The 72089-nt window shown below is 35.7% G+C and overlaps 3 protein-coding genes across 14 annotated transcripts; all 3 read left to right on the plus strand.

Annotated features, from left to right (window-relative positions):
* Nucleotides 1-6788: 6788 nt before the first annotated feature.
* Nucleotides 6789-34676, plus strand: LOC110654201 (flowering time control protein FPA). Of its 12 annotated transcripts, XR_009147820.1 has the most exons (9): nt 6789-7289; nt 11176-11421; nt 11855-11929; nt 12317-13317; nt 13889-15285; nt 22520-23085; nt 23163-23255; nt 23353-23904; nt 24141-24889. XR_009147820.1 is itself a non-coding variant. In XM_058144747.1 (7 exons), the coding sequence occupies exons 1-6, from the start codon at nt 7005-7007 to the stop codon at nt 15267-15269; spliced, it is 2910 nt and encodes a 969-aa protein (XP_058000730.1). In that variant the 5' UTR covers nt 6791-7004; the 3' UTR covers nt 15270-15285; nt 31197-31399. The 12 variants fall into 12 exon arrangements, 7 of the variants coding, with proteins under 7 accessions (XP_058000729.1, XP_058000712.1, XP_058000704.1 ...); XR_009147815.1 differs by having other exon boundaries at nt 23353-24889; XR_009147821.1 differs by having other exon boundaries at nt 22520-23829.
* On the plus strand, nt 25490-28395 carry LOC131178808 (uncharacterized mitochondrial protein AtMg00810-like). The gene is made up of 2 exons (XM_058144751.1): nt 25490-25956; nt 26059-28395. Exons 1-2 carry the CDS (start codon nt 25947-25949, stop codon nt 26547-26549), a joined length of 501 nt encoding a protein of 166 aa, XP_058000734.1. The 5' UTR covers nt 25490-25946; the 3' UTR covers nt 26550-28395.
* LOC110636514 (uncharacterized) lies at nt 32521-33554 on the plus strand. Its single transcript, XM_021786247.2, has one exon. It carries the CDS (start codon nt 32655-32657, stop codon nt 33552-33554), a length of 900 nt encoding a protein of 299 aa, XP_021641939.2. The 5' UTR covers nt 32521-32654.
* Nucleotides 34677-72089: the final 37413 nt, after the last annotated feature.

Consider the following 72089-nt stretch of genomic DNA (forward strand, 5'->3'; position numbering starts at 1 on the left):
TCATAGAACTTCATTCGCCCCTCAAGTTGAGATATGTAGTCCCGAGCAGATGATAGTTGGGATCGGAGGGAAGCTGTTTCATAACCCATATTCTCGACCTCTTTACCCAGGCGATGCGCCTTCTCCCGTATGATGTGCTGGTTCACCAAACACTCCACATTCAGGCTCATAGATCGGGTCAGGATGTCGTCAAGACTATCCGGAGACAGCCTATCCCTATCCTCCCGTAGGCAGATGGAGGACCCCAACACCTTAGCGAAACCCGGGTTTTCCCGAACAGTCCGATTCTTCTCCAGCAGAACTTGAGTGCTGCGGGAAAGGGGCCTCACCTGTTGTTGGGAAGGACCCCCTTCCGCGCCCGAAGTAACTGGAGGAGGTGGAGGTGGCTCTTCCCGGCGAGGAGGAGATCGGATCACTTCCACCTCGGGAATCAGCGGTCCCGAAGGTTGAGACGAGCCTTCTCGTATTTCCCCAGGCTCATGACGAGGTGTCTGCATCTCCTCGGCTCGCTTCATCTCCCGTACCTTCTGGGAGATCTCCCTCTTTCGCTTCCGTTTCTCCTTGGAGGCTTCGCCGCTTGCCATACCTGCACAAAGAAGAGGTCAGTGAGATTGCTAAGGTCCTGAGATCTGAGATGTAGAAAATACCGATGCCGAGGTCAGAGAGCTGAAGCCCGCGATCTTTGCCGGTGATCAATTCCATAGTCCAATGATGCAGCTCGACAGTCACTGCATCCAAGCAAGAGAACTTCTCTCTGCTCGCCTGTTCTTTCAGCTCCATCACCATCAAGCTTTCCTCCCTATTCAACACGAGACGCTTCGGAATTAAGGGGCCTTGGTGTAGTCAGCTACGAGGAAAACCCTCGAAGCCACTCGGAATTTTGCTCCTTAGAAGGAAGAAGCGATTCTTCCAATTTTTAAGGGAGGAGGGCAGATCGGTGAAGAGCCCGCAATGTGGCTTTGCCTGGAAGAACCAGTACTCGTCGTCCTTTCGACGAGTTAATCTATGCAGTTCGGCGAATACCTTAGGCGTAGGACGGAATCCCTTAGCTCGGCAGAGGCCTCGAAAGGCTATTAAGATCCGCCACGAGTTTGGGTGAACTTGAGCTATGCACACTTGATAAAATTTTAAGACTTCTTTAAAGAAGTCGTCAAGGGGGAACTACAGCCCGGCTTTCAACTGTTCTTCATATACCATAATCATATCGTTCTCTTCGAAGAAGTGATTGGCACGGTGATCGCCGTGACATCGGATAAGTTCATATGAATCAGGCTCGATGTTGTACTCCTGGCTGAATGACTGCAGATCGTTTTCTTGAAGGACCGATGGCAGTTCGTCCATGGGAAGATTCTCTCTCCCTGAAGAAGGCGCATGCCTTGATGATGTCTCTTGTCCCCGAGCTGGAACGGAGACCCTAGGAGGTTCAGGTCGCGCGCTTGGCCCGACCACCTCTACTTCATCAGATGACCACGAGAACTGGATGGAAGGAGGGCTCGCCGCTCTCTGACCTTCGGCGCCGCTTATTTTCAAAGGAAATAAAGAATTTAAACTAAAAGAAAGATCAAAGCCCTTACCGGAGTCTGATCGGTGTCGGAAGAACTTGAGAAAACGAGAGAATTTTGAAGTCGTTCGCGAGAGACTGAAAATGACATAAGAGAGCAAATGGCTAACCCCACCCCTATTTATACTCGTCCGAGCATTTAATGCTCACGATGTTCCAGGTAGTGCATCGGATAGCGGGACTCGCCAGCTGTTCTGACACGTCTCACGAATATTCCCAAGATTCCATGAAGAGATCAGTTAATTATAGAGCGACAGATTAAGGTGTTTTGAATTATGGACCGGATAAGTGTCATTCAAATGAAGAATCAGATCGGATAATCACATAAGAGATCAGAAAATAGTCAATGTAATAATAATAAAATGATAGTGGTCAAAATGAAATTTTATTTCTGAAAAGGTCAGATTACATCATTTGGGCGATCTTCAGAGATCGGGATTACACAAAAGTTGAATTACATCATTTGAGCGATCTCTAGATATTGGATTACATCAAAAGGCAAGTTACATTATTTGGCCGATCTCTGGAGACTGACATCACTTCCTATCTAGCGAAGGCCCTTGTCAAAGCCTAGTCTCGTGGCTGAGTCAAAAGATGTGTCTGATCAGGAGACCGGCCGTTGGATAGATGTACAGCTTAGATGGGGTGACTATGACTCTCATGAGGATGTAGAGTCATTTCTATTGTCATCGACCAGAACCGAGCTGTAGTTGGGACGCCCAATATGGTGAGGAGCCAAATGAACATCAGCGGGCAATCACCGAGGTTGAGGGGAATGTTAGCAGTCTTCTCGCCCGAAATTGGATCGCCAATTATATTGGCACAGTAATCCGAGATCAGTATGATCGATATTTTCGATCTTGATTGGGAAATTAGTCCAGTTCTCTCACTGTCATTAAATAAGGATATCATTACATCCCGATCACCAGGGTCGTAAATTTTCAGTCGGGGTACGAAGAAAACGGCCGAAAAAAGATAAAAAACAGTCACCGAGGCCATTAGATCACCGAAAAAGTTATAACAGAAGATGAAAGAAAGAAAGGTGAAGAGGATGGAATGAAATATGGAAAATATCCCGGTCGAAGCATATATATATAAGGGAGGGTCTGAAGTATTTATTACTAGCGGAAAACGAAGCGAATGTCTTGGTAACCGAAGCAATAAATGCTCTGACTGAATTGACCCGGGTAGAGGAGAACGCCCTGGAAGGAGAGAGATCGGGAAAGGCGTTCGAAATGAGAGGACCGGAATAAGGTCGGAAGGGATAGGAGATCGGAATGCAAAGAGAATAAGACAACTTCTAATAACCGTCGTCATAATCAGAGTCGAGGTAGTTAAAGCGTTGCAGGTGAAATCTCAACCACAAGCCCTGTGACCGCTCGTGACATCGACAGCGTAATATGTCATGACAGCGCTGTACCTTCCAATCTCCACCGTTGATCTGACTTGTAAGGACGAGCCCGGGGCCCTTGGATCAAAGAAGAAGACGACAAGACCGGCGCCTTTCACTCCTAGCCCTTGGATCGCTCCGGACAAGAGAATTTGGGACCGTCAGATTAGAAAAAGAAAAGGACAAATATTCTGAAGGGGATCTCGACCGTCTGTCCTGATTCTCTTTAATTCTTGAGCCTCGGATTATGTCCTTTGAAATCTTGACCCTCCATCTCCCTCAAGATAAATCCTGACCCTTCATGGGAAGCACCCGGTCCCTATAAATACCTGCATGAAAAACTGTTCAGGGGATGGACAAAAAAAAGGAGGTAGTTACTATAGCGGAAGAACTCTGAAATTTAATTCAGATCGTTACTCTGCTTTCATAAGAAGAACTTTTGGAACCAGTTTTCTGAAGTGTTTTCTTAAAAGATTTTGAACACTGAAACTCTCCATTTTCAGCTCGTTCATTATCCCGTAGCGTTCACATTTTTCAGTTCCTTGTTATCTTTATTTTCACTTCCATTGTCCATGCTCAATCTCATTTAAACTTAGGTACAATTCTGACTCGATTGCATTTAATGAAGCACTCTTTGTTCCAAGGCGAACCTTAGTCTCCCGGCTATCAACTTGCAATCTTATTACGTTTTGTGATTCTGTAGTTAGTTCACTAGATTTGACTCCTTACAGGTCAGTGTTCATGTTGCCATTTTATTAAATTTAGTTCTTGTTTTACGTATTTCCTTTCTTCTTTCTTTATGCATGTTATTTTCTTTAAGTTCATGTCACGCTAGAAAAATACAAAGAAAGGTTGTGCTCTAGTTTATTTCCGTGTCGGCCAATCCATACCTTTGTTAATCTTTATTATTTCTGAACGCAAGTCATCTAGTCCCGAGCAATGTATAAGTGGTTGGATGAAATGTAGGTAACGGCAACTTAAGAGTCCCTTTGAAATAATGAAAGGTCTAAATAATAAGACAGGAAAATGGTGAAGCCGAGTCACTAGAATAACTCAATAGGTCATTGGGCAAGACGTCATAAGACAGAGTAAAACCAAAACCTGGATAACTAAATGGAATAGATCGGCTATCGAAAAATGCTGGTGAGGTGACCATATAGGAAGGTCGGAGGATTCGGTTTGGTATCCCCTGCCCAGTCCTAAGTTACCAATAAGCTAAAGAAGTCTTGCTCAGACCCCCTGACACCTTTGAACGTCAGAACCCTTAGCCTTAGGTCCTCTCGATAGGTAAAATTTAGAGAGATCGAAAAAATCCTTATCCGACTACCGTTTAAATAAAAGAGAGTGGAAAGGAGTTCTTATCCGATTCTCAATCCAAAATTTTAATAAATATTAAAAGAGGTTGGAGGAGAGTTCTTATCCGATCCTCAAGCTAAAATTTTAATAAATATTAAAAGAGGTCAGAGGAGAGTTCTTATCCGATCCTCAAGCTAAAATTTTAATAAATATTAAAAGAGATCGGAGGAGAGTTCTTATCCGATTCTCAATCCAAAATTTTAATAAATATTAAAAGAGAGCGGAAAGGAGTTCTTATTCGATTCTCAATCCAAAATTTTAATAAATATTAAAAGAGGTCGGAGGAGAGTTCTTATCCGATCCTTAAGCTAAAATTTTAATAAATATTAAAAGAGGTCGGAGGAGAGTTCTTATCCGATTCTCAAGCCAAAATTTTAATAAATATTAAAAGAGGTCGAAGGAGAGTTTTTATCCGATCCTCAAGCTAAAATTTTAACAAATATTTTAAAAGAGATCGGAGGAGAGTTCTTATCCGATTCTCAATCCAAAATTTTAATTAAAAGAGATCGGAGGAGAGTCCTTATCCGATTCTCAATCCAAAATTTTAACAAATATTTTAAAAGAGATCGGAGGAGAGTTCTTATCCGATTCTCAATCCAAAATTTTAATTAAAAGAGATTGGAGGAGAGTTCTTATCCGATTCTCAAATTGAATTTTAACCAAATAGCCCCTTCAAACAAAATTAACATACAACAGTAACTCACTAAGATTGTCTCATTTACTTATGTATCTGGGTAATCCGTATTTAGTGAAAAATTAAATATTCCTTTTTGTTAAAAGGATTAACATTTCCATTCAAACCCTCCTAACTAATTTATAAAGAATGCAAAGTTAAATCTACTTACCCTTATTAAGGGACGAGGTGGGGTGCCTAACACCTTCCCCACCCGTTTACGGACCCCGAACTTAGAATCTCTGTTTTGAAGTGGTTTTTCAAATTATCTTCACAAATGGTTTTCTTTAGTTTCCCTCAAAATTAAAGTGGCGACTCCTCATTTTTTTCCACTTCGGTGAGGTTTCGTTCAGGCGATCGCAAAACTCCTTGTGTCAAAGACAATAACCACTATAATTATAAAAGATGATAATCTCTATATGATAAGTGATACGTGACAATACTAATAAAAAATTTGTCCACATAGCAGTACATAGAAAAAAATTATCTACCTTTTATATGTATAGATAGATTTACTAGGTAAATTTTAATAACTATCCTTGAACTTATATAGTTATAACACTACAGTCTTTAAACTTTAAAACGTAACATAAAACCCCATAAACTTTCAAATTTGCACAGTAAAATCCTTTTAACTTTCAATTACTGATTTTTCAGTTGAAAACTGATGTGAACAGCTCCCACATGGCTCTTAGTTAATATTTCTCTCTCCTTTCTTATTCAAATTATAAAATTATTCTCTCTACATCTGAAAAATTATTCTGTTTATAGTGAAAAAAATGATTCAATTTACACATAACTTGAGAGAGAAAAGAGAAATATTAATTAAGCTCCACGCTCAAACTATTCAGGTCAACGTCTAACTGAAAAACTAACAATTAGAGGTTAGAAAGATTTTACTGTGTAAAATTTGAAAGTTGAAGGGATTTTATGTTACATTTTTAAATCGAAGGACTATAATATTATACTAAATAAATTTAAGAACGATTGACAAAATTTATCCTAGATTTACTTTATATTTTATCATTCAATTTAACTTTTTGTGACCATTGAATTTATCTTCATACAGAAACTTTTTTGTATTTGATTGTTTTTATTATTGGAGTGTCTTAATGAGTTAACTATATATATATATATATATATATATATGTGATAAGTGACATATGACAATATCAATAAAAAATTTATTCACATAATAATAATTAGAAAAAAATTACTTATAGATAAATTTATTTCATATTTTATCATTTAATTTAATTTTTTTTTGTGAATGTTGGGTTTACCTTTATACAAAAACCTTTTTGTATTTGTCTGCTTTTACAATTGGCGTGTCTGCCGTCCATGGGAATGAGTTAACTTTTGTAATCTAAATTAAATTTTATGACTTTTATCACTTATTATTACTGCTCAAAATGATGCATATAAGGTGTTTGTAAAATGTTTTAAACTGAAAAAGCATAAATAATTAGAGTATAAAATTAAAACTTCTCAATTTAGTGTGGGCGCCGTACATCTTCTGTCACTGTCAATGATGGAGTTTAATAACTCAATTTTTCATAAATGAAGGACTTATATTAAAATTTATATAAATTTAATAGAAATATATATAATAAATATACATATTTAAATATAAATAATTAATTTAATAATTATTAAATTTATTTTTACGTCATATCGAATCTATTTTGCCTGGGTACACCTCACATGCCCACCCACGTGCCTTACTGTTGAAATAAAGAAAAAAACTGGTGGGCTGACAAAATCCAATGTGGCCCTGTGCAACTATCAAAGAGAATCATATTAAAACAGCCATTTGGAGAAAAGGCCTCTCTCTCTCTCTCTCCCTTATAAATGTTCGCCAATAAATGCAAAAATCTCATCTCCTCTCTTCTTAGATTTTATCTATTCTCTCTACTTTCTATCCTTCTAATTTTCCTTCCCCAATATCTATTCAAAATCAAACATCAAAATCTCATTTAATATTTTTATTTAATCAAACCCTAATTCCCTCTGGATTTGTAACAATGGCGCCGCCTATCAAATCCACCAAAGTAGGTTCTAAGGAATTGGACGAGCTCCAGACTCCCTCCAGTAATCTTTGGGCAGGGAATTTGGCCGCTGGCGTGTCGGATTCGGATCTTATGGATCTATTCGCTAAGTACGGTGTTCTTGATAGCTTCACGACTTATACGTCTAGGAGCTATGCGTTCTTGTACTTCAAGCGCGTGGAGGACGCTGCAGCAGCTAAGGAGGCGCTTCAAGGGACGGTGTTGCGTGGGAGCCCTTTGAAGATCGAGTTTGCGAGACCGGTTTGTTGTTCTCATCTTTGCGTCTCGTTAGGTTTTAATAGATGTCGATTTCGGTCGTTGTTGTTTGGTATAATTACTATTATCATCATTATTATTGGGTCTGTGGGTTGGTTAATTTGTGCAATGATGATTGAATTTTTTAGCACTCAGATTGTGCCTTCTCTGAAACGTGAACGGTGTTTTTTTTTTTTTTTTCTTCCCATAATCCAAAATCATCTTCCTTTTTGCGCTACAATATTACCTCTTCTCTTTGGATTCCAATCCAAATAATCATCCCAAAATGATGAAGATAACAAAATAACTGAGAATAAATTGGAGAATATTTTAATTTTGAATTACTATCACATGCATCTGGCGTTCATTGAGTTGCTTGTTGAATAATTCGATAGAAAAAGGGGAAAATGGAGAATTTCTCAAACCTAACGATACTTTGAGCATTATCCTCATTACGAAGATGGGGTTTCATATCTTATCTGCGATTATAGGTCATAAAAATTATTGAATTGAGATTTCTAAATGAACTAGCCAAGAAACGAGATTAATGAATTGTATAGATAAGAGATGTTTGTATTACCAATTATTGGTTTGAATTTGGAAAACGAAAAGTAGTAAAAAAAATGGTATCAGATGGTTTAATATTATTTTCTTGTTTGGTTAGATGGTATGGAATGGTAAAATAAATATAAAGATTATTAAAATACATTTTTATTATTATGGTTTAAAGAATATTTATGTAAATAAAACATTAATTCATAAATAATATTATCATAATAATAATTAAAGATATTTTATTTTTTAATTGATCAGTAAATATGCCTTATAAATGTATAATATTTATATGAGAGAATAGGGCTAATTGGAATTTTATAAATTGCGTAAAGATAAAATGGAATGTAAAAATTTTAAATCATCTCAAACCACTGATTTGCTGGTTTGAAAAGCTGTGGTAAAATGATTGTTAGGAAACTATCATTTATAACCCAAAACAATCCTTGTTAAGGAACAATCTTCCCAAGTAAGCATTGAAACCATACCATATATTATGAAACCACCACAAACCATTATCTAAACAAGCTGTAAGATGTTACACAACCCTGTCAACATTTCAAGTTCTATACAATGGGTTTAACATGAAGACATTTAGAAAGCCACACAATCCTCATAATTCAGATGATGAGAATTTATTGGCGAACAAAATGATTTTTTTCTCCTGCCCACTGCAGTTGTTAATTCTTGTTATTTCTCAAAATTAAACAATATAAACTGCAAACAAGAAGCCAGTACTGCTTAGTTTCTATAGCTTTGGTACCTTGGCATTATCAATGATCAATATGATCACCACAGTAGCTACAACTTACAATCAGCTGTTTGGGTGGATAAGTCTCAGCCAATTAAATCCTTATATTTTGTTGACCCTTAGTATTTGGTCTAAATGTGGAATGCTAATAATAATTAGTTGCCTTATAGGTAATCTTTATTTAAGTATAGAATACAGAAATTTTGAGTCATAATATATTCAATTTGTTGTGTGCCCTATTGGGGGTGCATAATTTCTTACATGTTTTAGTATTTTAGAAACTCTTTCTAGTTTTTATCTAAAATTGAAATATGCTCACTCACAATATATTCTGATCTTGACCCTCTAAAGCTCATTTGTGATTAGACCTGATGTTTTCTTTGTATTGGAAACACATGTACCTTTTGAGAGGGTGCAGAGTTCTTGGGAGTTTTTGATACTTCCAATTTTCCTTTTTGTTTGAAATTTGCTTCTAAATGAATTAATGAAGTAATCTGAGTCTTGTACACTGGGAGGGGGTATCGATGTTATAGTCTTACAATACTAACTTCCCTAAGACTGATTTACATGATCCGAGTGCCATTACTCTAACTTTTGACTTTTTTTTATTTTTATTTGGTAAGTCTATATTTTAACCTTTATGCATGTTCAACCCTACTTTCACCTTGTGGCATGGAAAAAGGGAATCATAGAAACCTGTTCAAGGTACTGCAAGAGGGGGCAAAAGAAGCACACAGCAAGGTCCTGTCTTTCCCCTACCTTTCCATCGTTAGCTCAGGACAAATTCTTATTAAAGTCATTGGGAAAAGATAACAAAAATGCTTCCTTCCCTTATCTCGCAACCTTGTCTTGAAAAATTTTTCCTTGATTAATATTTAATATTACATCCCAATGTTCAATGGAAGTAGAGTGATGTGCTTGATGTAATCTTATTTCAAGCCATGCTGTAGGATATTTCTGCAATTGCTCATTTAAAACAAGGATGTTGTTGGTACTGAGCATAATTGGTGCCGTTGGCTTATGCCCTTGCTCTCTTAGATGCTAAGTTAAAGTATCATGTTTTCGTGGAAACAAAGTGGAATATGTATATGGTATAAAGTTTCAATTGAATGAATATTACATGGATACAAGCATATGTGCTAACTTCTACTTGGGTAGGGTTACTGGTTTCCTTAATTTGCCAAGACCATCTTTGTTTGACGTCACATATGCTAAACATCTAATTCAACTAAATTTACCCTCTAGTAGTTTAATTGATTCTGTCCAATACATAAATTACAACAATTTGGCCATCAACATACTTAAAGAAGAGATTTGGTCCCCTACAGTTATTAATATTATTATTATTATTATTATTATTTTTAGAAAAATAAAGGATTAAGATGTATTTGCATCCTTTTGTGTTATGTCACTACGTTAGGAGTATAATCTCTTTGATGTACTTAATAGATCGTAAGTTTCCACAGTAAAAGACCAAGTTAAGCTAATGACAAGTGCAAGCTCATCAGAAAGATTATACAGTAGATTGTTGTTCTCTTGTGATAATATTTGTAATGCATTCCTTTTCAATTGTGTTCTTCTAAACCTCTATTTGTCCAAGAGAAATTGAAAAAATGATTTATTTGTTTGAATGCTCTATTATTTTTCCTGATGCCACCAGAAAAACTTTTTAAGAACTCCAATATCATCTTTTTGGGCTGAAAAGTTTTTTTTTTTCTAGAAGATCATTATGGACTCCCTTAGGTTAATGTTTCACTCTGTGGCTCATCATAAAAATATGAATATAGATAGTTTTTAAACTTAATTGTCTTAGTGATGCATGCAAATGATAATCTGAAAGCAAAATGGGAAAGGTGGAGAAGGTTAAGCTTTTTACATGGACTTGATTCTAGAAATCATAGTCACTCTTCATTTTCTTTTTTCATTTTTTATCATATGACTTTTTCTTACTGCTCTTTCTAGCAAGCCTCAATTGTACACTCTTTGCACCCTCAGCATAGCTGTGAACCATGTTATTTGCTTCTTTTATTTTTTTAATTCTTTATTTACAAGGTAGGTTGGTTTTTTGGTTGTTTGACCCAAAAATCACTGGTAATTCTTTGTGGACTACAAAAATGCTGCCTGGTGTATTACCTATTGGAGACTCTTAAAGCCCACACGTACCCCCTTCTGATATGGTTTAAGTTCTTTTTTTTTTTTTTTTTTTTTTTTGGTAAGTAAAATCCTTATATTCTGGGAACTATATCTAAGTATACTTAAGTGTTCAATATGTTTCTGGGATTGGTTTATTAAGTTAGAGTGAAGAGTCAAGTAAAAGTGATTGAAAGTGACAATTTCTAGGGGACTTTGGCTGAAACTTATTTGGCTTGCAGCATGCTTAATTTATGCTGGTGGGGACACATACACACACGCAAAAATATCTTTTCCCCTTGTTAATATTTATTTTTTTCCCCTATCTTGTTTATTCTTATAACAATAGAGTATTTCTTTTGATGAATAGTTTTTTTTGCGGATTTTGGAATTTTATTTATACCAACAGTGCAATCTTGGGGTGGTCCTTCTGGTCTTCTTAATCAATTCTGTTTTCAGGCCAAACCTTGTAAGCATCTATGGGTGGGTGGTTTCAGCCCAGCAGTTTCTAGGGAACAGTTGGAACAAGAGTTTCTTAAGTTTGGTCAAATTGAGGAATTTAAGTTTCATAGAGACCGGAATACTGTTTTTATCGAGTATGTCAAACTGGAAGATGCTTCAGAAGCCATGAGAAACATGAATGGAAAGCGAATTGGTGGTGACCAGATACGTGTGGAATTCCTTCGTTTACAATCCTTAAGAAGAGTAAGTTGATTTCTTGAGAATATGTAATGCTGTTTTTAAAGGTCTAATTGTAGCTGCTATGGGATCCATATCTAAAACTACTTAGAATGGGCAAACTATCTTAGGTAGAAATAGGTGATCAAGTTGAAATGAGGCTTGATTGTTTGGATGTTTTTCTCTTAGATTTTTTTTCCTTGCAAAATATTTTTGATGGCACATTATTGGGTCCTATTTTACGGATTAAACTTGCGTTGATGTAACATAGATAGATGGAACATCTGTGGGTAATTTTTGATTCCTTTTTGTCCTCTGTATGTTCCCGCTTGAGGAATACTGATCAGTGGAACACATAGACTGTCTGTTTTTCAAAGGGATTAAGTTTCCTTTTTATTGTTTTTATATATTTCAATTTGATTTGATAGCTTAGGTTACATTTACCTTTTTCACTGAGCAGGAACATTTTTATGAATTTCGTGATTCAAAAGAGAGTCAGTTTTCAGTTGCACATTCTGGAGTAAAACAAGCTCAGGTGATTGATTCTGAATAACTTTTGACAGTACTTTTAATTGAAAAACTCCTACTGTTACAGTGTAATTGCCTATTTTCTTGAACTCATTATTACAGTCTTAACTGACCATTTTCTTATGACCATGGTTTTTTTTATGGTATGATTGGTTGGCTGGTTTTGTCACTTATTACCTATTGCACAATTTTTTATGCACACAGTTTCAGACTGAAGCACTGAACCTGAATCTGGTCAGTTTGGATTATAGGAAATATTTGGACTATACATGGGAATCTTTGTACAGAAGTTTAATTGGCTGATGAATACTTTAATTGTCTTATTCTCAACCAGGAAAATTATGATTATCGGTCACCAACTTATGCTTTAATCTTTTTATTCTTAATGTTTCAGCATTCTCAGCTTTCAGGGGGCCAAAGGGAAGGCCTGCCCAGTAATGTACTGTGGGTAGGCTATCCTCCATCTGTGCAGATTGATGAACAAATGCTCCACAATGCGATGATTCTTTTTGGCGAGATTGAGAGAATTAAGAGCTTTCCATCAAGGCACTATTCCTTTGTACAGTTCAGAAGTGTAGATGAAGCTCGGCGTGCTAAAGAAGGCTTGCAGGGGCGGCTTTTTAATGATCCTCGCATCACAATTACATATTCAAGCAGTGAGCTGGCTCCTGGTAAAGAGTACTCCACTCTTAGTCCTGGGGTTAAAGGAACAAGGCCAGAGATTTTTAATGAACATCTTTTGGGGTCTAGCCAGCTGGAAATATTGGATCATCATCGACCTATGGGGCTACATACTTTTCCTGGACAATTGCTTCCTAGTAATATTCATAGACCAAACCCACCATTGTGTCCTTTTGATCCTCAAGTTGGTTTTGACCCTTTGCTTTCTAATGCAGAATATAATGATTTGGCTCCTCTACTTGTTGTCCGAGATGGGAATTCTAACATTCCAATGGGACCTAACTGGAGAAGGCTATCTCCTCCTGCATCTGGGATCCTTCCTTCTCCAGGTTCAAGGATTAGGCCACCAATGAGATCAGTGTCTACTGGATGGGATGTGCTTGACCCTAGTCAGAGGGAACCAAAACGATCAAGGATTGATCCACCAGTGCCCATAGACGATGATTCTTTTGCCTCAAGGAAGATTGATGATCGTGGGCTGGGTTTGGACAAAACATATAGGCTTGGGCCAGCTACTGATGGAGGTATCTCAGGTCCATTCGTAAATGTTCAAGGCAAGCGTAGTCTTAGTCCAGTTGGTGTAAGGGGCACAATAGGATCTCATCAACGCCGTCTTGGCAATGATTATATATGGCGTGGTATTATTGCTAAAGGTGGAACACCAGTTTGCCATGCTCGTTGTGTTCCTATAGATAAAGGGATAGAATCAGAACTGTGAGTATGACTTAGCTTGTATGCAATTTTGCATTTACACATGACAAGTATTTGAGATGGTGGATTCTTGCTTAATAGTAGTCATGCATACAGATTTATGTACAGTAATTTAATTGAGATTTCTATGATAGTATTGGTATTGGAACTATCAATTAGTTTGATGTTCTAGATTTCCTTCTCATTTTGAGATCTCAGAATGTGATGGTTAGGTTAGAAAATTTCCCCAAAGCTTTTTATCACCATTAATTTGAATGTACTGCAAAATCGCATCTCGTACCTTTTCCCATCAATTCATGCATGAAATTTGCTGGTATCATGTGCAGTTTTTTTTTGTTTTAGTCCTCTTATTTTTGTTTCTTAAACTCGTCAGGGTGTGAACTTGCTCTTGGTTTACTCTTCGATTCCTAAACTTTGTTTTCCCTGGCTTCAAACTTATATCTAAGTGGAGTTTGTCAGTTGATAATGGTTTCATTTTTGCTAGCATTTCACGTATGTCATTATGATCTTGTTGATGGCACTTGAACACATCATTTCTTTTGACCCCCTAATATGTGAGCTTTCTGTTTTGCAGTCCTGAAGTTGTTAATTGCTCGGCCAGAACGGGATTGGATATGCTCACGAAACACTATGCTGAGGCCATTGGATTTGACATTGTCTTCTTCTTGCCAGACAGTGAAGATGATTTCGCTTCCTATACTGAGTTTCTTCGCTATTTGGGTTCCAAAAACCGTGCTGGTGTTGCCAAGTTTGATGATGGGACAACCCTATTTTTGGTCCCTCCATCAGATTTCTTAACCAAGGTGTTGAAGGTTGCAGGACCTGAACGTCTTTATGGTGTAGTTCTCAAGTTGCCACAACATGTCCCTAATAGTGCATTAATACAGCCACAGCTACGACAGCCCAACCATTTTCCTCAGTATATTGATAGACGTCACATTCCTCCACCAGAGGCTGAGTATAATCAAATTCCTCGAGAGGAACATATGATGCTATTGGATTATAACAGGGTTTTGCACGAGGACTCAAAGCCTCTGTCGAAAACATTTTATACACCAACAACTAAGTCCATTGCAGAGCAGTCTATCCCTCAAGATTATACTTCTGGTAACTCTGTAGCAGCTTCTCTAGCAGGAGTGTCGTTGACACCTGAGCTTATTGCCACTCTTGCATCTCTATTGCCTGGAAATGCAGAGTCAACTGGTTTAGAAGGTGGTCAACCAGTATCAGGCTCTGTTGTTAGGCCTCTATTTTCCTCAGTTGCTACTGATCAAGGAACTTCCTCACTTGGTTGGAAGAATGATAATCAGGTTTCTGGAAACACAGATCATATAAAATTTGGGAACCAGTACAATTCTCAGGCACAAGTTTATTCTCAGTTTCAGCCTTATCCATCTGTACCCAATGGACCTTATAATCCAGCAAATATGGTCCCTGCCAACACCCAAATCAAAGATTCTTCCGTCAACCTACCACATCAGGGTGGAATTCCATCTAGGCCTTTGACTAGTGTTTCCATGCCTTCCCAAAGTGGACAAGTTGGTTTGTCACCACAAGTCAACCAGCAGTATATGCTTGATGTTCCTCAGCAGAAGGGATATGGTGGAATGGTGCATGGAATAGACGTTTCTGGTCCATATAGTCCATCAGTTATTCAGCAACCTAATAATAATGCTGCCTTCTCTAGTCAGGCTCAGGGCGGTAATCATTCCCAGTTACAATCTGGGATGCCTATGTCTGCTGACAAAGTGAATCAGCAGAATCCCAATCAGGTGCAGCAATTCCAAACTGCTCTTCCTGGAGCTGGTCAGGACACATCAGAGGATGAGGTTGACAGGAATGAGCGATACCAATCGACATTACAGTTTGCAGCAAGCCTCCTCCTCCATGTACAGCAGCAACATCAGCCGCAAACAGGTAATCCAGCAGTGCATGGGTCTGGAAATCAACAATGATATTCCTTTAATATAGGTATGCACTCTTACTATCGCTAATTGATTTTTTTTGTTGTATTGTTGAGTTTGAGTCCTTCTAGAGGACAATTATATTTCTGCTAGAAGTTTTTCGACTTTGCTTTTTTGTTTGAATATGATGAAATGCATTAGAGTTTCTTTGTTTTTTGTTTGTTATTTCAGTTTTGTAGTTCACTATTTTTGCTGGGCAAAATGAACTGTATTTATATGATTGGTTTTGGTTGCACATGCTTATAGGAAAACCTCTGTAAGGTAGATCATCATTTGATTTTGCGGTCTGCTTTAATATGGAGAATACAGCAAAGATGATTTGCAGGATAATAAATTGTAGTGGAGATACTAGTACATTATTTTCAATTACAGAAACATTGGATATTGAAGGTTGTAGTTACTTTCTTACTTTTGAACTTTGAAAGTGCTGGGGTTCTTGTAAGATGTTTAAGAAGAGTCGACATGCTTTAGAATTTATCAGAGGATTAGTTAGAGTCAAGTTGGATAATGTTATGAGTGATTCAATTCTATAATATGGAAGATACTGTTCTGAAGGATAACTGCTGGCATCAAACACTACAGTTTGGCCATTGGAGTTGTGAGCTTTGATTGCGTTTCCTTTTGCCAAAAATGTGTGAAAAGAAAAAATAATCCCTAAATCTGTGTTTCTAGAAGTAATTCTCAAACTAGGGTGAATTGTGATAGAGAAGCAAAGTCTTGAAGCAAGCTGACATTATAAATGTCGGAAATATAAACCGACTGTTTGAGTGTCGGAGTGAAAGTAAAAATAAAAAAGAAAATGTGGAAGTATTGTTTTTTTTTTTTTTTTTTTTCTTTCTGTAAAGCCGACACTCAAAGTGTCTGCTTCATTTGTACACCTGGGCATAATGATAAATCAGCTCGGCACCACCATCAGAATTAACAGTAGTCTATACATTTTTTGCAACCCCGCTTCTGTTTCTCGTGACTCAACTGAGCAACTGGTGTCTCCATATCTGCAAGGCTATTGGAGCTCATGTAAAGATTTCCCAACCCGGGTCCACGTATTTTACACTGCAATTTCGCAAACTTACTCATCACCTCTTCCTCCTAAGTTTCTGCTAAGAGTAATTTTTTTGTTAATTTTATAATTTTAAAAATAATATTAATATTAATTAAATTAAAATATATTATTTTATATTAAAATAAATTTTAACTATAACAAATGATGTTATATTATCTGTTTTTATACTTCAAATGATATAAGCCACCATATTCCAAGGAAGTTAAAAGCATAAGATGCACTCAAAGCGATGCATCACTCCATCGCTTAAAGTGCATAGCACAAATAAAGCACTCGCGTCGTTGAAGGAAGTGTAAAATTCTTAAAAACTTAACTAACAATGTAGCATGCAAAGAAAATACAATCTACTATGTGAAATTTAAATAATTAAGAATCATCAAATATTCAAAAGCTTTTAGCATTCAAATTCATAGTCATAACCTAGAGTTCTTCACTATATTTTTCATCAAAGCCATCAACACTTTCATCCTCATCTCTAAAATAAGATCCATTTCCATTAAATTCTTCATTTAAATCAGTTTCAACATCTTTCAATGTCAGCCCTGAAGTTGAGGCACTTTGAGCTTTTTTTTTTTTGTTGGGCGCTTTTTGTGTGTTGTGCACTCTAAGTGGAAAAAGCCCTTGCTTTACTAAATGTGCTTCGCTTAGCATATGTAAAAGTGCTTTCCTATTTGTCATTTCCATGGTTTCAAATCGTGGTCAAGGTCATGAGTAACAGAAACTGGCTTATAATGGCTGTAACGTAATGGTAACTGCCTGTAGCTGTGTAATTTTTTTTGAAAAAATTGCAAAATTCATGAAATAAATAAATAAATATTCAAAAATATAATTAAAACTAAGATACACAACTAAATAATAAGTAATATATTAAATAAAGACATTAAATCTACCACTCTTATACATCATTAGTATTAATCAATTTAAAACCACAATAACTAATAAGATAGTTAATAACTAACCTTATTGTCATTAAAATGGGTGTCTAGAAGATTCTTGATTATCTTAACTTTGATCTTAGGATTAGGACTGGGACTGGGACTGCGACTAGGATTGAGATTGAGAGCTTTGATCATTAGCTTAGGTTGTAAACTTAACTATTTAATTTATGAAAATTAATTTCTTGATTTTTTTCCTTAAATTTTATGTTGCTAAAGCCTAAAGTTATATTAGTAAAATATTATTTAGCATTCAAATTTTTAGTCATAACCTAGAGATTTTTACTAGATTTCTCATCAAAGTCCTCAACACTTTAATTCTTATCTCCAAAATAAGATCCATTTCTATCAAAATCTTCATCTAAATCAATTTCAACATCTTCCAATTTCAGCCTTGAAGTTGAGGGGTTTTGCGCTTTTTTGTGTGTTTTGCACTTTAAGCGCAAAAAGCTCTCGCTTCACTAAATGTGCTTTACTTAGCATATTTAAAAGTGCTTTCCTATTTATAGTTGCCATGGTTTCAAATTGCGGTCGAGATCGTGAGTATGAAACGGACTCAGTAATGGCGTAAATGCAATAACGATCTGCAATGATTCATAAATTTTTTTTAAAATTTTTAAAGTTCATGAAATGAATAAATATTCAAAAATATAATTAAAAATAAGATATACAACTAAATAATAAGTACATATATATCAAATAAAGACATTAAATCTACCATTCTTATACATTATTTATATTAATCAATCTAAAATCAAAATATCTAAAAGATAGTAAATAACTAATTTTATTACCTCGTAAATGAGTGTCTATGAGATTCTTGATTATCTTAACTTTAATCCTAGGATTGGGATTGAGACTGGGAGTTTGATTATTAGCTTGGGTTGTAAACTTACTATTTAATTTATTAAAATTAATTTCATGATTTTTTTCCTTAAATTTTATGTTGCCAAAGCCTAAAGTTCTATTTAGTAAATATTATTCAACATTCAAATTCGTAATTATAACATAGAGATCTTCACTAGGTTTCTCATCAAAGCCTTCAACACTTTCATTCTCATTTCCAAAATAAGATCCATTTCCATCGAAATCTTCATCTAAATCAGTTACAACATCTTACAATATTGGCTTTGATGTTGGAGCACTTTGCGCTTTTTTTTTTTGTGCTTTTTCGTGCATTTTGCACTTGAAGCACAAAAAACCCTCGCTTCACTGAATGTGCTTCGCTTAGCATATGTAAAAGTGCTTTCCTATTTGTCATTGCCATGGTTTCAAATCGTGGTCACAGTCATGAGAACCGAAACCAGCTTGTAATGGCCATAATGGTAACAGCTTGTGGCTATGTAAATTTTTTTTGAAAAATTTGTAAAGTTCATGAAATGAATAAATATTAAAAAAATATAATTAAAACTAAGATATACAACTTAATAATAAGTATAAATATATCAAATAAAGACATTGAATATACCATTCTTATACATTATTAGAATTAATCAATTTAAACTCAAAATAACTAAAAAGATGGCAAATAAATATCCTTATTAGCACCAAAATCAGTGTCTAGGAGATTCTTGATTATCTTAACTTTGATTCTCGGATTGGGATTGGGATTGGGATTGGGATTATTAGCGTAGGTTGTAAACTTACAATTAATTTATAAAAATTAATTTCATGATTATTTTTTTTCCTTAAATTTTATGTTGCCAAAGCCTAAAGTTATATTTAGTAAATATTATTTGCATTCAAATTCATAGTCATAACTTGAAGATTTTCACTAGATTTCTCACCAAAGCCCTCAACACTTTCATCCTCATCTTCAAAATTAAGATCCATTTTCATCAAAATCTTCATCTAAATCAATTTCAACATCTTATAATGGTGGCCTTGAAGTTGAGGTGCTTTGCGCTTTTTTGTACATTTTGCACTTTAAGCGCAAAAAGTCCTCGCTTCACTTAGTATATGTAAAAGAGCTTTTCTATTTGTGACTGCCATGGTTTCAAATCATGGTTTAGGTCACGAATAACGGAACGGGTTTGTAACGGCCGTAACGTAATGGTAATGGTCTGTCGCTAAGCAAATTTTTTTGTAAACTTTGCTAAGTTCACGAGTAACTTAAATAACTAGCTTTTTACCACCAAAACAAGTGTCTATGAGATTATTCATTATCTTAACTTTGATCCTAGAATTGGGATTGGGAGCTTTGATCATTAGATTAGGTTGTAAACTTACTATTTAATTTATGAAAATTAGTTTTATGATTATATTTTCCCCTAAATTTTATGTTGCCAAAGCCTAAAGTTATATTTAGTAAATATTATTTAGCATTCAAATTCATAGTCATAACCTTGAGATCTTCTCTAGATTTCTCACCAAAGCCCTCAAAATAAGATCCATTTCCATCAAAATCTTTTTCTAAATCAATTTCAACATCTTCCAATGTTGGCCTTGAAGTTGAGGCGCTTTGTGCTTTCTTTTTTTTTTTTGGCACTTTTTTGTGCATTTTCACTTTAAGCGCAAAAAGTTCTCACTTCACTAAATGTGCTTTGCTTAGCATATGTAAAAGGGCTTTCTTATTTGTCACTGCCATGGTTTCAAATCGCGGTTGAGACTGCGAGTAACGGAAACGGGCTTGTAATGGGCGTAACGTAATGGTAATGGTCTGTTGCTATGCAAATTTTTTTGAAAAAATTGCAAAGTTCATAATATGAATAAATATTTAAAAATATAATTAAATCTAAGATATACAATTAAATAATAAGTACATATATATCGAATAAAGACATTAAATCCTCAAATCTTATATATCATTAGTATTAATCAATTTAAAACCAAAATAACTAATAAGATAATAAATAACTAATCTTATTAGCACCAAAATAAGTGTCTATGAGATTCTTGATTATCTTAACTTTGATTATGAGACTGGGAACTTTGATCATTAGCTTAGGTTGTAAACTTAATGTTTAAGTTATGAAAATTAATTTCATGATTATTGTTTTCCTTATATTTTATGTTGCCAAAGCCTAAAGTTATATTTAGCAAATATTGTTAAAGCCTAAAAGTTTCTTTGGTATTATGTAATTTATACTTAATTTTTTAGTATTGAGGATGAAAATTTTTAATAGTAGTGACTAAGATTATAAAATGAGAAACTTAAGGGATAAAGAAAGAATATGATTTTTTCTTAATTTGGTTAAAATTTTATAAATAATTAATGTAATAATTGTAGATGAAATTTATCAAAAGATATGAATGTGTTTACTTTTGCTGAATTGGAAGATAACTGCAAGCAATTATATATCTTTATTTTGCCCATTAATACAAAAAAAAGGTTATATATACACTCATTGTCATAGTTTTAAATTACAGTCGTGCCACGAGTAACGAAAACAGACCTATAATGTTGGTAACGTGACGGTAACGGCCTGGCATTACACAAATTTTTTTGAAAAATTTACAAAGTTCATGAAATGAGTAGATATTGGTAAGTACAAGTAAAACTAAGATGTGTAACTATATAAGAAGCATAAATATAAACACAAAAACCTATAGATTGAGTAAACCAACACTTCATATTATAAATGTAACAACAAACCTAACATATAAGAAAATTTTCTTCAAAAAATATGCAAGAAATAATAATTAACACTCACCTTTTGCAATAAGTAATTGTTGAGAATAGAAAATTATGATGATATTACCTTAAAAAAGGATAAGAGAGAGATTTGTAGAAAGAGGAGGAAATATAGGTGAAATTTTGAGAGAAAATGTGATAGAAACAGTAGTTGGAGGGGTGGAACATACAAAGAATGAAAAAAAAAAATAAAGAAAACAATGCATGCGTGTCTTTTTTGTTAGTTGAATTGTTGAGGTAACGGCAATTACCATTACCTAACGATAAATAACAGTCATTACCATTACTTAACGGTGGTAATGGCTATTACCAATGCAACTCAGCATTTGCCTTTAAATAATGAGGTAAAGAATAATGGTCCCTTGAAAAACTCGTAATGTTATTTAAAACCTTGCTCACTTTATATAATAGCAGTCTCCAATCTCCACCATCACCAAACCAAGACAACATACATGCATCTTATGAGGCATAAAGCCAAGACAAAGTGGTGGATTTATGTGTCAAATGAAAAGTAATGTGGCTTCAAAAAACTGCAGCTCAAGAACCCCGCGTTTTCATTATTTTTATACTTTTCATTTTGCTTCTCGTTATCTTTATTTATTTATGGAAAATGTTGCTAATATTGGCTGTTTTTTATTTATTATTTAATATAGAAATAATTATAACACAAATAATTCCATTGCACAAGCTATGATCCCACGAGCTGATGTATCATCATGCCCAGGCATCCAATTGGAAGCCGACACTTGGCTTCACTAAAAAAAGCTGCTTCAACATTTTCTTTTTCATTTTTGCTTTCATTGTGATGCTCAAACAATTGGTTTGCATTTTTGACATTTATAGTGTTGGTTTGCTTCAAGACTTCGCTAATCTGTAACAATTCACCCTGATTTGAGAATTACTTCTTGAGACACAGAGTTGAGGATTATTTTTTTCTTTTCACACAAATCTCATTTCCTTGAGCACTGTTGTTGGTAATGTGTTTTATGCTGTGTTTGGGAAAGAGGAAAAGGGTAGGGGGAGAGAAATTGTTTCTTAAGATGTGTGCCCTGCAGCCTCATTTTCTCCCCCCCCCCCCCCTCCCCTTCCCTCTGCCAAACATGGCATTAAGCTAAATAGCTAAGCAAGATATTGAATTAGAAGATGAGCACCTCATTTTCGCAATGTGAAGGATGTCTTAATACATTTATCATTCTTATTTCTCTTTCCTTCCCTTCTTTTTCTGTGTTTTCAGCTAAGGGGAATATCAACTTTGCGTCCGTTTCCATTGCTTGTCTTTTCTTTCTATTCTTTTTTTTTTTTTTTTATAATTTCTTTCTATTTTATCTAAAGGAGAAAATAATGTTCTCTTTTTTGATTTCTCTCTGCCAGTTTCAATTCCCTTCACTTCCATTCTCACTTTATTCCTCTCCCATATGGAGTATGGACATAATGTTTATGTCCATCCATATGTGACATAGATATATTTGTTATGGAAAGTCAATCACTATATTATTTCTCTGTATATTCTGTATTCTGTATTCCTATTTAGGATTTCTTATTTAGGATTTCTTCCTAATTAGTAGAACACAATTATAGGAATCAATTGTATATATATACCCATGTACAGATTAATTGAAATTGAGGAGAATCATCTCTTTCTACATGGTATTAGAGTAGGTCATCTATCTAGGGTGACTATTTGTTCTCACCACCCAGCTCAGGAGAGACCTTGGCTGCCGACGGGCCGTTTCGACTCCGATCAACATCACCGGCGTCGCCTCAACTCCCTCATTACATCACTGTGTGCTGTTGCCTGATCCAATGCACCATTAAAGGACTTCTGAGGTTTGGGTCTCAGATTCTATTTCGGTATTTGCTTGATTTGTGATTTTGGGTTATTTTGCTGCTGTAAGCACTTTGGATTAGTGTTTTGATCAGTTTTCTTTGTCTTAACAAATGGTAGACAATAAGAATGTTATTTCTGATGTGATTCCGGTGATGACTAAGATCACGGAACACGAATTTAATGATTCGAATTACCTGGAGTGGAGTAAGACTGTTAGGGTCTATTTGCGTAGCATTGATAAGGATGATCACCTTATTAAAGATCCACCTACGGATGATACACGACAAACTTGGCTAAGGGATGATGCTCGGTTGTTTTTGCATTTTCGGAACTCGATTCACAGTGAGGTAATTAGTTTAATTAATCACTGTGAATTTGTTAAGGAATTGATGGATTACTTAGATTTTCTGTATTGTGGTAAAAGGAATATCTCCCGTATTTATGATGTTGTAAGGCACTCTACCGTGCTGAGAAAGAGGATAAGTCTCTCACGGCTAATTTTATGGATTTTAAACAGGTATATGAGGAACTTAATATATTTTTGTCTTTTAGTCCTGATGTTAAAGTGCAGCAGGCCTAACGGGAGCAACTGGCTGTTATGAGTTTTCTTGCAGGCCTTCCTTTAGAGTATGAGACTGTTAAATCTCAGATTCTCTCCAGTTCTGAGATTTCCTCTTTGCATGAAACGTTCACACGGATCCTTCGTACAGAGAGTACCCAATCTTCACAGCCTGCCAATAGTGCTCTTATTAGCCATAATCCAAATGGACAACAGGGTAATTGAAGAGGAAGTAGAGGAGGAATTACAGGCAACAGAAGTAATCACCGTAATGGAGAGGCTAGTTCTAATCAGGACTCAAGAGGAGTTATTTGTTATTATTGCCATGAGCCTGGCTATACAAAATATAATTCTCCGCAACTTCAGAGGAAAAATCAGCGATCACAGATGGCAAATATGGCAGCAGAGAATTCTACAGTATCTTCCTCTGAGAAAATTATTTTGGTATCTGCAGAGGATTTTGCACAGTTTTTCTAGTATCAGGCATCTATAAAGCCTACCAGTTTCCCTGTCACTGCGATCGCTGAGTCAGGTAAATCCACTACATGCCTTGTGTCTTCCTCATCCAAATGGGTTATTGATTCTGGTGCGACAGATCACATGACAGGTAATTCTAGTCTTCTATCTGTTTTTCAGTCTAATCTCACTTCCTCTATAGTTACTTTAACTGATGGTTCTACTTCTTGTGTTATGTGTTCTGGAACTGCGAACTCGACTTCGTCAATTTCTTTGTCATTTGTTTTGTGTCTACCAAAATTCTCTTTTAATCTACTTTCTGTTAGTAAACTTACTCATATCTTAAATTGTTCTGTTTCCTTTTTTCCTGACCAGTGTTTGTTTCAGGATCTTACGACGAAGCAGATTAGTGGTAGAGAACGTGAGTCAGGTGGTCTCTACATTCTGGAAAATCATATACCGCGGTCACTTGTTTGCTCCAGTACCTTAACACCTCTTGAAGTTCATTGTAGATTGGGCCATCCTTCTTTGTCTATCACGAAGAAGCTGTGTCCTCAGTTTCAGTTTTTATCAGTACTAGAATGTGAGCGTGTCAGTTTGCAAAATATCATCGTTTGCCTTCTGTGTCTAGAGTAAATAAACTGGCTTCATCCCTTTTTGAGTTAGTTCATTCTGATGTTTGAGGTCATTGTTCTGTTACTTCTAAAACTGGATTTCGTTATTTTGTTACTTTTGTTGATGATTACTCTCGTGTTATTTGATTATATTTAATGAAGAGTCGTTCTGAGTTATTTTCTATCTTTTGTACCTTTTGTAATGAAATTAAAACTCAATTTTATATTTTTGTGCGCATATTAAGAAGTGACAATGCCAAAGAATACTTTTCAGCACAATTTCAGTCTTATATGACACAAAATGGCATTCTTTATCAGTCTTCCTGTGTGGATACCCCATCCTAAAGTGGCGTGGTCGAAAGAAAAAATCGGCATCTTCTTGAGGTAACTTGTGCTCTTTTTTTTCAGATGAAAGTTCCTAAACACTTTTGGGCGGATGCAGTTTCTATGGCATGTTTTTTGATCAATCGTATGCCGTCTTCTGTCCTTAATGGGGATATTCCTTATACTGCTTTGTTTCCTGTTGAACCTCGTATTTTTAGTTGTACCTGTTTTGTGCGTGATGTTCGTCCATAGGTTACTAAATTGGATTCAAAGTCTCTCAAATGTGCCTTCCTTGGGTACTCCCGGCTGTAAAAAGGGTACCGCTGTTTCTCTCCTACTCTTAATCGTTATCTTTCTGTAGATGTCACATTTTTTAAGTCAACTCCATTTTTTCCTCAATCATCTGTGTATGAGAGTCAGGGGGAGGAGAATGATCTCTTAATATATACTGTCCAACCAATGTCTAGTCATCTCCCACAGCCTATTCCTTCTGTCTCTAGACCTACTCGACCTGCCGTTGTTCATGTTTATTCCAGGAGATTGGAGATTCCTGACTCAGATCCTTCACCAGCTACTTCGTTGGGAGATCCTGTACCTCATACTGATCATGATTCTGATCTAGACTCACCCATTGCTATTCGTAAAGGTAAACGTTCATGTACTTACCCTATCTCTTCTTTTGTTTTTTATAATCAATTGTCTTCTTGTTCTCGGTGTTTTGTTACTTCTTTAGACTCTGTTCCTATCCCTAATACTGTGGGTGAGGCCTTTGTCTCATCTGGCTGGTGTCTTTGCTATGAAAGAGGAAATGGAGGCTTTAGATGCTAATGGTACATGGGAACTGTTGCCTTTGCCCACTGGTAAGAAAGCTATTGGTTGCAAATGGGTATTTACAGTAAAGGTAAATTCTGATGATTCTGTGGCTAGGTTAAAAGCACGCCTTGTAGCAAAAGGATATGCTCAGACATACGGGGTTGATTACTCTGACACTTTTTCTCCTGTAGCTAAACTTACATCTATTCGCTTGTTTATCTCTTTAGCAGCTACATATGATTAGCCCCTGCACCAATTGGATATTAAGAATGCTTTCCTTCATGGTGATCTTTAGGAGGAGGTGTATATGGAGCAACCACCTGGGTTTGTTGCTCAGGGGGAGTTGGGTAAAGTTTGTAGGCTTCGGAAGTCTCTTTACGGCTTGAAACAAAGTCCTAGGGCTTAATTTGGGAGATTCAGTGAAGCAGTACAGGAATTTGATATGCAAAAGAGTAAGTGTGATCACTCAGTATTTTATAAGCAATCTGAGGCTGGTATAATTCTCCTAGTAGTCTATGTGGATCACATTGTCATCACTGGAAGTGACTTTGCAGGTATTTCATCTCTTAAAACCTTTTTCCGAACCCAGTTTCAGACCAAAGACTTGGGATTGTTAAAGTATTTCTTGGGTATTGATGTTATGAGAAGTAAGAAGGGTATTTTCTTGTCTCAAAGAAAATATGTCCTCGATTTCTTGACAGAGACAGGAAAATTAGGTGCTAAGCCTTGTAGTGCACCAATAACTCCAAATTTGCAACTGTTAGCAGGGGATAGTGAGTTGTTTGAAGATCCAGAGAGATACAGGAGATTGGTAGGAAAATTGAATTACCTTACAGTCACTCGTCCTGACATTGCTTATGCCGTTAGTGTGGCAAGTCAGTTTATGTCTTCCCCAACTATTGCTCATTGGGAAGCCTTGGGACAAATCTTGTGTTATTTGAAGGGCGCTCCAGGAATAGGTTTGTTATATGGTAATCATGGGCATTTGAATGTTGAATGTTTTTTAGATGTCGACTGGGCTGGATCTAAGGTTGACAGGAGGTGAACTACTGGATATTGCGTTTTTGTTGGAGGAAATTTGGTGTCTTGGAGAAGTAAGAAGCAGAGTATAGGTTCTCGATCTAGTGCTGAATCTGAATACAGAGCCATGGCACAATCAGTATGTGAGGTAATGTGGATACTTCAATTACTAGATGAGACAGGTTTTAAGACCTCCCTGCCTGCGAAATTGTGGTGTGATAATCAAGCTGCTCTCCATATTGCTTCTAATCCGGTGTTTCATGAGCGTACCATACATATTGAGATTGGTTGTCACTTTATTCGTGAAAAGATTCAACAACAGATCATCTCAACAGGACACATCAAAACTAGAGAGCAATTAGGAAATATTTTCACAAAAGCTCTGAATGGAGTTATGATTGACTACATTTGTAACAAGTTGGGCATGATTAACATCTATGCTCCAACTTGAGGGGGAGTGTTATAGAAAGTCAATCACTATATTATTTCTCTGTATATTCTGTATTCTGTATTCCTATTTAGGATTTCTTATTTAGGATTTCTTTATAATTAGTAGAACACAATTATAGGAATTAATTGTATATATATACCCATGTACAGATTAATTGAAATTAAGGAGAATCGTCTCTTTCTACAATATTTATGCAGACTTGTAGTATGTTATGCAATTACATTAAGAAAGTAGCAGGCTACAAGAAATTGGCTAGCCATAGAATTATTTTCATCAAACCATATCAATTCATGGAAGCATACATACCATTTGGGTCTCTTTGTGCTTGTCGAAACTGGAAGTCTTTATGGAATTAACTTCATATGCAAACTGTTAGCTTGATAACAGGAGGAATATTTGGCATTTCTCAATGATATCTGTCATGTATGGTAAGAAGATCCATTGGCAAATTGAGAAATAATAATGATAAGGAATTGATGTTTCTTCTGTGCAAGTATGCTGTGGAAATGATATTACAGAAACCTCAAAAGCTTGATGGTGGTTGTTGGGGGTTTTATTTTGTGATCACGTATTCTAAATATCTTTAAGATTAGGAATAATCACATCTGTTAGAGAATGCATGTAGCACATATTTGAGATAAAGCGAGAGAAGGTTGTTTAATATCGTTTGATCATGTACAACATAGAGAATCAAATGCCCCAGTATAGAAGTGTGATAGGTTTAGTAGAGGAAGGACTACTAATTTTAAATGTAGCAAAATTAGTTCATTGTATTGGATGTCCCCCTAGCTGGACAGAACTTATGTTGTGCTCTCTTTGTGCTTTATTGCTTCTGTTGTTGTGTGATGTGCTTGCATGATGTGCTGCTTTACATGTGTTGGTGATTAAAAGTTAGCATTTTCTAAGTTGATGTTCCTTAGCTTCTTAATCTTCTTTAATATGGAAATAACTTGTGTAGTAGCTTCTTAATCTTCTTTAATATGGAAATAACTTGTGTAGTTGTGTGTGTCCTTTGCATGCACAGCTTTCATTCTTTGTGCGCATTTATTTTCTGTCTTTGCTTCTAACAAATTCTAGTTACAGTTGTGACTTGCATATGTTTGTGAATATCATTCATTAATCATTTGTCTAGAAGGCAGTGCTGATTATAAATGCATGATTCTGTTGATACACGTCATGCAGTAGCTTTAGTTGGTTAATTATCACTGCTTTATGTTTCTATTGTTTTGCACTTCCGTTGTATTAGCTTGCTTGTTTATGTGTTCTTTGGATCTTCTTTCCTCATCTTAGACTCTGTGCTTATCAGTTATTGAAGTTTAGGTTGAGCTTCTTATTAATTGTAACTATGAGATGTAATTCTACTTTGTAAGAGCGTGCTTTACATAAATTTGAAGTACTATATTGAGATTATGAAAGCGTCTATGAGTGAGTTCGGCCGAAAAATCTTTAACTAGAGTTTTCTCAAATGGATCCCTTTTTATGAGGGAAAAAAGGACCTTGAAGTCAATAACCTTGATAAACGAAGCCCAGTAATTTACCACTGGCATAAATGGTGATGGAAATGCAAAAGTTAACAGCACACTTTCGATCCGGGTAGATGGCCTAAGTTTCCCCTTGCATAATTACTCTGTACGTCCTCGTTTAGGCCCTAGGTCCAGTGTGCAAGTTAATGTAAGCAGCTTAACTTGCCCCTCTTAAATTAAACAATAGTGAGGTTTATACGAGAATTGATTTTTATTGATTTGACATAGCAGCAGATATGGTGTTAAAAAAAAAAAAAAGAATACATGAAGTCACCTCTTTTACCGCCCAATACACAATGGTGAATAATCAGGAAATGCCCATGAGATTTGATACCTCGTCTCTCAGCTATGTTGAGAGAGCATTTTGTTAACGATAGTGGCAACGATTTCGAATTCATCATTTTCAACTGATTATTAGGGGCAGTGTTCATTTCTGATAGTTTCCTGCATCGAAAGAAAATGCTAGTTTCAGCCTAGGCTTTCTAAGAATGTGGTTGGCATAAGAAGCAGGGTAAAAATTTTGTTATGCACTTGTGCTCATCTATTAACAGGGATAGGACTGTGATAAGCTCATCTTCTAACGGGCATGGGAGTGTGATAAGCAAAATAAAAAACAATTATAAACTGATTACCAATGAATTTCTTTTTGAACAGTGAGGTCAACTTTAACTCAAGTTTTTGCGGAGAAAATTTTGTATCCTGTAAAATCCTATGAAGCCATCTTACTAAATAATTTGGAGTCTTGTGACTTTTAATCAAGAATTTATATTTTAAAAGAAGAAAGACTGCTCATAATTGAATTTACTGTCTATTGTGTATTGGACTTTTGTAAGTTTTTTCCCACTTCTCGAAGTTCAGCAATCAAATCCTTTGGTTACCGATCAGGTTTTCAGAAAATAAATGTAATTTGGGAGTTCACCGCGTTTTTGCAAGTAAAAAGCAGTAGCTTGGTGGGCTGTTAAGAGAGGAGAGAGGAGAGTAAAATGTTTGAGAACAGTCAAGGTTTATTGTATTCTCTATTCCTGGGTTTTTTGGGAGTGATTTGAAGTCTTCTTGCATAACTAAAAACACAAATTTTTGAAAGGTAACAATGTCTAAGGATGTGCGGTTCAATTCAGGGATTGTCTAGGAGGTGAAATCAAATTGAAATTGTGTAATGGTTTCGGTTCGGTTCAGTTCGGTTCAGTTCAGTTCTTGATACTTTGGTTTTGATTTGATTTCGATTCAAATTTTGATTGCTGAAAGAATTTTAAGCAATTATTATCATGGAAAGTCATTACCATTTAAACTTTATAAAATTATATGTTAATATACAAGATATAATATAATATACCTTCTTAATTATATAATTTTTAATTATAAAATATGTATATAATTAAGTATATTAATATAATTAAGAATTTTTTAAGAAAAGATAGAGGAATTAAAGATAATATTAGGTTATGTATCATACTACTATAATATATTTAAGGAAAAGTATGAATTAGTACTCTGTACTTTTGCGCATTTTCAATTTGTGGATTGGACAAAATTTCATTACAAATCAAGGATTATAGCATCGCGTTGTTAGCAATCAAGGAAAAATTGGGTAATTTTGTTAATTGCCCTGATGTCGTGGCACATTGATGCTGATGCCATGCCACCAGGGCATGTGCCATGTCATCGCCACACAAGCAAATCCTTAAATTGCAAAAAAAGTAGAAGTATAAGTTTGTAAATTGTAAATAAAATAAAGTTTTAGCATGGAATGTTAAAAGTATAAAAGTTTCAAAACTATGTGAAAAAATTTAGGACAGGGAGGGAGTGTAGGGTAGGGCAGGAAGAGAAAAAAAAATGGCATGAGAGAGTCTCTCTCTCTATCTCTCTCTCACTTCCTATTTGCCTCTCTCTTCAATTCTTCCACTCTATCTCATAATTTTTATCTAAGTCTCCTCCTCTCTCTTTTGCTTAGCCTAATTGAGAGATAAAAATTAGGGGAGAGAGGGAGAGAGAGTACCAAATTCTCCTTTTTCCTATATATATATATATATATATATATATATATATATATATATATATATATATATATATTTTTTTTTTTTTTTTTTTTTTTTTTTTTTCATTTGTGATTTAATATGGGTTCAATATAATTTCAGTATGGTTTTAATTTTATTTTTAATGAAGAATTAAAATTAAACTAAATTAAAATGTTAAGATAAGTTCTATTTAGTATAATTTTGATTCGAGACTTTGAATAACCGTGAACACCCCCTGAGGATTACCATTTTCAAATATTAATAATACTTTGAAATATTATTGTAAGAAATTTCAATCTAACAAGGAGGCTGGTATTCTATTGCAAGTTTTTGTCAAAAAGGAGAACAGATCGTTGACTGAAGTCTCGCATGTTATTTTGTGCAATTTTATTTATTTATTTGTTTATTTTGTGTTTTCAAAAGCGAGAATTTTCATTGACAAACCAAGAAGGAAGGAACCCATCGAAAACGACAAGTATAATCATTCTCTCGAATATCAGAAATCTTGTACTGCAGTTCTTATTTCATGGTTTAGGGGATCTGAGAGTTATTTTAATTTAGCCATAATTATCCTTATTTTAAACGAAGATCTGGATTTGCTGGGCTGTAATTATGGGAGTTTAATTCGTAAAATGAACAGTATATGATATAAATGGGTTTTAATCGGTGTGTGCTATGTGTAGGTAGAGAGATACCTACAATTGGCTGTTGGCTTTTATCTGCCCATGGAGAAAGTTTGCGATTTCTTCAATTGAAACACGTTCGTTTGCGTTTGCGTTTGCGTTTCAGCGCGGTAGGAATTAAATGTACTGTACAAAACTATGGATAACAGTTTCTTTTGGTCTTCAACTTTTTTTTGAGTAATCCATTTCCTTCATTTCATTTATGTTTGCCATTTCCCATGCGTTTAGCTATCGATCACTACTGACATCCAAATTTCATCTGACCTCCAATAACTTCACTGGAAGACATTGATTGGTAGCATTGGTAAATTGAAGGGATTGATAATTGGGTTATACCAAAAATTAAAAACCCTTAATTCTTGGGGTAAATTCTATAGCCTCAACTTTGTTCCATGATTCAATTCTATTGTTACTAAAAAGTTTTTAAATTTTAATTTATTTTTCACAAAAAACTCTTTAAATTGTAATAGCAATTTTTTAGATTAAAAAAGTTCTCTAAATTATAGTGTGACGTTGACAAATATAATTTTAATATTTTTTAATAAATGATAAATTTTTTAACATTTTCAAAAAGTAAATTATTGTGATGGTATTAATATTTTTGTATCAGGTTCAAATGGTGATGAGAATAGTTGGTGTGTTTTGAGTATTAGAGAAAAAAAGTAAAAATATAATTTTATTTTTTTTAATTTAAAAATTTATTATAGTAAATTAGAGGTATTTTTGTAAAAAAAAAAAATAGTGATTTTTTAATAATTAATTAAAGTTAAAAAACGAAAGTGGAATACAAAGTAAAATTGAAAGATGAACTATAAAATTACCTAAATTTTGAGTAAATTTTGTTTAGATAATAGCAAGTAAGCTTGTTAGCACGTATATGGCTTTTCATGGGTTATTATCTAATTAAGAGGAATATAAGTAATTATTATAAATAAAATTGTGTTGGCTTAAATTTTTTCTAGTAGTATTTTTTTTTTTTTTAAATCGGCTCCCATTTAAATTTAAACCTAACATTTTATAACCCTAGTGACTACTTTAATATCTAAAGCTCATTGGTAATTAGCCTAATAGTAAGATAAATTTTTAATACATTTCAATCATTTTATTACTTCAATTTAAACCGAATTGAAATTAGTTTTAAATCAAAATCACTCTACACTTTGGTTCATATCCTCAGACCATGAACCAAAATTTTCGATTTCGATGTAAACTAGACAAGAACCAGCCGTGACCACCCTTACCACAAGTTACAAGCACGAGAAATATCACATCAATAGCACTTTCTTCACATGTAAAACCGTATATGCTTTCTGAAAACATGGGATATCAGCCACAACACATGATCATTGATCAAGCAAATTATGCATTTCACCATCCACAGCACCTCAATATACACTTACTCTCCTGTTTATTTTTCTATACCCAAATCATTTTCAAACCATTTCTTCTATTGTGCATATGATGAAACAAAAGAAGAACGTCATTCAATTTGCAGTACTGCCCCCTCTTCTAATCTCTTTCCTCTTCTTTTCCTACTTCTTCTCTAATCTCCAACTTAAATCTTTTCCACCATCCCCATCCAATGACTCCATTTACGCATTCAATCAAACACCTTTCGCGCATACCAAATTTAGCATCTTGATAGGAATACTAACCCGCCCAGAAAAATATGATCGTCGCCACCTCCTTCGCCTTGTCTATGGAATCCAAAGATCACCCGTAGCTGATATAGATGTAAAATTCGTATTCTGCAACCTCACAAAGCAAGAGCAAAGGGTATTTATAGCATTGGAAATCCTTCGTTTCAACGACATTATTATCCTGAATTGCACTGAGAATATGAACAATGGTAAGACCTACACCTACTTCTCTTCACTCCCACATATCCTTCCAAAACGTTACACTTACGTAATGAAAGCTGACGATGATGTCTTCATTAGGCTCAACCAATTGTCTCTGTCCCTAAACCCACTTCCGAGAATAGATTTGTACTATGGTTTCGTCATTCCATGCAGCAGCAAGAACCCATATGTGGATTACATGTCAGGAATGGGGTTTTTGTTTTCATGGGATCTTGTTGAATGGATTGGGAAATCTGGGATCCCTGCAAATGAGACGCAAGGACCAGAGGATAAGTTGGTTGGGAAATGGTTGAAGATTGGAAACAAAGCCAAGAATCGATTTTCTGATAAGCCTGCAATGTATGATTATCCGGGAACAAATGGAAGGTGCTCCCATGAGCTTATACCTGAAACTGTGGCTGTTCATAGGCTTAAAAGATGGGATCAATGGTTTCATGTTCTTGAATTTTTCAATGTCACTAAACAACTTAACAACTCCAAGTTTTTCCATTTATGAGATTTGATTTGCTTATTCATCTCTTTCCTGAAAATTTGATCAGTATGCCATTAAAATATATTTATTTAAATTTTTTCATATTTATTTAATACTAAAGATTATTTTTTTATTAAAATGACTTTATTTATATTATAATATTATATATACTAAAACCATATCCAAAATTACACTTCACAACAATGATTTAGGAAAGGGAATTGACAAAATAAACTCAAACATTTACATTTTTTGTTTAATTTATTTAAAATTTTTAATTTTGAATAATTTAATAATAATTTTTAAAATTAAAGAAATTTTATTCAATTACTCAAATTAAAATTAGGGATTTTAACTTTTACAATGAGATTCAGGTGTCTTGACATATTACAATGTTTAAATTCTTTTAATGTGATTCATTCTCTGTGTGTGTGCCCCCCAAAAAACCCTCCTGCGGACCGAAGACAAAGGGTGGCGATGCCCTGGCCTCCCTTAATATTCTAAATGAGGGCATGTAAATAAGCGGGTTCTGCTTAATAATATATATTAAAAATTTAATATACAAGTATTTAAATATATAAAAATAAATTAATTTTTTTAATAAAAAATAATATAATATTATCAAGACGGATTTTAAGGATTCAAGACGAGGCAAAGGCCTCTCCATCCCTATACCGCATAATGTTAGAGACGAGGTGAAATGGTGGAAAATAAATCAAGTGTCAGCTGGTTGAGTCGAAATCAAGAACAATTGACATCCTATTAAATTTTGGCCCCCTCCACATTTAATCCTGCCTCTGCTTCCATGCACAAATTAGTATAATATATATCTCTCTTAGATCCATGTTTGTTCTCTTGCAGGAGTTGGTGAACAATGAGTAGGACTCGTAGCAAGACATCTGAAATAGAATGAAGAGACCAAAATAAAAACCAGTGACAATCAGCAGAAAAATAACTTGCTAAATTACTCATATCAAATGCCTGAGGGTGGTTTCATTCAACAACACAGCCTACCTCAACTATTCTACACGGATGGCATTCTCTTATAAGGAAAAGAATTTCTTGTCCTTTTGGCAAATCAGAGCTGTAGTAGCTGCACAAAACAGTGGAAAATAATATAGCTGTTCTGTCACTTGAAAAAAAAAAATTGACCAAAAATGAGCGTTAAAAAAGATACTAATGCAAGTATAATTTTTATAACCTTGTAGGGCTAATGCAGTCTTACAAATGGGAATACATAAGTAGCATGGGACAAACATAACACCCAATATTCATATGGAGCCATGCGCGCACTTACTGTATCCATCACATTTATATGTATGAGAGTTAATCCCCTACCTCAGCCACTTAGTCCATAATGATGACCAGATAACAAGCTCAACTCCATGGTCACTCAAATTCAAATCTTTGTCGGAGAGTAAGCTCGTCAACGACCTATTCGATATATCTATATATAATCTTAGCCAGAGAACAAGCATAATCAACGGTTTAACAATCCATATCCATATATATATATATATATATATATATATATATATATATATATATATAAATTGCTATTGGTCCAGTTAGGAATAAGAAGACGACTAGTTTGAATCACCTATCCATATACACAAGGCACATGTTAATAACAAAATATAAATAAAAGGGTTAATTGCCAAAAAAATCATGAAATTTGCTAATTTTTGCAATTAAACTTTGAAGTTTACATAATTGCCAATTAACTCCACACGTTTGATTGATATTTCAAATTAACCCGACCGTCAATAAACCGTTAGTATACTTAACGTGAGTTCCATGTCAGCTGTCATATCATCACTGGAGAAGCTATATTAGAAACCCCAAATTAACCCTAACTTCCCCACTATAAGAAATCCGTAAGTAAACCTTTCTTCAAAATCGATTCTCACTCTCTCCATGCATTGATTCAATCCTAACATACATGCAAGTTGCTTCTTCTTTTCAAAACTTCTTATAATCCACTGACTCAATCCTTTATCCACTGATTACCATGTTTGAAAGTGAAGTTCAGCCTCACGAATCCAAGATGTTTCTCCTCTTTTGTTCCCCTATTCTTCCCTCTTTCCTTTGTGCTTCCTTCCTATGCGTAATTGAGCTCTACATCGACACTTGTTGTCACAGCGGGAGGAAAAAGGAGGTAAATGATAAGGAATAGTAGTGACAATGTGAAGTGGGATTTTGTGATTACAATCAATTGGTGGATGATAAAAAGGAAGTTGGACTTTTGTAGAGGTATTTAGAAGATCAATTAAGGCTTGTTGGATTTGTGTATGAGTATGGTGATGAATTATATAGTCAAGAAGATGAAGATATTGCTCTAAATCAAGATTTCAAGACTCCTCTTTTGGGTTAATTGCTACTAATTTTTAATTTCTTTAATTTTTAATTTTTTTAAATTCCTTTTTGGTTTTTGAATCTATGCAAATGTAAAAGAAACTTATGATTGAGGATTTTTGCTGATCTAGGATTTGTACAGAAATTTCAATTTTTGGGTTTTCTTTTTCTGTGTAAGTAGAATTTGATTGGAATTCGAATTTTTAAAGTTAAATGTGTTCTATTAATGTTCTAATTTTTTTTACATGGAAAGATTCTTGCAATTCTAGCGATTTTGTTTACAGAATATGTTGTGGCCTTTTATAATGGAGAAGTTGGGGTTAATTTAGGGTTAATTTGTGGCTTATGATATGGCTTCTTCAGTGATGATATTTTAGGGTTTAATTGCAAAAATCAACAAAGTTAAGATTTTTTTTAGCAATTAAACCGATATTATTTTATTCGTGATATGGGAAAAGTATATAAAAGAATATTATATAGTGTTGCACTTTGATTTACGAGAGACCGTGCTTTAATTTATGTTAAATTGGTACATTGTGTTTTCTTTTATGCCACCACATTTTCGCCATGTAAGCAATATTTAACAGTAACTACTCATTTGGACTATATTTGCTAATGAAAGAAAATACAAAGTATCAAATTGACAAAAATAAATAATGGTCCGTGATGTGTTATAGCGCAAAATTGCATGATTTTTTTTTTGTATTTTTGCCTTTTTTTTTAAGTATAATGCTTTCTTAAATAATTAATATAAATTTATATCAACATTGTAGTGTCACATTAAATAATTAATACAATAAATTGATAAAAAGATATGAGACAAATAACTAGCAAAATTTAACAAACAACTCTTATGTGTGAAGATTGGGGTTAGGACTAAGCAGTTATTAAACAATCAAGTATGATTGTAATTGAATTAGTATAAAATAAATATTTAATTGAATTGACACCTAACTTTGGAACCTAGGGCCTTTGTTAGTAGTGTAGAGATTCAGAGTACGGGAAAATTTTGTATTGTTGTATATTGATATGCTGTATACAAGACAATATATTTAGAGATTACAAGAAAAAAAATATTGAGATATTGACTAAGTAAAAGATACAAAGTTTAATTTTGAAAGGTTGGTAAGATATGGGATAAAGATAGCCTTTATTCCCTAACCCCATCAAATTGAAGGCGCAATGGAGAGAAGCTGCAGTTTGTCTGTGTCGAGTAAACAGCTTAAGGCCCAGTGGTTTCAAATGTGCTGAATTTTAATGGTGCCGGCCTAGACTTGTTCCCAAACAAAATGATAGTCTAGCTCGATATGCTTTGTTCGAGCATGGTAGACAGGATTGGAGCTAAGATAAATGGCACCAATGTTATCACACCAAAGTACAATAGGCGACAGCTAAGAATATCCAAGTTCCATAAGGAGATTCCAAAGCCACATCAACTCAGCAGCTGCATTGGCGATAGCTTTATACTCATTTTCAATCGAACTTCAGGCAATAGTAGGGAACTTTTTAGCCATCCATCAGATTGGTGCCTAAGTAGATAGCATAGCCACTTGTGGATCTTGTGTTATTTGGATCACCACCCCAGTCACTATCAGCATAACTCTGGAGGTGCATCGATGGTGTATTGGACAGAAATAAACCTTCGATGGTGTATTGGACAGAAATAAACCTTCGGACTTAGTAACTGCTAAATACCAAAGTAATCTCTTAACAGCTTTCCAATGGTCCTTGGAAGGAGCATGCATGAATTGACACAGCTTGTTGATCGTAAATGTTATGTCTGGGCGAGTGAGAGTCAAATATTGTAAGCTTCCAACCACCTGTCTGTACAGAACTGGATCATGAAACAGATTACCACCTGTTTTCATTAGTGCTGGAGAAGTCGCCATAGGGGTGAGACATAGCTTGCAATGTGTCAGATCAGTTTGATGCAATAAGTCTCTTATATAGTTCTCCTGAGAAAGAAGTAATCCCGATGGCAGATGTGTTGCCTGTATTCCCATAAAATAATGTATGTTGCCTTTGTCTTGTACTATAAACTGAGACTTAGGTTGAGAAAAACTACTAGAGTTTAGCATTTGAGGAACATGTCACGAAGATGTCATCGACATATACAAGGACGTAGGGTTATGTGCTACCATCTTGCAAAATAAATAAAGAATAATTTACCTTGGATGAAGTGAAGCCGATACTCAAGAGGAATGATTGCAGCCGATGAAACCAAGCCCGCAGGGCTTGTTTTAATCCATAAGAGGATCGATGTAAATGGCAGATATAATCTAGATGGTCTGAGTCTTCAAATCCCAATGGTTGTGACATGTATATTTCATGATCCAAGTAGCCATGGAGAAATATCAAGCTGCCAGGTGTGCCAGGTGTGCCAGTTGTGCATGGTGGCAATGGAAAGAATAGTTCGGACTGTATTCATTTTTACTACAGGGCTAAATGTCTCATTGTAATCAATCCCGTCCTACTAGGTGAATCCCTTCACTACTAGTCTAGCTTTGTAGCGATCAATAGCATCGTCTGATCCTCTTTTAATTTGGAATATCCACTTATTTCCCATGATATTCTGATCAGGTGGTTTGGGCACTAATGTCCAAGTTTTATTTTGTAGAAGAGCATTGATCTCATTTATCATGGCATCTCTCTATTGTGAGCATGGACTGGCCTGATTGAAAGTGCGAGTCTCAACCTGCAAGTAGTCAGTATCTTTGATAACAACATTAGCTTGTCATTTCTGAAGTGTCTTTGGACGAAGGACCATGTTGTGTGTCCTTGTGGATGCGGTGGTAGTTGTTGTTGGGGATGGAGGGCGAGGATATTGGGTAAAATCTACTTCTAAATTAAGTGTTGGAGGAGATGGCATTGTAGGTTGTGGGATGGTAGGATCAAATAGAATGGAAGTAGGTAGGACAGGTACAATCTACATATCTGTTAGAGGTGGAGTAGAAGATGAAGTTTGATTTAAATTTGAAATGGAGGAATGTGTTGGCATACCTGATTTTTCTCCAGGAACAATGGGATTGGTGTACTATCTACTTAAAGTCAGCCATGGCTATTGAGGCGCACCCTGTTACACAATAGATTTAGAATCTGATTTGAACAAAAAAATATTATCATGAAACCATACATGGTGAGCAAGATAAACTCTACCAGTATGAATATCCAAACATCGATAAGCTAAGTGGGATGTGCTCTAACTGAGGTAAACATATGGCTAGGTTTGAAATTGAAACTTAGGTTTATTGTATGGCCGAGGTAGAGGATAGATAGTGCAGCCAAATGGTTTGATGGTCAAATAGGATGGATCAGACGTATGTAGTAACTAATATGGGGATTTGTTTTTAAGGACAGAAGATGGTAACATATTGATTAGTTGAGCACTTGTCTCAAAAGCAAATTGCTAATCTTTGAATGGAACAGGTGAATGTGAAGTAAGGTTAGGCCAGTGTCTACAAGATGTCTGATCTTCCTCTCTACTATACCGTTTTGTTCATGTGTATATGGACATACAATTTGTTGTTGAATGCCATAATTAGCAAAATATTTGTTCAATTTCTAGTACTTTCCACCCAAATCTGATTGAACAGATTTTATTTTAGTGTGAAATTGGTGTTCAATAAAATTCTAAAACTGAATAAACAAATTGAAAACTATACCCATGTATGACGGGTATAGTCATTAACAAATAAGAGACAATAACGGTGACCCAAAGAAGAAATAACTAGTGATGGACCCTAAACATTGGAGTGAACAATATCAAAAAGATACCGACTCTTATGTTCAATAGAAGCAAGACTTAATCTAGACATTTTTCCTAGAAGACACGAAGAACAAGGAGAAACTTTAAAAGTGGAAGCTGATAATTTAAAAGTAGACACAATTTTGTCAACACATCGAGGATGAGGATGACTCAATCTTGAGTGCCAATCATCTATTGTTATCTTTTCAATAGCCATAGCATGCTTCAGTGGTGGACGAATTGTGTACACTCCATTTTCTTGGTCCCTGAAGATGAATCTGCTCGGTGGTTTGATTCTTACAATAAAAAAAATAAAGACAAAATTCAAAGAAACATGAATGGTCAGAGGTGAATTTTTGAACAGATAAGAGATTTTTTTATTATTGATGGAACATGAAGAACATTTGTAAGTTTAAGTGGTCCATTGACTAAAGGAATAGAAGTGATATCAGTGTGGCGAATTGGTACGCCATTGCCATTGCCATCGCCAACATATACGTGATCATGTCCTTTGTACTCCTACGTGGGACTCAGATTGGAGAGGTCTGGTGTAATATGATAATTTTCCATAGTGCCCGAAAACCATTGAAGGGATGTTTCAGTAGTAGGAGAGCCATGATAGTGATAATTTGCTTGAGGGGAGAAGTTCGGTCTGACAGCCTTAGTTGAGAAATATCTTCTATGGCATTTGTCAGCACCGTGATTCCTAAGACCACATATTTGACAAGGTCTTCTTAGATGAAAACATCTATTAACATTGCCATATTGCCTTGGAGCAAGAGAACGAGGTGGAGTGGGTAACAGTCCAACTGCAATATTAGCAGGAGATTGTTGCCATAACACTATAATGGTAATGGGAGGCTCCTGTGAGCTTTTAATGAGAACCTCATGAGCAACAAGCTATACATATAATTCAAAAAAGGTGACTGGTTCCGATCAAAGATTTAGAGGTATGATTATTGAATGATATTCGCTACCAATATTCCGGTAGATAATGGCATTGAAAGGGGGTGACCAGTTGATTCTAATTCACAGCGAGAGATTTAGCATGATGAAGATAGTCAGCAAAAGACATATCATTCTTTTTGAGTTCCTGAAGCTCAATGAGAATCTGTAATTGTCTATTCTGAGAAATAGACCCAAAAGCATTTGATAATGCTTGCCAAACTTCATATGAAGATTTCAAGCCACTAACTTGCGGAAATATCTCCACACTAAATGTAGAGAGAATCCATGATAGAAGCATCTGGTCTTTTTGAAACCAGGTATCAAACTCACGATTGGAAACAGGATTAGCAGCGGGAAGGACAATAATTGTTTTAGAGGGAGGCGTAGCTGAGCCATCAATGAATTTCTGAAGTTTAAGATAGTTCAACAAAGGAATGAACTGGGCTTTCCAAGCTAAATAGTTATTGGTGTAAAGCTTGATAGCAAACGTGTGATGGGCAGAAGATGGAGTTGAGGAGATAGAAATGGTGGGGCTAGTGACAAAAGAATTGTTTCCATTTGTTGAGTCAGTCATTTTGATATCAAGGAGGCTCTGATACCATGTAGAGACTCAAAGTATGGGAAAATTTTGTATTGCTGTATACAAGACACTATATATAGAGATTACAACAAAGAAAATATTGACATATTTACTGAGTAAAAGATGCAAAATTTAATTTTGAAAGGTTGGTAAGATATGAATAAAGATAGCCTTTATTCCCTAATAAGTAGAACCTAATTTTACTACCTATGTATTATGTTTGTATTGATGAAGGAGATGTGTGAATAGATGTACAGGCCAAGATGGCATTTTTACGCAGGTTGAGTTCTATTAAAAATTGAAAAAACATCCAGTTTTTAAGGGAAACTCTAACAGATTTTCGTAAATTTGTGAGTAATAAATGTATATGTGCATCAAGTGTGTTAATAATTTGATAAATTGAATCAATATGGGTAAGGATTGACAGTTGAATATACTGATGACGGGACTTTGATTCGTTAACTGAGAGTTCTTATTAATAAATCAAACTCTCTAGGCATTATTCAACATATTTCTTTTGAATTGAAGTCCCAGTTGAAAGGAGTGAAAATCTAAGCCTATTTTAATTCAATTTTATCGATAAAATTCTTTTTTGTTTTAATCATATAAGTAGAATGTATGCATTTTTTATGAAATGTTCACTTCATACATGACACCCTTTACTATTTGGGCATCGATGATAAGATTAATGATAAGCAAGCAGAGAGTCCTCATTACTCATTAGAAATCTTTAAGAACCAAATAATACTTTTTTTTGAAATTAGAGTCCTAATTTTGAGGTGGCAATGAAAAGAAACAAATGTGAATGATATTACAATACTACCTCTGACTCCATCTTAACAAAAATAAATTTTAATAAATTTGTTCTTTCTACTTTAAAAAAAAATTAATATAAAACTTTTGAATTATTTGCTATAAAAATGATAAATAAATTTTGCTTAAAACCTATTTTATCACAATAAAATCTAAACACTTGTACTCGTTGGATATAATCATTTTTTAAGAAAAAGGTGAAATAACTTAGTAAAATAAAATGAAGTGAATGAAATAGCTTCTACTTTTGACAATGTGACAAAGACAAAAAGAAGAAAAAAAGAAAAAATATATTTAATTTTTAGTAAAATTCGCAAGTTTATTTCCCTGCTTGCCTTTTTTTTTCAAACAAGACTTAATTTCTAGTAAATTTAATTTTCAGCAAAGGACTAAAGGTCTATATTTTATTTTTAATGTAGAATTTAATTTTTCATAAATGCAAATACGAGGAACTAATATTATAATTTAAACTCCATTAAAATTATTAGCATTAAATATTGTGAGCACACTTTTAAATCTACCTATCCTATTGAGGGACGATGCGGGTTGCCTAATACCTTCCCCACACATATATGGACCCCAAACCTTGGATCTCTGAATTAGAAGGGGTAAACATTTTTTCTAAATTTTTTCAAAATTAAAAGGTTTTTCTTTAATTTTTCCTCAAAATTAAAGTGACGACTCCTCAGTTTCCATTTCAGTAAGAATTGCCTAGCAATCGCAAAAACTCTTGCAACAATGCTAAAAAGGAAGTACATAAGACATTAGCTAATCGGGAAGGAATTAGGCTTATCTTTCTCAGTTCCTGACGATGAGGTGGTTCAAATCTTCCTTAAGAAAATTCATAATGAATTGGAGGCATTCAAGGGAATTAGCTAAGTCTATTTTTGAGGTTTAGTGAATTTTTTTCTTGTTATGTCCTGTTTCTTTGCAATGCATATCTTTTACTGCTTTGGTTTTAGCTTCCCTAGTTATTATTGCATTGTGCCTTGGGGGCTTAAGGGTCTATTTTATTTCTTATTTTTGTTGGTTGTCTGTCTTTATATTTTGTATCATTTCTCCCATTGATCAGCAGTTAGGAGCATTTAGCTTTTTGTGGGTTATCTTGTTTCTGTGTTTTAGCTTATGTGTTTTAAGCCCTCTTACTCGATATATTTTCTTTGAGTTGTACCTTTGTACATCTTTCTTTCTTTATTTAATAAAATTCTTCTTTGCTTATGTAAAAAAAAAAAAAAAAAAATCTTCAGTCTTTAGAGCTTAAAGTAATAAAGAGAAACCTAGAATCCCTAAAAGCTAAATCCTTTCCCCTATGTGCTTCTTCTTCACATTTCTAGAGAGGTAGGGACAATCCCACTCCTCTCCATCTTTTATGCATAGCAGATTCACATCTCTTCTTCTTGAATTTCTTTTTCTTTGATCTTGGCTCTCTTGTGACTTTGCCCCTCCCTATCACCACTTGCATGGTTGCATCAATGTCTAGATCTGAGATTTTGGATTTTATGCATCAGCATCATTTTAGATTTTTTTTTATCAACTTCATCCATTTCGTATCTAGGATTGTGCTCCGGTTGTTTGTGTAAAGTTATTTAGAGGTTGTGATTTATGGAGAGTTATTAAAAGATTGTGGTATTGTTGTACTTTAATGTTTTTGATATTAGTATATTACTGTTTATTTGTTTTCACTTGAGCTAAATTGGGTTTCGAGGATTTTGGATTTTTTTAATTTCTTCATGAGTCTTTGCTAGTTTTTTCTTAGGTTCAGTTGCCAAAGGCCAAAGGTTCAGCCGCCGAAGCATGCACTTTCTCAAAAAATCTAGAAAATTTTCAAGTTCGGCAGCTGAAGTCAGCACTAGACAAAGTGCTATTTGAAACCTAAGACTTCGACAGCCGAAGTTCATGACTTCGACAGCCGAAGTGGGTTCTACCTAACTTTTTCTCTCTTCTTTTCCAAGGTTCCAAAACATGGTTTCTTAGTTCCTAAGGGCCTAGAATAAGATGTTTATGATATGTATAGAGTTTGAGAACCTTGTATAACATTCTAGGGTTTAATTTTATCGAATCGAGCATTAGGGACTCGAAAAGTTAAGAATCCGAGGATAGCTCCCATTCAAGTAAGGTAGTTGATAGGCTTCAAGAGGTGAGTAACTCTAACCTTAATAAAATAAAAACTATTAATAGGTAATTAATGATCATCCTTATGCATCATGTCATATTTATTAGGATACATGCATCTAGAATATTAAGATGTTGTATAATTGCATAACTTGCTATCAGTGCATTGATGGATGCTGGATGATCCACTGACTTACCACATGTTTATGACTATGTAATGTTATGTATGTTAATTATCTATAAGTATATCTCATGGGGAGATCTTTAAGTTACCCTTTAAGGGAGATCTGTAAGTTGTCCCAAGGCACATGACACATATCATGTCTTAAAAGGAAAGTTTGGGGAGTTACTGATGAAAAGTCCATCTTACATGAAATGTTTGTGATGTGAAAACCCATGTGAATGATGCATTGCATATGTGTGAATGAATAATATAATTAATGTTGGTTAGTTTACTCACTGATATTGTGTAAGCTTACCCCATTCCCCTAACCCCCAGGTGCAGGGTAGTAAAACTAGAAGAGTTCTTTAAAGAGAGAGCATTAGTGGTAGGTTTAGCCCTTCCCTTTATGTATGAAGTATGGATAGATGGACCTGTAATTTATGAATGGTTAGTATTGTGCTGGTGATTAAAGAAAATTGGAGTTACGTAATATTTTTAAGTATGATTATTTATATGTTATGCGCCCTTTAGAACTTATGTATGTTAAGGTTCAAATTATGAGCTATTTTTATGTTAAAGATGTTTATGCATAGATGACAAGACTAAGGTATAAGGGCTTGAAGTATGCTCAGTCGGTGAGATACAGAAATGTATGTATGTTCTATAGGTTTTGGGCTTGCTATAGGTTCCGACAGCCTTAAGCTGACCCGATCCCTGGTACCAATAACGACCCCTAGTTTGGGTCATTACAAAGTTGGTATCAGAGCTCTAGGTTAGATGAGTGGACCTAGATGCTAGCAAAGGTATAAAAGAGAGGTGAAAGGGAGTATGTTCACTAGCACAATTAGGAAAATACATGTCCAATAGGGTTAAGTCCCTGTATGTTATGTGATGAATGTTATGTGCATTTTAGGTTTCATGTTATGCTTGATTATATATTGTGTGCTCATGTGAATGCACATGAACTTTTTATGTGCTCCAGACTTCTTGTTTGCATTCAGAAATGCCAGGTTTAAGACAATCCATTAGGTTGACAGGCGCTCCACCCAAGAATGAGGGTATTGGAGCACTACCTGCCAACCCTGTTGTTAGGGAGAAAGCAAGCAGAGGTGGAAGGGGATAATCTTCAAAAGGTCCTAAAAGGTCCTTTAAAGTCAATAAGGAGACTATACAGGCACCTAGAATGTCTGTAGATGCACGAAGGAGTTCTCATGGCTTATCCTAATAGTATGAGAATCTTGAGCCTTCTAGTGTGGGAAGGATGGGAGAAGACAGCTTTGAGGAAGGAGGAAATGAGTCAGAGTTCGTATCTCCTCCACAGCCAAAACCAAAATATGGGTTTGTGTATCAACACTTGTAGTAGGGGAGTTTTGGAAACCTTAGGTTTATGGGCTACCCCTAATATCCTCCTTTTATTCCTTACCCACCTTACTTCCTACCATACAACCCATATCCCATGTACCATCCATAACATTACCCCCCAAAGTTCTTCCACCACCATGGGAACTCAAAATCCCATGGAGGAAGTTATAAGAGAGCAAGTACCACGACCACCCCCTATGGCTCCTACAATTCCTACACAAAAGACTGGGATAAATAGTTGAGGTAAAGCAAATATGATAGACTACTTAAAGCCAGATGCTCCTAAGTACAAGGAAGGAGATGATCCTTTCGAGTACATTAGGGTAGTCAAAATGAGAGTTGACGAATTAGACACCAGTGATAGTAGGGCTATTCAGATGGCCGGCTTTACCTTAAAATGTGAAATAGCGAAGGAGTGGTACAAGTCATATATTGTTGACAGGGTCAACAGTATGACCTAGTCTTAATTTGTGACAAAGTTTACTAATTGGGCTTTCCCAAAAAACTCTAGGAAACTAAAGGTGGTGGAGTTTGAGCAGCTGAGACAGACTGTTGATGTGAGTTTTGGCAAGTCTATTCACAAGTTTGTCGAGCTTCTACAATATGTGAGGCAAGAGTATGATATGGATAAGAATAAGGCGAAGAGGTACACTCAGAGGTTGCACTCTAGATACTCTTCATTGATTTTGGCTGTAGAAACCCACAATTTCCATTCTATAGTAGATGCTACAAGAAAGATGGAGGCCAAGGCTATCATTGAAGGGAATTTAAAGTTAAAAAGTACAAAAGCCAAGTAGTCTACAATTCCTAAAGCTACAGATGCAGAGAGGTTTGATCACTTAACCAAGAATCTTTCCTCATTTGGAACTAAGAAAGATAAAGGAGGGAAGTTTGGCAAGAAGTAAAAGAAGAACAAGTTCTAAAACATAATCAAGTCAAGCCTTGGGATGGGAGGCGGATCTAGTTTGGGTTCGAATACCTCTAGTTGTGTCAGATGTAGAAAGCCTCATCGAGGAGTTTATAGGTTTGAAACTTCCCTATGCTACAAGTATGGATAGGAGGGGCACATGTCTAAAGAGTGTCCTAACATGAAAAGGGTGGCTGCACCTAGCAAACTAGGTCAGGTAGTATGGCTTAAACAGCAGCAAAACAGACTTCTGAGGGTAAGGGGACAGGGTAGAGGACGAGGTTCTTCTTCCTCTATGGCATGCCCATTAGGGAGAGGTTCAATAGCATCGGCATGAATCTTTACCATGACACAACAAGAAGCCAATATCTCTAATATTGTGGTGTCAGCTAACCTTTGTATTAAAAGTTTCGATGTGCATGTTTTGATTGATCTTAGTGCATCCCATTCTTTTGTTAAGCCCGAAATCATTCTAAGATTAGGTTTAGTAGTTTTGAGTCTGCAATTTCTGTTGCTTATTAATGGGCCCTAGTGTGATCCTTCGATGATAGAGATGATCTGTTGTGCCTGTCTAGTGTTGTGGAAGATAAATGCTTTCTAGCTAACCTAGTGGTCATAGAATTGACAGATTTTAATGTCATTCTAGAAATAGATTGGCTCTCAGCCAATTACACCACCTTAGACTATAGAAATAAGGTAGTACAATTCAGAGGATAGGATGGGTCAGAGGTAGTTTTTAAAGGAGATCAGACATCAGCAGTGAAGAGGATGATCTCCATGATGCAAGCTAGCAAAATGATCAAAAAAGGATGTAGAGAGTTTCTAGCCCATATTAGAAAGGTTATGGAGAATAGAAGTGGACCAGAATTAATTTCTGTGTAAGAGAGTTTTCAGATGTGTTTCCTGAAAACTACTTGGTCTGCCACCTAAGAGGGAGATAGATTTTGATATTGATCTAGTGCCTGGTACTGGACCCATATCTATCCCATCTTATAGGATAGCTCCTGCAGAGTTGAAAGAGTTGAAAGAACAGCTGTAAGAATTAGTAGATGAGGTTTTCATCTGACCTAGTACTTTTCCTTAGGGTGCTCCAGTACTATTTATAAAGAAGAATGATGGATCCTTGAGGCTGTGCATTGACTATAGGCAATTGAACAACGTAACCACAAAGAACAAGTACCCTCTGCCCTTTATTGATGATTTGTTTGACTAGCTGGTCGGAGCTAGTTATTTTTCAAAGATAGATTTGAGGTCCAGATATCACCAGTTGAGGATTAAGGAGTCAGATATTCTGAAGACTACCTTTTAGACCAGATACAGGCATTATGAGTCCCTTATAATGCCGTTTGGGTTAACCAATGCCCAGCAACATTCATGGATCTCATGAATAGGGTATTCAGACAATATCTAGATCATTTTGTAATAATCTTTATTAATGATATCTTGGTGTATTCTAGAAGTCTAGAAGAGCATGCATAGCATCTACAAATAGTTCTTCAGACATTGAGGAAGCACCAGTTATATGCCAAGTTCTCTAAGTGTGAGTTTTGGCTAAAGAGTATATCCTTCTTAGGACATATAGTGTCAGAGAATGGAATCAAAGTGGATCCTAAGAAGGTAGAACAATGGCAGATTAGCCAAGGACAACCACAGTAATAGGGATCAAGAGTTTCCTAGGTTTAGCTTGCTATTATAAGAGATTTGTGCCCAATTTCTCTAAGATAGGTGCTCCAATAACTAGGTTAACTCATAAGAATAAGAAGTTGATATGGAGCAATGTATGTAAAGAGTGCTTTCAGAAGCTTAAAAAGTGTCTAATTTCAGCACTAGTACTGGCTCTGACTACAGGTAATGAAGATTTTACTATTTACTGCAATGTCTTTAGAGTGGGTTTAGGATGTGTTCTCATGTAGAAAGGAAGAGTAATAGTTTATGCTTTAAGAAAGTTGAAGAAGAATGAAACTAATTAACCCACTCATGACTTAGAAATGGTGGTCATAGTCTTTGCCCTAAAGATGTTGCGACATTATCTTTATGGAGCAAAATGTGAGATCTTCACAGACCATAATAGTCTCCAGTATATCTTTTGGCAGAAAGAGTTGAATTTTAGACAGAGAAAATGGGTAGAATTGCTCAGGGATTATGATTATACAATCCAGTACCATCCAGGAAAGGCAAATGTTATTGTGGATGCCCTTAGCCAAAAATCATTTGGTAGTTTGGCTCATATATATGTAAAAAGGAGGCCAATCTTGAAGGAGTTGCACTAGCTAATTAGAAAAGGGTTACAGTTAAAGTTATCAACCAAGGGTACTTGGATAGCTCAGATGAAGGTGACACTAGTGTACCTAAGGTAAATTGTAGAGAAACAGCATGAAGACCTTGAGTTGGTAAAAATAGCAAAAGCGGTACAGAAAGGTAAGATCAGTGAGTTTCATTTCAACAGAAAAGGAATGCTAAGGTATGACAATAATTTGTGTGTACCAAATGACATCCAACTCAAGGGAGACATTATGAGAAAAGCTTATAATGCTAAGTATAATGTGCACCCTAGAAACACCAGGATGCATCAGGACTTGAAGAAAGTGTATTGGTGGCTTTCCATGAAGAAGGAGATTGCACAGTTTGTGACTGCTTACAAGGTCTACCAGAAAGTAAAGCTGAAGCATCAAAAGCTAGCAGGAATGCTTAATCCACTACTCATTTTAGAGTGGAAATGGGAATATATGGCTATAGACTTTGTTATGGGGTTACCAGTAGCCTCCAACAGATATGACTCGATATAGGTTATAATGGATAGGTTGACGAAGACTACTCGCTTCATTCCTGTTAGAGCTAACTATTTTGTGGATAAGTTGGCTCAGGTGTACATGGCGGAGATAACAAGGTTGCATGGAGCTCTAGTAACAACAGTCTCTGACCAAGGATCGCAGTTCACCTCAAAGTTTTGCATTGTCTTCAAAATGAATTAGGCACCAAGTTAGACTTCAGCATGGCCTTTCACCATCAGACAGATGGACAATCAGAAAGGACTATACAAACCTTGGAGGATATGTTGAGAATGTGTGTACTTGACTTTGATGAATTGTGAAAAAAGTAACTTTCCTTAGTTAAATTTGCACGCAATAACAACTATCACTCTAGCATCGAAATGGCACCATATGAAGCTCTGTATGGGAGGAAATGTAAGTCTCCTATGTGTTGCAAAGAAGTTGGTAAAAAAGCTTTAGCGGGAACAGAGTTAGTGGAAGTTACCAATCAAGCCATGCCCTTAACTAGGGCAAAGTTGAAGACGGCGGCCAATGGGTAGAAGAGTTATGTGGATCTCCATATATGAGAAGTGATTTTTCAAAAAGGGAACATGGTGCTTCTGAAGGTGTCTCCAATAAAGGGTCTCCTCCAGTTTGGAAAGAGAGGCAAACTAGCTCTAAGATATATTAGACCATATGAAGTATTGCAAAGGGTTAAAAATGTATCTTATAAGTTACCTTTGCTACCAGAATTAGAGAGAATCCATCCTGTGTTCCATGTTTTTATGTTCAGAAATTTCGTGTCAAATTCAAATAAGGTTATAAATGAACCAGACATGCAAATTTTGGAAGATATTTCTTATATTGAACAACCTGTCCGGGTTATAGACACTTAAGTAAAGAAGCTGAGAAACAAGAAGATACCTATGGTCAAGGTGTTATGAATCTGCCACAATATGAAAGAGTGCACGTGAGAAACCCACAATTCCATGATACAATAATATACCCACCTTTTATAGGTATGTTATATTTGCTATGTTTGCTTTTTATGTGTTTTTTTTAACATTCGAGGATGAATGTTCTTAAGGGGGGGAGAATGTAATACCCTCCATTTTCGGATGTTAGAATATCTTTCTTTGATAGAATATTCTGGTGAAAAGTAAAACTTCACTGAAAAAAGAGCGGCGGTAGGATGTGAAGGTTTGTTATTGTATATGGGTTTGAGATATTGAAAATATCTTTAAAAATGAAAAATATTTTAAAGGTTTTATTTCCTAAAAGTTTTAAGTGAGTGTTTATGGCAAAAGGAGTTTTGGTAGCCAAAGTATAGACTTTCGACAGCCGAAGCCTCTTTTCCTGCTCAAAAGCTCTTTTGGATAGAATAGACTCTAGTAACCAAAAGTCCCTCAACATAGAGGATGTAAAAAGGTCCAAAGCTTATATTGCTACTAAAAACAGTTAGGGTTTTCTTTTTTCCTCTCTCTCTCAACTTTTGGGTATATAAGAAGCTCTTTGAAGAGATTTATTTGAGTTTTTGAAGATTTAGAGGTGGATTCTTCCATTTAGAAGTGTGGAAGAATAGATTCAAGCATTAAAGTTATGGTTCTCTTACCTTCAAGCTCTAAGAAAAGAGGTAACTTTCTTTCCTTTTTGATCTAATGGGTAAATCTAAGAAAGTTAATGAGGATAAGATTTCTATAACTTCAATTTCATAAAAAGTTGATTTAAGCTGAGTTTTGAGAGAATTTATGCATGTTAGGGTTAGGGTTTTATGATTTTATGTTGAACTTACATATTTTGTGGTTAGAATAGTTATTTTTAAGTGTTATGGCCCCTAAATGGCTAGTTTCCCTGATGGATTTAAAGAAATCCATGAGTATGTTATGTTGGGTTTGAGGAAAACCTAGGATTTGAATTTTTGATTGATGTATGTGGGTTAAAGCCTATTTTTCAAGTTGTTTTAGGCCCTAAAGATGTGCATATGTGATGTGATTATATTTTGAAACTTTGAAATGAGTTTTAAGGTCTTTAGGATAAGGGATCTATAGGTTTTCGACTTGAGAATCTAGAAATTCCCAAGTTTATTTGCCAAAGGCCAAAGGTTCAGTTGCCAAAGCATGAAGTTTCTCAAAAAATCTGGAAAATTTCTAGGTTTGATAGCCAAAGTCTTAGACTTTGGCAGCCGAAGTCTAAGACTTTAGCAGCCGAAGTCAGCACTAGACAAAAGTGTTTTTCGAAATCTAAGACTTTAGCTGCCGAAATGGGTTTTGCCTAACTTTTTCTTCCTTCTTTTCCAAGGCTCCAAAACATGGTTTCATGGTTTCTGAGGGCTTAAAATAAGATGTTTATGATATATATAGAGTTTTAGAACCTTGTATAATATTCTAGGGTCCGATTTTATAAGATTGGGCTTAAAGGACTTGAAAGGCTAAGGATTTGAGGATAGCTTCTATTCAAGTAAGATGGTTAATAGGCTTTAAAAGATGAATAACTCTAATTTTAGTAAAATGAAAATTTTTTACAGGTAATTAATGATCATCCTATGCATCATGTTATATTTATTTAAGATGCATGCGTCTAGAATACGAAAATATTACATAATTACATAATTTGTTGTTGGTGCATTGATGGATGTTGGATGACCCACTGACTCCCCCCATGTTTACGACTATTTTACGTATGTTATGGATCCATAAGTAAATCCCATGGGGAGATCTTTAAGTTGCCCTTCAAGGGAGATCTGTAAGTTGCACCAGGGCATGACACAAGTCATGTCTTAAAAAGAAAGTCTGGGGAGTTACTGGTGATAAGTCTATCATACGTAAAATGTCTGTGATGTGAAAATCCATGTGAACGATGAATTGCATATATGTGAATGAATGATATAATTAATGTTAGTTAGTTTATTGTGTAAGCTTGCCTCATGTATGATGTATGATGTATGTGTAAGCAACACTAAAAGAGTTCTTTGAAAAAAGAGCATCAGAGGTAGCTTTAGCCCTTCTCTTTATGTATGATGTATGAGTAGATGGACATGTAATTTATGCATGGTTAGTATTGTGCTAGTGATTAAAGAAAATTGGAGTTATGTAATATTTTTAAGTATGATTATATATATGTTATGTTAACCATTTGTGGGAATATGGATGTTGAACCATTACACTTTAGAACTTATGTATATTAAGGTTTAAATTATGAATCATTTTTATGTTAAGGATGTTTATGTATGGATAAAAAGACTAAGGTGTAATGGCTTAAAGTATGCTCATTCAGTGAGATACACTATAGGCTTGCTACAGGTTCCGGCAGTCTTAAGCTGACCCGATCCCTAGCGTGGGTAACAACCCTTAATTTGGATCATTACACTATTCTTCCCCCTTGCCTTTGTGCTTCCTTCTCTATTCTATGTGCAATCGAGCTCTGTATCCTCACTTGTTGTCGCAGTCGAAGGAAAAAGGAGGTAAACGATGAGGAACATCTGCAGCGATGTGAAGAGGGATTCTATGATTACAATCAATTGGTGGATGATGAAAAGGAAGTTGGACTTTTGCAAAGGTATTTAGAAGATCAATTAAGGCTTGTTGGATTTGTGTATGAGTGTGGTGATGAATTATATAGTCCAGAAGAGGAAGATATTGCTCTAAATCAAGATTTCAAGACTCCTCTTTTAGGTTAATTGCTACTGATTTTTAATTTCTTTAACTTTTAATTTTTTTTAATTTCTTTTTGGTTTTTGAATCTATGCAAATGTGAAAGAAACTTATGATTGAGGAGATGATTGAGGATTTTTTATGATCTAAGATTTGTATTGAAATTTCAATTTTTGAGTTTTTATTTTCTGCATAACTAGAATTTGATTGGAATTAGAATTTTCAGAGTTGATGGTCTTAATGTCACAATGTTTGATATGGAAATGTGTTTTGTTAATGTTTTGATTTTATTTACATTGGGAGATTCCAATTTCCAAATTTGCAATCCCAGTGATTTTGTTTGCAGAATTAGAATTTGTGGTGGCCTTTTATGGTGGAAAAGTTGGGGTCAATTTATTCGTGATATGGGAAAAATATAAAAAAAATAGTATACAGTTTCGCACTTTGACATATAAGGGATCGTGCTTTAATTTTTGTTAAATTAGTAACCTGTGTTTTCCTTCGTGCCACCGCATTTTTGCCACGTTAGCAATATTTAATAGTAACTGACTGTTTGGGCTATATTTGCTAATGAAAGAAAATACATGATATCAAATTGACAAAAATCAAATAACGGTACCTGATGTGTTATAGAGCAAAATTGCTTTTTTTTTTGTAATTTTGCCTTTTTATAAAGTATAATTCTTTCTTAAATAATTAATATGGATTTATATCAATATTGTAGTGGCACCATAAATAATTAATACAATAAATTGATAAAAAGAAATGAGACAAATAACTAGCAAAATCAACAAACAACTCTTATGTGTAAAGATTGGGGTTAGGTTTGAGCAGTTTTTAGTCTGAACCGAATCGAGTTAATTTGGTTCAATCAGTTTAGTTTTTTTAGTTAGATAGGTATGGTTTAGTTATACAATTTTAATTTTTTGATTTTTTATTTGGTTTTTTTTTATCGGTTAAAATTGAAAAATCGAATAAACCGAAAGCTAAGTGATTAATGTAACTTTCAAGCCCGAGATTTGCTCATTTAGGCCCAAAGAAGAATTCCCTAAATTAAACCACACCATCAAGTAATTTTTCCTCTACAAAAACGAAAATCCAATTAAAAAAAGCAACTATAAGCTATGTTTGAGCACCTCAACCGGTACATCCTTTTCACCTCCACCATCATTCTCATGTCTTGTCTAGAAGCACGAATCAAGCTCTGCCTTCCATTTATTTAGAGAACTTCCCACCTAGTTGGACCACTAAGTCTTTTTGGCAATATTTTTCTCATATTAGTCACAATGTGGAAATTTATTTACCTAAAAAATTAAGTAGAAGAGGAAGGAAGTTTTTCTTTGTTCATCTAGAAACCACAACTCAATTACAACATTTTCTTTCGGTTTTTAACTCAATGTGGGTTGGATCATACAAACTATGTGCTTTTGTCTCTAAACCTCATAAAGCCGATAGGTCTTTTCCAAAACACAGTAGATAGAACAATTTCTCCTACCATGATCATCTTTTCATAAGCCTGATGTGGTTAAGAGGCTTCCTTTTCCTCGATAAAGAGATAGGGACGTAAGTTCTAAAGCTTTTATTAATAACTATTGTCCTCATCTGGTAAGGGTGGTGATATTTGTCAAGGAAAATCTCTCCCATCTATTGAGCACCATATGCATGTTAGTCATAATATAGCCTCCAAGAACAATTTTAGAGGAAAGGAAGATTGGTTCAACAGGTCAGCCATAGCAACATTACGGGATATTCAGGGCCTTCCCACCTTACAGTCTAGAATTATCAATGCAAATATCCTTTTTATTAAGGTTTTTCCCATGGGTGCTGATTCGGTCTTAATCACTTTTGATTCAAAAGATTAGATGGATGGTTTCTTCAAATAGAACATGGATTGTCTTGAGCGTTGGTTTTTGGATGTTAAGCCATAGGAAACTTCTTCGTCTTCAATAAAGCATCTAGTTTGGGTTCATCTCTACAGTGTGCCATTACATGTTTGCGATGCCGACTTCTTCAAATGGCTTGGAAGCAAATGCAATACATTCATTACAATGGATAATATTACTCGAGCAAAATCTTATTTTGATTCAGCGAGAAATTTTTTGGTTACATGCTCCACAAATTTTATTCAAAAATCCATTTTCATTAACATTAAGGGTACTCAATTTCACATCTTAGCAATCGAAGAACCCTATAATGACCTTTCTAACTCCTACACTCCCTGGTTCTGCACAGCTGATCCCTAAATTAACAGCGACAATGCTTATGAGCTTGAATATGGAAAGACGGGAAAATCTTCAGGAGAGGACACATCAGCCAACTCTTTGTTGATGTGGCTAGTAATAGCAAGATTAATGATTCATTAATCCTCGAAGAAACCTATGATAGTTAACAGCAATCACATGAAGCCCAAGACAGTCAGTAGCAATCGCAACCTGAGTGTAATACCCCTTACCCGGTTTACAGTGTATCCGAGCAAGGACTCTGTGCCGGAGCACCTTATCTTATCTTACTTTATTCCTTTAATAATTTTTATCTCGTTATATTTTAAAATCAATTATATTCAAAGGAGAAACTAACAGAGTTTCTCCTATTTTATTACCGTTTGGCGTGTTTCACTATTCACCTATTTAAAATTTTCAATAATATTTTCTAATAATAATCTCATCCGTATTCATCATAACCAAATAATTTCAACTCATTATCCCAAATATCACTTCTCAACATCATCATTTCCATAATTTCAAATATCATCTCCTAAATTTCAATTCATGGTTTCCATTACAATTTCAAAAATTTCATCCATTTTGATTTATAACAACTTACAATCCTCATTACATATGAAATAGCCAATTTTATTAATTTACATCATATACATATTAAATACAGTTTCATAATTTACATTACAACATAATAAATATTCATAATGTACAAAATACATTAATATGACCTATATGGGCCCTATCTACACGCATTGCTGATGAGGTGACACCTTGGACACTTCTGCAGGTACGGACTCCAAAATCTCAGTCTAATGTCCACTGGGCTTTATCTTCAGTACCTACGCGAGGAAACAATCCATCGCGCTAAGCATTTCTATTTAGTAGTGTAATAATATAACGAGGAAATAATATATGCAAATAAAGATAAAAACAGAGCATAATTTGTGTAATCAAGAATTATTTGATTTAATATGAAATTTTTAACATTAAATATCTTTTGTCATTTTTGTTGTTCTTTGGAAGCGCTTATTTCATAAGTTTACAATAATAATATACCATGTACAAAATTGATAAAAATATTGAATTTATGTTCATATTATTATGAAAGATGCATTTGTAATAATTATTTAAGTTATATTTATTTTTCTGGCCTTTTTATTGCTTTACTTAACATTTTCTATATATTTTGAATCATTTCATAATAAATAAATTTTTAGAACTAATCTAGTTCATTTTAGATCTTTCTCACTCATTTATTTAATTTCTAATATTCTTAACTTACTTCACTGCCCAAGTAACCTATGACAGATTGACTGAATTGGATACGCGTGTCCCTGGCACTAGACACCGTAGTGCCTCGGGCCGTCATACCATGGGACACATAACGTCAACCACGTATGCAATCAATATAGCTGGCACTGGACACCGTTGTGCCTTAGGCCGTCATACCATGGGACGCATAACGTCAACCACGTATGCAATCAACATGGCTAAGGAGCCATGGTAACACATAATCGGGCATAAAAGCCATCAATGCGGGTATAAAGCCTTAATACTAGGCATAAATCCTTACGCAGTACTGCTAAATCAATCTTCTATTGGCATGTCAATCTATCCAATCTGACACAACCAGGTATTCATATGCTTCATTATTTCATTACATGTTCTATTTATATTTTATAACATTTTTAATCCCATTCATGGTGGAAGCATAAATTTTCAAATCATATTTCTACATAGTTTATGCATTCATCATATCATTCATGTTGATTACAATTCACATCAATTGATTTTATGTACCATTTGTACTCAAAGCATTTTTCCTTTCTCTCATGATGGGAAAAAATGTTCCATTCACACATTCATGTGATTTATTTATTCATTACTCTATTTATGTGAATTATCATTCACAATTCAAGAGGTGTTTTGCATGCTAAGTTATTATAATTCACATTATTCCCCCTCATGTGCCATTTATTGTGCAAAGTATTATTATTCTATTTGCAAGGGAAACATAAGTCCTAATGATAGCTTCACCTCATTTATACATTTAACAATTCATTTATGTTAATTACAATTTATATTTCAAGTTGTATTGCTAATGTATTATGAGTTCCAGAATTGAAGACTCAATTTCCCCTAGCAATTTAGTTGAGATGCAAACTTCTTTTGAGCCTACTTCCTTCATGAAAGTTGTTCCTTTATGTCTTATCTTTATTTTTCTTTTTGAATCATGTCATTTGCAGTTTTAGAACTCAAGTTATGGTCAGATTACTAAAACTGGTTCATTGCCTCTTTCTGGTTCCAGAACCAGGCAGATTCTAGAGTCAAATTTTATCTAGTCATTTGGGCACGCTACAATCATATTTAGACCTAATGTCCTTCATATGAATTGTTACCCTATGTCTTAGGGTCACTCAGGTTCAAGAATCACAAATTTTCAAGCTATGTAGGATGAGTTATGATAGTTTAACTGACCTGAACTCCTAAACCCTGTACATCCAGAATTTTAGGTTCAGGTTAGTCTTTACAACCCACATTTGAGATCCTTACACTGAAAATTTGAGCAAGGTTCCTTAATCAAAGTTGTAGCCCTATTTCTTAAGTTTTCATATCAATTTGGTTCATCTCAATTAGAGTTTTCTACTGAAGGTTATGGTTCATTTACTATCTGGGTGTCAAATGGTCAATTTGTCCAGGTACAGGAATTTTCAGATTAGGAAGTCCTGAATTCTCCTAGCAATTTCCCTAGGTTGCATTTAATTCTGGGTTTTAGTCCAAACATCAAAGTTGTATTTATAGGTCTAGTAAAAATTTTTGCTTTGGTCTCACTTCATTTTCAGTTTTGTGGACCAAGTTATGGCATTTTTGCCAAAACTGGTCGAGTAGGTCCAAATCTAGAATTTTAGGTCAGTTTTGGTTCTGGTTAGAATTGTTAACTTAATTTGTTCTAACAAATTGGTTGGGTTAGAGGCAAAATTGGACTCTGTGTTCTCCATAAAAAATGTGCTCCTATGTCTAACCTTTCCAATGGTTTAAGAATTAGATCATTCTGACCTTCCTAGAGTAAGTTATGGCTATTTGAACAATTACTGTTTATTTGGTCATTTTTCCAAGTCCAGCATGTGGTTACCTGGATTCAAGCCAATTTGAGATCATTTTGTGTTTGGTTTCTGGGCAGGGTCTCTTCATGAAAAATGTGGCTTTATGTCCTAAGTTTCATTCTCAATTGGCCTCACACCAATTGGAGCAACATAGCTCTACTTATAACCTTAAAACCACACTGGACTCAAGGTCCAAAATCCTGTACAGAAAATCAACACTCCCAATTTTCAATTCCACCCAACTACTAAACTTCAATCACATTCATGGCACTTCAAATAGTTAATAATTGATCTCAACAATGTCAATTTGATATCAATTCACAAAACCCTAATTTTTGGGGCAAAACCCTAACTTCAAATTCTCAATTTATGTATAACACATGTAATCAACATTTTACTCATATCTATTGATTAATCAACACTAGTAAACACAATTATGATCATCAATTCATCAAATTCCCATCAATTCCCATGGCTTCTGAAAATTTAGAGTTCCATTTATTCATGATATTCTCTTAATTTCATGAAATTCCAACTTAGTTTAATATGCTACCAACACTTAAAGAAAGAAGGAGGTGTATATAGTGCACCAACCTTACTAGGAAATTTTTTCAAGCTTTGAACTTCACTCTTCCTTCAATTTCTTGGCTGCCTAAGGCTTCCTCAAGGTGTAGGAGCAATTTTTAGTGAAGACAAGTTTGGGTTTTAGGGTGAGAATGGAGAGGAATTCAAGCTTGAAAGCTTGAAAAATGGTGGAGAGTGGGAGCTTTCATGGGTTCGACCAACTTGGGTGGGGAGAAGAAGATGACCAATTTTTGTTTAATTTAATTTCTTTTATCCCTTTTATAAGTGGTTGTCTCATTTTAATTGGTTAAAAATTTTAATTAGGTCATTGTGACATCATGTTTATGTCATTATTCATTTATATTTTTATTTCTTTCTTTTCTTTTCTTTTCCCTTTTCCATTTTACAAATTCATAATTTTAATTTACTTTTAATATTTTATTCTCTCTCATTTTGATTGACATTTAGGTCAAGATCAACACTGAAGGTGAAATGACCAAAATGTCTTTCGTTGTGTTCTTCGAGTTATAATTGTCTGTACCGATTGACTTAAATTTTCTTGTATTTTCCTGACATTTTTAATGTCATTTAAACCTCATAAATTTCCCAATTAAGTCCCAAATAATTATTTCACAGGGTTCCCCATGAGTCTGGGGTCGACAACTATCTTCACAGTCGCTGCCCGTTAGGCTTACCCATCGCCGAGACCTTGGCTCACTTGACCTATTTGCACTTCATTTCTTTTATTTTTTCTTAATTTTACTTAGTCCTTATTCAGTTAATTTATGTCTCCTAACTCTAGTTTAAGTGTAGTTCTAGACATCCTGGCTGTCCGAATAGACGTTAGTCATCGGAACAGTGAAATGTACGGACTACCTAAAGTGAGAGCATTACACTGAGCATGTAGTGGAACACTTGGGAAATGGGAATGCTACAGGCAAAGTTTTTTCATATGGTGAAGATTGCAACTATTCGTGTAACACCCCTAAGTTAGGTAGTGCGTTCTACTGTTCCGGTGACCAGTGTTGTCCGGACAGCTAGGATGCCTAAAACTACACTTAGATATAATAAGGAGACATAAAATAATGAAATACAAGAAAAGAAAATACAAGAAAAACAAAGGAAAAATAATAGCAATGAAATGTAACCAAGTTAAACGAGCCAAGAACCCTAGCGATGGGTGACTGCACCGGGAAGTCGCGGCGTGGACCTTTGACTAGCCCTGGACCGCGGGGAACCCTAGAAAATATTTTTAGGACTTAAATAAATGTCTATTGAAGTATAAATACCATTAGAAATATTAAAAAAAAATTAATTAATTAGTACAAAGAAAAGTGAGAAATCGAGAAAACGACAAAACCCGGTGTTACCGAAAAATTGGGAATGCAACCCGAACAGGGGCATTGTGGTCATTTGACACCCCGAGTTGTCTTTTGACCTAAATGTCCATTAAAAATACATGATATTACACTTGAAAAATGTTATGAAAAATTAAATTGGTGATACATAGTTTAAATAGCAAAAATTGGGAGTTAAATGTAGAATTTGAAATCTTTAGAATATTAAATACTTAAATCTCCACTTAGTGGTCCACTAACACCTAAAGTGGACCATTAATCTTCATTTTGGACAGCACAAATTCACTTTCTTCAACCTCTCAAAATCCAGCCGAAAATGGAAGAGAGAAGAACCTCCATTGCCGTCCACTTTGAAGCTTCATGCAAGCATGATCCAACCATGCAAACTTCAAGCATCCTTCACTAAAATTGCTCTACACCACTTGGGCAGTAGATAGGCAGCAAGAAGATTAAGTTTAGTCAAGGTTTTGAAGAGTTTCCAAAGTGGTAAGTAGGTATTTTTGATGCTTGCTTCATTAAAGTTTGTGTGGATGTTATGGGTAGTTGAATTGTGAAAAGATTTTTGGAGTTTGATGTTTTAAGGGAGATGTATATTTTTGGCAGCCATGGAAACTCCATAAGAACGGTTTATCTTTGCATGTGAATGGTAGATTAAAGTGTTGATAAAGTGTTTATGTGTGTAGGAATAAATTGGGTGATGTATACTAAATGTATATGTGAATGTACATTTGACTTTGGAAGCTTGGAAAGCTAATCGAAGAAGATTACAATTCGGCAATGTGAAGTGTGGACCAAAATATGTTGCTTTATGGTTTGGTTTATGGAATATTATTATTGAATTATGGTACTTGTTATGGCAGCTTGTACATGTGTATAAGAGTTTGAGTTTGGACATGTAAATGAGCTATACTATGTAGTTAAATTGTGTGTAATTTGGACTTGGTAAATTCTGTACTATAAGGTGCATATTGAGTGTGATTATAAGCTGCCAAAATGACCAACAATATGAAGCAAAATGTGTTTAGGTTATGGTACAAACCAGAATTGACATGGATGTGTAACTTGGTAATGTTAAATGTGTCCTTTGATGAGTGATGAACAATGTGCAATAAGGCAGTGTGTATTTTAGCTTAGAACCTTAAGTGTGTAGCTCCAATTGGTATGAGACCAATTGAAGGTGAAACTAGGCACAAAAAGTGCCAACTTTCATGAAGGAAGCTTAAAAAAATTCTGCTTGGAAGGTAACTTGAAAAATGACCAAATCCGGATTAGTGCATTTAAGGCCTGAAAATTGATCATTTGCGCAACAGTTAGTGTTTTGGTCATAACTCACTCAAAACAGGTCCAATTGACCTGAAATTTTTACCATGAATAGTTAAGACATATATCTACAAGTCTTATGAAGACACCAAAGCCCAGAAATTACCATAAGCAAGTCAAATAGCTTGCACAAGTTTGGGTCAAAAAACTAGCTGGACCAAAATTGACCTAAAAATGACCTAAAGTGACTATTTTGGTGCATTCTTGTGGGGGTGGGGCGTGAGGCGAAATATCATCCATTGGAATTATATAAAATGCACCAGGTAATGCCCAGGAAAGATGGTGGAGTCACAATGGTCTCACTTAAATACCACCTCCTTATACAGCATTTCCTAGACATGCACTTCATACAATCCTAATAGAATCAAACCACTGGTAAGTACCGTCTTCCAATAACACTACCACGATACTAAGGATTTATGCCACGAAGGCATAGATAGACAGGAGTCGCCACCCGGGTAATAACCGGGACATATTCAGTGTTTCTTCCGAGGGTCATGGATGGCAACTTACTCCTTGCAGAGTTTCCACAACCGTCATTACCATAGCCCAATGTCTAGGTTCGGGATAGTGGGTACGTAAGGGGAAGGTGTTAGGCACCCCTTACGCCTGGTCTAACCTCGTTGATTCGAGTGCCAGTCCTCTACTAATGCTTCTAAAAGTCTTGTTTATTATTTCTTTATTAAACTTTATCCTAAAAAATACAATTCTAATCCTACACACGCAAGTAATTCACAAAAGGGGTTGTTGTTTACACACAATTTTCATGCATAAGTAATTCTTATCTATGGGGTTGCTAATTATTTAAATGATATTTACCAGATGACTAAAATTAATTTGTTATTGAGAATTTAATTTACAAATAAATTCAATTTCAAATAACCCTATGTTTCTATTTAACCTAATTAATTAATTTTCACAAATACCCTAAGGATAATTGAACTAAGTTAATTATGTACATGTGTAATTTATTCTAATATCACATAAGGCCCAAACAATCACAACCTAATAAAGATTTCTAACATGCAAATTTATTTTACAATTACCAAATATTAAATTAAATTTATTTACATGCCAATGTTAGTTTAATTTACAAACAAGATTAATTTTAATTTACAAAGTATTTATTTAAATTAATTACATGCAAAAGTCAGTTAAATTAAAAACAAAGTTAATTTTAATTTATCAAATAAAAATTCTATTATTACTACAATTTCATGCTAATGGTTATTCGATAAGTTTAGAGTTACTTACCTGTTGGTAAATGCAGTTGCCATTGGGGCAAGCTACCATTAAAAAAAGGTCTTCTCTTCTAGTATAGTAATGATATCCCTGGCTTACTCCCGTTTAGCTCCATATAAGTTCCGCGCAAATGCCCTCTTTGGTACTTACCTTAGGGCTACTTACCAATTTTGTTTGTAATAAAAAAAATAAAGAAAATAAAGAAAAATAATAAAAGTACGAGAGACAGAAACTAAACATGTGCAGAGTTGTGTATCCCCTCAAATTAAACATGATTACATGATCTATATGAACGTATAAAATAAATTGAAGACAAAGAGCATAGAATTAAAATATTGTGTGGCATAGATATTGAAAAGAAAACAATAAAAACTGACCTTCCAGAAATCTTATATGAAAATCTTCTTGAAGAAAAGAAAAAATAAGGAAGAACTCAAAGAGTCTTGAATATCTTTAAATTTCTTATAGCTCTGAATTTTCTCTTCCTCTTTTCTCCCATCCTCCTCTTTCTTCCCTTCTCTAGTAGGGTATTTATAGGGTTTTGGGAGAGAGGTGTGATAGGGTTTGGAGTCTTAGGGTGATAAAGTTTAGATGACTTAAACAACTACGATTGCAGAATTCGAATAAGACTGGGATATGGGTGAAGTGTTTCAACCAACAGGAAGACAAGAAAAAATGGAAGGCACCAATAGGGAGTGAGGAAGAGGTGTGGTAGGGTTTGGAGTCCTAGTGTGATAAAGCTCAGATAACTTAAATGACTAGAATTGATGAATTTAGATGAGACTGGAATATGGGTGAGGTGTTCCAACCAATAGAAAGAGAGGAAAAGGGGGTGACACCAATAGGGAGTGAGGAAGAGAATGGGGCCAAGGAGGAAAGAGATATTTTGTTATTTTAATTTTCAAAAAATAATTAAATGGATCCCATTTAAAATTCCTAACTAGGCTTTTTTAGGCCCATGGAGCCCAATTAAACTTAATTAGATCCATTTAAGAACTACCCATATTAAATTTAAACAAAATAAAATTTTATTTAAATTTAATTAAATTAATTTTCCCAAAAATTTATTATTATTATTATTATTTTTTCAAGATCATGCCATGGAATTAATAATTCAGCTCCATGCCTCCAATTACATCTTACAGTCATATAATTTTTCATCATCGGGTTTCCCACTGCCTCAATGCACATACTCATCACAAAATAAGGGTCTACAATTCTGACCAGCACTAGTAAAATGACCATAACTTGGTCTAGGAAACTCAGAATAACCTGAAATTTTGCCCCGTATGCTATAAGACATAGATCTACAAGTTTGTAGTTTTGACCGAAACCCGAAAACCGAGGAAACTAGGTTATCCAACTAGGTCAAATTAGTATACCGAAATCCGACAAATTGCAATAAAACGCAAAATACATGGAAATGAATTGGGTAACATGTACCAACCCTAAAAGGATACAAATGTGACATATTGGTAACATTAAAACGTAATTCACCTAGACTGCATCGAGGGTTAACATCTTAGGTTGACTAAGAAAATAATAGAATTCAATAAGTTAATTATTAAGCATTATCGTTAGAAACAGTTTAAATGAGTACTGAAACACTTCAAATTGTGTTTCTCAGTTAGTAAAGACTCAGGGAAGGGGAAGGAAACACTGAGTCAGAGCCAAGAGACAGTTATCAGAGGTTTGTGCACAACAGTTATTTCTTTTGAATTTTTCAATTGAAATAAATTATGACTATTTGTATATTATTATTTTAAATTGTGGAAATGTGTTTGAATGGATACTTATTGCTTGAAAAAATTGTAAATGGTTTGAAACTGTGAAAATTTGTTTGATTGATATTTGATGGATACTTATTCATTGAAAAGCATTGCAAATGGTTTGAAACCACAGCTACCATGTATATTGATTCAATTCCTCGCTAGCTTGTCTAGTGGGACGAATTGAATTCCCTCTCTGGCTGAAGTGTTGAGGTGTGTGCCTGTTGAGGATGAATAGAATGAGTACTCATATTTTTGCTAGCTAGCTATGTTATTCCTCATTAGCCATCTGCTTTTGGGACAAATTGAATTCCTCATTAGCCATCGGCTTTTGGGACGAATTGAACTTTGGAACATGATTACGCTGTGTGTGATTTATTAATATGTATTGTGAGATTGTGAAATGGAGTTTAAATTCTTATTGACATTCATTGTCTTTTGAATTTAACAATATTTTGATTTATTGAGATTTATTGTGATATTGTGAAATGAAGTTTAAATTCTTTATGACATTCATTGTCTTTGAATTTAACTATGGTTTCAAGTATCCACTATTTACATGACTTATGATTTGTGATTTAAAGTTGTATTTGATTAATGTTGTCTACCACTGAGACAATGGCTCAGCGATAGCTTTTCATTGTTGTCGCAGGTAGACAGATTGACAGGGCAATAGACTAGGCTGCTAGTGCTTCAGTGAGAGATCATCGGGTATAATGAGTATACCATATTCTGCATTTTGTATTGTAATGTATGTTCACTGTATGTATATAGTGTTCTTGGTTTTGAGCAGTTGTAAACTAAAATTGTACATTGAAGTTGTAAAATAAATTCTGAATTATTTTGGCTTGTAAAATTTGTACTATATTTCTTTTATCTTAGCCTTTGGAAATATTAAAAAATTATTATGGATTTGAGTTGAGAAACATATTGTGTTGATTAAATGTTAGAGTTTGAGATTGAGAAATATATTTGAAGTGCTTTTTACAGGTTTTTGAAGAACTGTTTTATTCAAACTACAGATGGCACTCTGCCAAAATTTTTACAGAAATTTCTAATAATTCAAATGTGTTAACCGTTTATCTTAGATGTATTGGTCCAACCACTTCTTGAGATAAGTCCAATACCATCCGTGCGTGTTCCCTTTGACAGTTTCCCTAACCTTTGCTTCTTCCGGGGGAATCCCCATCATATGTGCGAACTATTTCCAGGTCTGCCTATGCTCGAGGTGCAGGTAGATCCGATTCTGCGCTGCATAAGGGATTCCTAGCAATGCTTGATATTCTTTCATAGTGGGAGCAGTATCGATATCATTGAAAGAGAACACCCCATACTTAGGATTCCAAACTGACAGCATGGCCTTTAATGTTGGGATTTGGACTTTAACTCGTATCAAGGTTGCAATCTTCCCATATTTCTCCTCAAATCGTGCCTTGACCTGATCGGGAAATGACCTCCAACCATTAGACAGACCCCCGAGACTGTTCATTCTGACCTCAACTTTGCTCAGGTCCAATGGAGGTAGTAAGCTAGTATGTGCCTTGGTGACATCATTCAGTGGGGGCACTGAACTATGAGGTGGTTCGGGCCATGGTTTAGCGTTCTGTTCTGATCTAAGAACTTCTTCTACCGACTGACTCGAGGATGCCATGTTAAAAATGATGCTTATCTTTTTACAGACCTTAACTTGGTGATGCCTGTAGGAGAACTTGTTAGCAGGATAAATTCAGGTAGTTTTGAATTATACTATTGGTAGAGTGACAACTACACATTTATCAAAGTAGGAAAGTGTGTAGGTTTTCTTAACAGTATGATCCAAGATTACCCTCAAAAAAATAAAAACAAAATAAAACACAAGCAGAATAGGGTAAGAGTAAGTATGCCCCTTTGTCCTAAAGTAGGGAGAGTCCTGATACTGGATAGGTGCTACCTAATTGGATAGTTCTATCTTACAGGGTAGTTTGCTACGGCTTCCAACTACTGTGATAGTTTAGCTCGAGGTCTAATCTTCTAAAAGCCACAGGTCCCCAGATTGCCCCTACTGCGAACAGTAGAGCCCCATTCTATCCCCATGATACTAACGGGAGAGTTCCACGGGTATCACAGTAAACAGAACAAGTTTCAATCTAAGCAGAAGCCTTCACGGATACTAACGGAGTTAAACCCACGGGTACCGCTACATGACCCCCTCCTATTTTCCTAAAAGGGTAAGAAAGCCCGGGTATAGGGCTGGAGTGTGTGAGGACGTTGTGTGAGTGTTCAGTGTGTGAAGGGACACCTTTACCTCTTCCCAGTATGGGGGATTTTTCCTTTTTCCCTTTTCAGACGAAGATTGCTGTAGGGAATAAAACAATCAAAACAAGCAAAACGGTTAGCAGGAATGACAATAATTAACATATAGAATTTCACAGACTAAGCCCATCTAACTACGGTTGGATCATAAAATTAAATCCGCTTTTGGACCTCTGGACCGGGGTTAAGTGTTTGGTATCCCCAGCGGAGTCGCCAAGCTGTCGCAAGGTGTTTTGCGGTCGCCTGGATAAACACTCACCGAAGTGGGAAAGAGTGAGGAGTCACCACTTTAATTTTGAGGGAAATTAAAGGAAACCATTTGAGAAAATAAGTTAAAAGAAACCACTTCAAAGACAGAGATTCTAGGTTCAGGGTCCGTAAATGGGTGGGGAAGGTGTTAGGCACCCCACCTCGTCCCTCAATGAGGGTGAGCAGATTTAACCTTACATTCTTTATGCCTTAAAATCGATAGTTAGGGGGGTTCGAAAGGAAATGTTAATCCTTTTGATAAAAGGGAATATTTGATTTTTCACTAATTCGGATTACCCAGATACATAAGTAAATGAGACAACCTTAGTGAATTGATGTCGTGTAACAGTTTTTCATTTATGGGATTATTTTGCGTATTTGTTAAAATTTCGATTTGAGAATCGGATAAGAACTCTCTTCCGATCTCTCTTAGATGTTTAAAATTTGATTGGAGATCGGATAAGAACTCTTCTCCAATCTTTTCAGATATTAAAAATTTTGATTGAGAATTGGATAAGAACTCTCCTCCGATCTCTTTTAGATATTTATTAGGATTTTTATTGAGAATCGGATAAGAACTCTCCTCCGATCTCTTTTGGATATTCATTAAAAATTTTGATTGAGAATCGGATAAGAACTCTCCTCCGATCTCTTTTAGCGAATCGGATAAGAACTCTCCTCCGATCTCTTTTGGATATTCATTAAAAATTTTGATTGAGAATCGGATAAGAACTCTCCTCCGATCTCTTTTAGATATTAAAAATTTGATTGAGGATCGGATTAGAACTCTCCTCCGATCTCTTTTAGATATTTATTAGGATTTTTATTGAGAATCGGATAAGAACTCTCCTCCGATCTCTTTTAGATATAATCACGATCATATCGCGCAAGGATCTTAGGCTAAGGGTTCTGGCGTCCGAAGACATTGGGAACTCGATTTAGGCTTATTTTAACTCATTGGTACCTTGTGACTCGATAGGGAATACCGAACTGAATTTTACCGATCTCCTATGTACTCGGCTTACCAGTACCTTTCGACAAGCGACATTCGCTTTGTTTCCTCTACTAGCCTGAAATTTAATTTTTTCCCGACTCTCCACCTTTACCCAGTCATCTTCTCAAGCTAATCTAGTGGTTCGACTTCATCACTCTCTGATTTATTATCCGAATGTTTATTAAAAAAACTCTTATGTTAAGATACTGCTACCCATCATTTTATCAAACTACCTATACGTTACTCGTAACCCGGACACCTACATTAGGAGATAATAAAAGACCAAGAACGAATAAATAACATGAACTGATATATCAAAGATAAACTCGAGAATAACCACCCTCATGGGACCTTCTAACATAAGACAAACTTTAACGAAAATACGAACGCAAAAAAAAAAAAAAAAAAAAAAAAAAAAAAAAAGACGAACACTGGATAAGGCAAACGGTTCAGACACTCACCTGCAGGAAGTTGAACCTATTGAACTAACTATGGAGTCGCGAATATTGCAGAGTTGCGGGCTAATAGTCTGGGGAATAATGCTTGCCTTGAAATGACGAATGCCTAGTTAGCATGTAGTCCAGCCGGAATGATAACGAATGAGATTGAGCTCAGAAAATAAAAGTGGATATAAAGGTGATGAAAACAGAACTGAAACTTAAGAAAGGGTATCGCAGAGCAATGAACAAACTGAAAATCAAGAGTTCCAGTGTCCAACACTTCTTCAAAGAGAATACTTTAGAAAACTAGTTTCTAAAGTCTTTCTAGCTTAAAAATAGCAGAGTAGCAAAACTGAATCAATTTTCAGAGCCTCTCCACTATAATCACCACCCTTTTTCTTCTTTTTTTTTTTGAACAGTTTTCATGCAGGTATTTATAGGGACCGGGTGCTCTCCATGAAGGGTCAGGATTTTCTTTGAGGGAGATGGAGGGTTTGGATTTTAAAGGACATGATCTGATGCTAGAGAATTAAAGAGAATCAAAATGAACGGCTAAGATCCTTTTCAGAATATTTGTCTTTTTCTCTTCTAATCTGACGATCCCAAATTTTCTTGTCCAGGGCGATCCGAGGGCTAGGAATAAAAGGCGCCGGTCTTGTCGTCTTCTTCTTTGATCCAAGGGCTCCAGGCTCGTCCTTACAAGTAAGATCAACGGTGGAGATTGGGATGTACAGGACTGTCATGACATACTCTGGCACCTATCAGTAATGTGGGCGATTCTGCAAATGAGGCGTGCGGTGGAGATCTCGTCTGCAACGCTTTAACTACCTCGGCTCTGATTATGACGACAGTTATTGGAAGTTGTCTTATTCTCCTTGCTTCCCGATCTCCTCCCTTCCGATCTTTCTAACACGCTCCTTTTCCGATCTCTCATACCGGGCCCCCCTCTTCCGATCTCTCCTACTCCAGTCTTCTCCTTTATCTGGTCCGGCTCAGTCAAAGCATTTATTCCTCCGATTTCCGAGGCGTTCGCTTCGTTTTCCGCTAGCAATAAATGCTCAACCTTTCTCTATATATACCCCCGACGGGAAACCTCTCCACATTTCATTTTTCCTCTTTCTCTTCCATTTTCCTGTTCTAGCCATTCTGGCAACAATTCCGGCCCTAATGGCGGCTTTTGATCTTTTCCCGGCTGTTCGCCTTGTTCACCGACTAAAAATTTTCGACCCCGGTGATCGGAAAATTACTATGGCCATATTTGATGACAGTGAGAGAACCGGACTAAGTTACCGACCCAGATCGAGAATGTCGATCATGTTGACCTCGAATCGGTTGACCGATGTAAACGGCGAACCGATTTCGGGCGAGAAGACTGCTAGTTTCCCTCCTATCACTGGTGACCACCCTTTGAAGCTCTTTTGGCTTCCCACCACACTGGGTGTTCCGACAGCGGCTCAGTTCCGAGCGATAACATTGATGACGACCTCTCTCATCCTCATGAGAGTCATAGTCTCCCCATCTGAGCTGTACATCTATCCGATGTCGACGGCCAGTCTCTTATCAAACACATCTTTTGATTCAGCCACGAGACTGGGCTTTGACATAGGCCTTTAATAGATGGGATGCATTGCCGATCTAGAGATCGCCCAAATGATGTAGTCCAACTTTTAATGTAATCCGTTCTCTGGAGATCGCCCAAATGATGTAACTCGACCTTTTGGAAATAAAATTTTTATTTTGTCAATTATCATTTTATCATTATTGTATTGGTTATTTTCCGATCTCTGAAGTATTTACCCAATCCGACTCTTGATTTGAATAACCCTTAACCGATCTGTAATTCAAAATATCTATCTCAATCTGCCGATCTCTGACTAGCCGATCTTCTTATGGAATCTCCAGGATATTCGTGAGACGTGTCAGAAAAGGTTGGCGAATCCCGCTAACCGATGCGTCGCTTGGGACACCGTGAGCATTAAATGCTCAGACAGGTATAAATAGGGGATGGGTCAGCCAGTTGCTTCCTTATGTCATTTTCAGCCTCTCGCGAGTGATTCCAAAATCCTCTCGTTTTTTCAAATTCTTCTGACGTCGATCACACTCCGGTAAGGGTTTTGATCTTTCTTTTGGTTTAAATTTTCTCTTTTCTTTGAAAATGAGCGGAACCGAGGGTCAGAGAGCTGCAAGCCCCCCTTCCGTTCAGATCTCATGGTCGTCAGATGAGGTAGAAGTAGTCAGAACAAGCGGGCGATCTGAACCTTCTAGAACCTCCATTCCAGCCCGCAGTCAAGCAGCACCCTCTAGGCAAACACATTCAGGGAGAGAAAACCTCCCCATGGACGAGCTGCCGTCAATCCTTTAAGAAACTGACCTGCAGTCGTTCAGCCAAGAATATAACATTCAGCCCGAGTCGTACGAACTCATTAAGTGTCACGGCGATCTTCGAGCCGATCACTTCTTCGAAGAGAATGATATGATCATAGTATACGAAGAGCAATTAAAAGCCGGGCTGCGGTTCCCTCTTGATGGCTTCTTTAAGGAAGTCCTAAAATTTCACCAAGTGTGCATAACTCAGGTTCACCCGAACTTATGGCGGATCCTGGTAGCCTTCAGAGGCCTTTGCCGAGCCAAAAGACTTAGTCCTACCGCTAAGGTGTTCGCCGAACTACATAGGCTAACTCGTCGAAAAGACGACGAGTATTGGTTCTTTCAGGCGAAGCCACATTGCGGGCTCTTTACCGATCTGCCGTCCTCCCTGAAGAATTGGAATAATCGCTTTTTTATTCTGAGGAGCAAAATTCCGAACGGCTTTGAGGGCTTCCCCCGTAGCTGGCTGCATCAGAGCCCCTTGCTTCGGAAGCGCATCACCTTGAATAGGGAAGAGGGCCTAATGGTGATGAAACTGAAAGATCAGGCGGCTAGAGAGAAGTTCTCCTATTTAGATGCGGTTACGACCGAACTGCATCATTGGACAATGGAGCTGATCACTGGCGAAGAACGCGGGCTTCAGCTTTCTGACCTCGGCCTGGGTACTTTCTACATCTCTGATCTTTGGGCCTTAGCGATCTCACTAACCTTTTCTTTATGCAGGTATGGCAAGCGGCGAGGCTTCCAAGGAGAGCCAAAAGCGGAAGAGAGAGGTCTCCCGGAAAGTGCGGGAGATGAAGCGTTCCGAGCTGCTTTAGACGCCCAGGCATGATCCCGAGGAGATGCAAGGAGGCTCGTCTCACCCCTCGGGACAGCCGATCCCCGACATAGAAGTGGTCCGGTCTCCTCCTCGTCAAGAAAAGCCGCCACCACCTCCTCCAGTTGCTTCGAGTGCGGAAGGGGGCCCTTCTCAACCACCTGTGAGGACCCTTTCCCGTGGCGCTCAAGTTCTGATCCACTCGCTAGAGAGGAACCGCACGGTTCGAGAGAATCCGGGCTTTGCTAAGGTCTTGGGGTCATCCATCTGCCTTCGGGAGGATCGGGATAGACTAACCCCGAGCAATCTTGATGATATTCTGACCCAAATGATGAGCCTGAGCATGGAGAGTTTGGTGAACCAACACATTATCCGGGAGAAGGCTCACCGCTTGAGGCAGGAGGTCGAGAAGGTGGGTCAGGAAGCTGCTTCCCTCCGA

Source organism: Hevea brasiliensis, chromosome 1 (assembly GCF_030052815.1).
Source record: "Hevea brasiliensis isolate MT/VB/25A 57/8 chromosome 1, ASM3005281v1, whole genome shotgun sequence".
Taxonomy (NCBI): Eukaryota; Viridiplantae; Streptophyta; class Magnoliopsida; order Malpighiales; family Euphorbiaceae; genus Hevea; species Hevea brasiliensis.

What these genes read in the sequence shown, in the direction of transcription:
- LOC110636514 (XM_021786247.2), top strand. Translation starts at nt 32,655, where the DNA reads ATGATGAAACAAAAGAAGAACGTCATTCAATTTGCAGTACTGCCCCCT.
- LOC110654201 (XM_058144746.1), top strand. Translation starts at nt 7,005, where the DNA reads ATGGCGCCGCCTATCAAATCCACCAAAGTAGGTTCTAAGGAATTGGAC. An exon ending in AGATCGAGTTTGCGAGACCG is followed by an intron (nt 7,290 to 11,175) that starts GTTTGTTGTTCT and finishes TTCTGTTTTCAG; the next exon opens with GCCAAACCTTGTAAGCATCT. An exon ending in GTTTACAATCCTTAAGAAGA is followed by an intron (nt 11,422 to 11,854) that starts GTAAGTTGATTT and finishes TTCACTGAGCAG; the next exon opens with GAACATTTTTATGAATTTCG.